The sequence below is a fragment of the Xyrauchen texanus genome, chromosome 10, assembly GCF_025860055.1.
Source record: "Xyrauchen texanus isolate HMW12.3.18 chromosome 10, RBS_HiC_50CHRs, whole genome shotgun sequence".
NCBI classification, from domain to species: domain Eukaryota; kingdom Metazoa; phylum Chordata; class Actinopteri; order Cypriniformes; family Catostomidae; genus Xyrauchen; species Xyrauchen texanus.
Window position 1 is genome coordinate 10,829,502 of NC_068285.1, and position 61,103 is coordinate 10,890,604.

The window sequence follows — 61,103 nt, forward strand, 5'->3', positions numbered from 1 at the left end:
TAGGTTGATTCGAAGGGGCCTCCCAAACAGCACATCAGCAGGAGCCATTCCAGTGGAGCAATGAGGCGTGGCATGGTAATTGCGTAGGAATGCGTATAGAGTCTGTTTCCATGGGCGGCCTTCCACATGTGTAGCACATATGGCCTTTTCAAGGGTACGCATAAAGCGTTCAGCCTCTGCATTAGCCTGAGGCCAGAGTGGAGTAATCTTCCTATGTCTGAAACCTAGATACGTTGCAAAATCTGCAAATTCTGAGCTTTGGAAGGGTGGACCATTATCTGTTTTGACCTCCAGCGGAATTCCTAGTGTCGAGAATATTTTGTCTAATTTAGGAATTGTGGCTCTGGCTGACGTGGACTGCAGAATCTCCACCTCTGGATATCTGGAGTATTCATCAATGACCACCAAAAGGTAATCACCTGAGGGGAACGGACCACAAAAGTCTACAACAACTATTTCCCATGGTGATGAAGGCAGTTCAGACATGCAGAGAGGTTCTTGTATGTGATTGGGCACAACGGCCTGACATGGGATGCACTCAGCTATCATGATTTCTACCTGTCTGTCAATGCCAGGGAACCAAACTTTCTCCCTTATCAGTTTCTTTGTTTTGACTAACCCCTGGTGGCCTTCGTGTGCAAGTGATATTGCCCTGACTTGTAAAGAAAGAGGGATAACAATCTTTGTGCCATGCAGTACAGTGTCATCAGTTGCGGTTACTGTCAGTTCATCTTTGATTTTATGGAATGATTTAATTGCAGCAACATCAACTCCATCAGCAAAATCCTGTTTTTCAAACCACTCCCATGAGCCTCCTTTGATTAATTGGATGAATTTGCATAGAGTGGGGTCCGCTGTGGTTGCATTCTGAATTTCTGTTAATGTCATTGCCTTAGGGACGGCGTTTGCAGTAAGGAAGTTCACATATTCTTCCACTTGTTGTTCGATGTTAGAAACTTCCTGAAAGCCATGTGAAACATGTGTGGGGTGGCGTGACATATAATTCGCTGGGTTGTCCTTGCCAGACTTGTAACGGACTGTGTAGTTGTAAGGCTGAAGACGTAGACACCAACGTTCTATACGAGCAGGCGGCTTGGATTTGGGATTATTGAAAATCCATTCCAAAGGTTTGTGGTCACTGACAAGGGTGAATGGTGCCCCATAAAGATACATGTGAAAATGTTCACAGCCCCACACAATGGCAAGAGCCTCGTGTTCAGTTTGTGAATACTTTTGTTCAATGAGTGACAAGGCTCTGCTTGCATAGCTTATCACTCTGGCTGGTTCATGTGGGCCCATTCTCTGTGCCAACACGGCCCCAAGAACCACAGGACTTGCATCAACCACCAGTTCAGTTAGTTTGTAAGGGTCAGTATAGGTCATGACAGCATCACTTGTTAGACTTTGTTTCATTTTATCAAGGCACTTCTGATGTTTCTCTGTCCAAGTCCAGTGAACATGTTTTTTTGTAAGTTCCCTCAAAGGTTGAGTTATAGTGGCAAAATCTTTGATGAAGCGGGCACTGTAGTTTGCCATGCTGAGAAGACTGCGGACCTCGCTGGCGTTGGTTGGGGCCGCAGCATCATGTAATGCCTGAACTTTCTTGGGATCAGGAGAGAAACCGCCATCTGAGAATGTGTATCCGAAGAAATCTAAAGTGTTTTGTGCGTAAAAGCATTTGGCCTTGTTAAGAGTCAGGTTCTTCTCCTTAAGTCGTTGAAATGTTGTCCTTAGAGCTTGATCATGACTAGCTTTTGTTCTACCAAACACCAGAATGTCATCACTCAGATTAATGACTCCTGGGATACCATCCAGGGCTTGCTGAATGGCATTTTGAAATACCTCTGCTGCAGAGGAAACTGCGAAACTCAGTCTTTTATAACGTCGCAGTCCTACATGAGTGGAGAATGTTGTGATATATCGTGATGATGGCTCCAGTTCCAGCTGATGATATCCACAGTTTAAATCCAGTTTTGAGAAGAACCTGGCTCCATTGAGCGCTTGTATTATGTCATCTACTGTAGGTGTGAGATGTCGTTCTCGCTCGATGGCTTGATTTGGTATCCTCATGTCCACACAAATGCGCACTGCTTCTGGGTCTTTTGGCTTTGGAACAGGAACAATTGGAGAAACCCATGGAGTGGGCCCATCCACTTTTTCAATGATGTCAAGTTCCTCTAAACGTTGTAATTCAGCTTCAATTCGCTTCCTGATATGGAACAGTACTCTTCTGTGAGGTTGTGTGACTGGAGGAACGTCTTTCTTTATGTGCAGCTTGACTTGAAAGTCTTTTAATTTTCCCATCCCACAGAAGAGGTCACCATACTCAGTGAGGAGATCATCTATTGCATTCATCTCTGTCTGGTTTGAGATTGTCATAGGCTGTAGTGACTGCACTGGCTGTTCTGGAGCTGTGTGGAGTGTGTTAGCAACTTTGATTAGTCCCAATTTACTGACAGTGTCATAGCCAAGTAAACTGCCGTTACTGCCTTGCAGTACTTGGAAGGTTGCGTTTGTGAATCGTGATTTGGATTCCACCAGTGAGGTGAATTCTCCCAGGGTAGGCAGTGGGGTGCTTGAACCATACGGAAAGATGGGAACTGTGCATTTAGTGAGTGAGGGCTTATGTCTCAGTCTATGATAAGTTGTTTCATCAATGATATTTACAGTTGCCCCGGAATCAAGCATCACTTGTATCTTACAGTCACTAACCATTATCTTTGCATGTGGGAGATTCGTTTTTGGTCGGGTAACAGTGTATCCATGTTCCTCAGAGGACTCTGTGTTTGCGGTACCTGCTGCTTGGGATGTAGTGCTGCTGCGTCCACTAGTGTGTACCTTTAGCCGCTCTGCTCCCCAGCTCTGGAACTCACTCCCACCTGACCTCCGCAGTATCGACTCTCTCCCCCTGTTTAAAACCAGACTCTAAACCCACCTGTTCCAGCTTGCTTATTTGTAAATGCACTGTTCTTGTCCTTTCTTAATAATTTAATCATTGTTTGTTTATACTTTTATGTTCCTTGTTCCTGTTTTATTATCTGTAAAGCGACCTTGAGTGTTTAGAAAGGCGCTGTTAAATAAAATGTATTATTATTATTATTATTATATTATAGTGCACTTCATGTCTGCCTCTGATGCGGTTTTGTGGCTATTTAGAGCGACAACATTTGGCAAAATGTCCTTGCTTTCCACAAGCGTTGCATCTTTTCCCCCGTGCTGGGCATTCTCTTCCCTCAAGGTGTGGAAATATACCGGAACAGTTGTAGCATCTTTTCTTTCCCGCCCCTCTTCCCATTTCAACAACCATAACGTTTTCTCTTGGATTTTCTTGTACTGCACCTAGCTGTGTTTGTTCTATTCCTGATGCTTGAATCTCAGCGAGTGCCATGGTTCTGCCAAGTGACAGAAGTCCCGTCAACGTCATCTCTGGTGTCTGTAATGCTTAACGCCGCAATTTATTGCACGTGCATGTTTGAATGATCATAGTTTTAATCTCTCTTTCAACATCCGAAAAATCACATGTTGCTGCTAAGTGCCGTAGCCTTACGTGATAGGAGTCAAGTGTTTCCCCTGCTAGTTGTTTAGCTTGTCTGAATTTGTAAGTCTCATAGGCGATGTTGATTTTAGGGGAAAAATATTCACTTAGCTTGTCTTTTGCGCATTTATAGTCCTTTGCTTCTCCGGTGTCAGAAAGTGTGTCAAAAATGTCCTGTACACCATCCCCAGCATAATGCAAAAGCATTGCACGTTTTCTTGTATTATCTTTTATATCCAGAGCAACAATGAAGTTTTCAAAGCGCTGTAACCACTTCTTCCAGCGGATGGAGGAGTTTTGATCATCAGCGATATCAAAAGCAGGGAATGACGGCAGTGCAGCTTCCATGTTCGAGGAGGGGAGGGTAAAAGTTAGATCCTCGTCGCCAGTGTAATGTTTCTGAATATGACTCTGACACAACAAAGTAGCTTTCAGACTTTTTAATGAACTTATTAATCTCGGTTACAAACCATTTCTAGTTTCTCCCGCTAAACTTACGCAGTCTTAACTTAACTATGAAACTCAAACGCCCTCTTGTGGACTGGATAAACAATGTCCGCTTTCAAACTAAAACACATCACATGTGGAAATAATAAAGCATAATGTCACATGTTATAAATCGTAAACATTACAATTATGTTCTCTTCATATGCTTTATTAGAAAACATGTTACATGATTTTTAGTTGTTATCAGAATATTTGTGTGCATTTAAAGCACTGTATGAAATCTACTTTTACATCAAGGGCCAAAATTTGCTCCTTGGATTTGATTTTCAGGGCAATTTTGACCTTTATGAGGACACTTTTTTATGTAGATTTAATCAATTCATTAATACAAATACTCAAGATTGAGAAATCATTACCTCTTACCCTAAGAATTAAATCAATAACAAATCAGATTTTATGCCATTACAACTAGAAGTACAAAACTCAAAAATGGTAGCAAATAAAAAAGTCAAGCACACTGCTTAGGTCTTATGAACTTAAAAGAGCACCAGAAAGCACAATACACAAACGCTACGAGCAGTGTGCTGATATTTCTGTTTTGAAGGTTGCTAGAGTTGAATAGTGCTGATAAGTGTAGTACAAATATGCTATAATGGTCCTTATAGCTTATAGTGGGGTAAAAGAGGTGTGAAAGAAAACAACACTAAAACCATGTGTGATATCTTGGACTCTATTTCTCAGAAAGTCTTTGGGGCATGCATCTTTGATGCTGAACTATTTAAGTGTGTAGGGGGATTAAAGTCTAAGCAGAGAGGCTTTTTGCATTGTGAGAACTGTTTGTGGAATACGTTTAGTTAAAAAGTACATATTTCAGGGTGAAGATGCGGCTGTTTGTCCTATGCGTCATCTCTCTGCTACTGGTGTTGGGCTTTCCGTGCATTATGTCTGAAGTAGTGCAAAAATTCAGTAGATGCAGTGAATTTTTTTTTAATAGAAAGTCTCCTACGATTCCTGGCATTCTGGAGGATTCAGCCACACTTAATAATCGTTATGAAACGATCTGTCAAAAATATAAGAACGGTTACAGGTTTGCGACACTCTATGACACAACAAACAGGATTCCCATTTTCTCTGCATACAAATACATCGGGACGCAGTCGTACAAAACACCAGTGATTCCATGGATGACTGAGCGCCAGGTGATAACATATTGTTTATGCATAATTAAAATGTAGCATGTCAAAGCTTTAAAGGAATATTCCAGGTTGAATACAAATTAAGCTTTATCGATCGCATTTTTTGGCATAATGTTTATTTCCAAAAAATTATAATAATTTTGACTTTATTTATTTTTTTAAATAAAAACTAATGGTTACAGTGAGGCACTTACAATGGAAGTGAATGGGGACAATTTTTATTTAGTTCAAAAGGCAGAAATGTGAAGCTTATATTCTATAAAAAGTTGTAAATCATGGTTTTTACGTAAATGTTATGCATTATGTCATCTTGGCAGCATTATTTTATCAAACTAATTTACACACACGTTGCTTACATCTTGTGGCTGTACTTTTGAAACAGTGAGTATTTTAACATTTACAGAATGGACCCCCATTCACATCCATTGTAAGTGCCTCGGAAGAGTTTAAATACATTTTTGTGGTAATAACATCATGCCACAAATGCTGTCGACTGAGCAAAAAATTTTTTGAACCAGGAATATTCCTTTAAACACTTTCCAGCCATGTTTTAACTTCTTCAATCTCTCATTAATTAGATGTTCTTCTCTAAGCATTGACCATTTCTATTATTTGTTCTGTAGCTTGAACCGGCAGGTACCGAAATGCGTGTGCCACATGTCAAGCAGGCAATTTCCCAAGATTATTTGGACACAAGTCAACCAATGAGTCCCAGTAAATTATTTCCCATTTGTCATGCAGCTGATAGAGAGACTGCCGAATCGACATTCACGCTGACCAATGCTGTGCCGCAGAATAATGGCTTAAATGATGATTGGAATCGTATGGTAAATGAGATCAAAGCATTCATGGATAATAACTGCCGTGATAAACAAAACGTCAAAAAAGTCTTGGCCTACGTGCTGACAGGGGCAGTACCAGGCAACATTATACTGAAAAAGAGAGTGAACATTCCCTCACACATGTGGACGGCAATTTGTTGCTATAACAATACGGAAGAAAAAATGGTCTCTCAAGCTTATTGGGTTAAAAACGAAAAAAGAGGAAATGAAAGAGTAACTATAAAGACCCTTGAAGAATTAAAGGTGTTACTGAATGAGACATGGGTGAAGAACATACAGCTGTTTTTCTACAAATGTACATAACGTAAAAATGTACATCCCACTGAAAGTAGGGATTCAGAATCCCTGAAATGATCATTTATTCTGTTTGTAGGATTAGAGGTTTTGCTTGGCACTTTTAACATCCTAACAAGGCATTTTACAGTCCTTCTGGTTTTCTAGTCCATAAATATCCCACTTCAGCAGCTGTGTCTGTGTAAAAAAAAACCCAAAAAAAACTAATTTAGCACATAAAAATGCTTTTTAGCTCATGTATACTAACACAACAGCAACAAATATGGTTTGTGGTAAATGTAATTGTTTGTGTTTTGTCGAGACAACGATACATTTTCAGTCATGACTGGATAATAAACTAAACTAATATACAATAAACCAAATCCACTGGCTCAGGAGTTACTCTGGAGTTCAGAGTATGTTATGAGAGGAACTGTGTGTAAACTGTCATTTCTTTTCTCTAATAAAGCTTGTGCAAATATTGGCATATCAGAGTCATCTTTACCTGAAACATTTAGACTGGAACAGTCAGTGTTGAAATATTTAAATAGCATTTGGTGTATGTGAAAAGATTATGTATAGTCTCAATAGGACATTTACATTTACATTTATGCATTTGGCAGACGCTTTTATCCAAAGTGACTTACAGTGCACTTATTACAGGGACAATCCCCCCCGGAGCAACCTGGAGTTAAGTGTCTTGCTCAAGGACACAATGGTGGTGGCTGTGGGGTTCGAACCAACGACCTTCTGATTAACAGCCCTGTGCTTTAGCACAACGTGTCTTGAAACCAAGAGAGGGGTCATTCTAAATAAACAGAAAAAGAAATGTGCAGTTGGCATGTAACGTGTCCATGGATGCTTGGACGTTTGTACATGCAAATTTATATGAATGATGAACAACAAATTAATAAAACTTGAATTAATGGATTATTATTCATGTAATTTTGTTAAAGATTCCACAATTCAATTTGATGGAATTTTGTTGTGAAATTGGAATGTGTAAATCTTATAAAATGCAAAAATATATATTTTTTGATATATATATTTTTTATATTACATTTTCTTTATTAAATTTAAGAAAAATGGGGCTATTTTGCAGAACATTGTGCCTGTTTTTTTTTATTTTTTTTTATATATACATATAATGAAAGTGAATGGCAATGGGGCTTGGGAAAAAAATAACAAAAGAGGTCCATTCAACTTGTTTGCTATGTTACTTAAATGTAAAAACTGTCTTAAAACCTCAGTAGCATCTGATCTTCCTATGTTGTATTTTCTGCCTGCAGTTAAATATTTTCTGTGACTTCCTTGTTCTCAACAAAACCAAACATCTCAGAGAACACATGTTCTCAGGTCAGGTTAATAAAATTTAAAATTCTGTTTAACTACATTCAGTAACTGATTCAGTTGGCAAAAGACCTCAAATCAAAGGTAAGATATTATTGACATGGCATTAGAATTTACATTCTGCTGTGCAACTTGATCGTAAGCCCTAACAAGCTTATTTATGTACGGTCAAGCTGCACAGTGTCTCTGTTTTTCTTGCTTTTGAGTGGGGTTACCTGTGGTTAAAATTTCAGTGTGATAAATGATCCTAAAAATACAGATAAGTATGCAACTCTTTACGTTTCTGACCCACTGTAATATAACATAATTAAGTGCGATTAATTTTATTAAAAATAACATGTTAAAAAAATTGTTGCTTGTTCCCCACTCAGGGGTGCTGGGAACCGAAAAACTGTATATGAAACTTTTGGGGGGCATTGGATAGGGTTACGTGCAGCCGATACAGATGCTTCTAGCACGCAGTAGCTTGCATGCACCTGTGTCAGCAGCTCACGTAACACGGTTTAGTGCATTGCGTTTTTAAATGGGACCCTTGTGTCACTACATTCGAGACAATGTCGAGTGAGTGACAGAAGGGGAACATCATGGTTACTGTTGTAACCTCCATTCCTTGATGGAGGGAACGAGACGTTGTGTCCCGCTTGCCATGACACTAGACCTACCACTGTAAATGGCCGAACCTTACTCTCGGCTCCTCAGTGCAAAAACCTGACTGGCGGACGCACGTACGCTTCCCTTTATACCCGTATGTCCGGGGGCGGGACATGCAAATACTGTCTGCCAATTTCTCATTGGACTTCTCTCAAATTCAGAGCTGCGCTAGGCTCTCAAGGAAGATCCCTTGTGTCACTACATACCCTCCATCAGGGAACGGAGGTTACAACAGTAACCATGACTTTTTCTATAAGGCAACTTCAAAAGCAAACCAGATAACCTCATTCACAGAGTTCCAGACTACGAAGTCATTTCATCTTAATCCAGACTTGCTTGATAATGCTGAAAATCACTTTGAACTGTGGTAAAGTTTGTACTTGACAAATTAATGATTATAGACAGATGGAACTCTTTAAATTGTGTGTAGCGATGTGCAATCACCTATAATTGATAAATATAATCTTTAATTTTGGATAATTCATCTCATTCTACTAAGAATGGTAACTATAAGGCTTAACTTGATCAAATACAATGATGTGTAAAACCAATGTGATTTTGTAACCAGGGATTTTCATGTTTTATTACCTACACGTATAACATCCATAACAAATTTAATGTTCAGTATGTAAGCATTTGTTTGGGTATGAAGAACAATCTGGTGAAAATGAACATCATGTTTCTTGTAAAATTCTCAAGATATAAAAGCTCATGATTAAATATGCACTATTTTTGAGCGGGAAATTATTAAGAGTCTGAAACAAAGGACCATAACTCAACTGTCGGAAAAGACAACCCAGTTGACCATGTGACTCTGAAAAGTCACTTCTGATTGGCGCAGGACACCTTTGGGGGATGCGGCCAATTTCAGTTGAAATAGTTCCAAACAGGAAGAACACGTTCTCTTCATCTTTGCTCTTCTTCATCTTCGTCTTCTCACTTCATCTCTTCTGCTCCACTGACTGCTCAGACTTCACGCTGCCTCTTCCTCATGTGAGATCCACGGCAGCTCGGGACTCGACGTCCCGAGAAAGAGTGAGAAGGCCTCACTTCACAGCCGAAATCATAATTTCATACAGACAATAAACTTCGACCATACAGAAGTTAAAACATCAACTGAACGAACTTTCAACCAAGAACCAAGCCACACAAAGAATGCAAGGAAACACCACAAAGACAAGCAAGTACATCTCCAATATTGTGCTCAAAGTGCTGGTGTATTAATTAAATAATTTGGGTAATCCGATAGCAAATCAATGTAGACTCAAAGAAGGATAAATGGTTCTTAAGGTATTGCCAACAGACTCCGTAATGTTCATTTTCACTGTACTGATCAGTTATTTCACATTCTGTCACTTTTCACCAACCTGTCTCATGTATATATGTGTTAGATTAGATTTATGTTTATAATAGTAATAAAGTTTGTTTGTGTTCAAAGACGACTTGACTGTGGTATATTTTGATAAATAATTTCATCCCTGTTTCTGAAAAATGTATCTTCAAAGCTGTACCTAAATACATGTGATATTATTTTCAATAAACCATGAGAATAATATCACTCCAATAAGTGAATTATGATTAATTCACTTATTAAAGCTAATTCCTTATGGTAGAAATTGTGAGCAGATACAACTAGACATGGTATTACGATTTCAATGGTGGATAATCTATTAAGACAAATAATAATTACCGGGACGGCTGTGGCTCAGTTGGTAGAGCGGGTCGGCCACTAATCGCAGGGTTGGTGGTTTGAATCCTGGCCCACACGACTCCACATGCTGAAGTGTCCTTGGGCAAAACAATGACCCCAAAAACCCCAAGTTGCTTCCAATGGCAGGCTAGCACCTTTCTGCCATTGGTGTATGAATGTGTGTGTGAATGAGTCACAGTGTAAAGTGCTTTGAATATTGTAAAGGTTAAAAAGGTGCTATATAAGTGCAGACCATTTATATAATAAGGACAGTTTAATTTAGTTCATAGCTGTTACGTACTAGGGCGTATCTTTCTTTTATTTCCTTGTTACATCTGTGGATGTAGAAGTTGAATGTATATTGCTTATACATTGTTTGTATGTTTTCTGTTGTCTCCCTTGTGTTCTCTGTCGTCCCAACCAGGTTAATTTACAACAGCTGCGAGTAATTAAGATCAAGTGCTGAGCAGCTCTCATTGGTGCACTATAAGAACCGATGAATAAAGCTGAGGTGGAAAGTCAGCTAGAGGAGAGAAACTTTCCACCTGCCCCAGCATTGGTAGTCTTTGTGACTTAGAGCTGTTTTAATTGTAAACCACCAGTTGTGTTTTTATGTTAAACTGTTATCCCACGTTAAACATTACAAGTTCCTTTGTTGGGTGTGCAACCATTTCCACCCGTTGGTCTACGGAAGCAGTAGAGAGGTGGGCGCCATTATCTTTGCTAATTAACCTGTTTTCTCCTGTTTATGGCCAGATAGGGAGTGAGGCAAGATTTATGTTCTTAATTTTAAATTTTTTTGTGGTAAGGGTAAGTAGTTTGTGCCTCCCTTTCAGGTAGACTCATTTTTGTTTGTTATTTTGGCCTGGTCCCCTCTTGAAGACTGTATGCTTCCCTTTGTTTTGTATTTATAAGAGGAAAATAAACTTGTTAACTGTCTTAATAACCTGTTGTGGTATTTGTTGGCTGGGACAGGAGTGAAGACCTCCAAACACGTCTTTTTTTTTTTTTTTTCTTCTTCCTTTAAGTTCTTTATCTGGTGTTAGTTTTCTTCCCGACCCCTAGACGGGGAGGAAACGTAACAATAGCTCACATATTTTAAGACCCTAAATTCCCTCCTACATTTAACATGCGTGCAAATTACCCTAAATACAATGGTGGTAAAATCCATGCAAAATACCTATTTTAACTGATTGAGTCCACATCTCTAAATTATATATTTAATACCCTACAAAATCATTGACACTAAATGAGCTGAACAGCATTGTCATTTCCAATATAACTCCAGTGTAACTTTGACAAAGATTGTAATGTTCAGAATTATTTTGTCACACACATGAAAATATAACTCTTTAAATTGCTCAAGATCTGAGCCATAACACCATTGAGGTCAAGGATTTCAAACATCTCAATAATAGTAATAATAATTGTAATAATAAACGCAGTACATTTTAAAATAAAAACAGAATGCTGGTCGTTGGTGAATCGATAAAAATCTCTCAATCAAGATTTCACGGCAGAGTCAATTACACTGGCTCTCTCATGGCAGCAGAACATTAAGATTGCATTTCCGCTAAAATCCTTTTATAGGAAACTAAGAAGGGCCAAATACATGGTAAGCATTTATCTAAAAGCTTTAATTGAGACTTTTAAATTTTTATGGCCATAAATTACATTAAATTTGACCTCCAATGTAGTCATCTTCATTTTGCATGCTTCCATTATTAGTGCTCACTCACCTAATTAAAAGTCATGTGTCAGACGATTGATGGCAGTGAATTTAGAAAATATAATTACAGCTTTTAATTGCTCCACGATTCAATTAGCAAATAAAATATTCAAATGTTTTGGTGAAGATAATACACAGTGCAGTTGATGCATAAATAAATAAATCTAGAACCATATTGGTATATTGTTAATATATATATAACAATATACCAATATGGTTCTGGATTTATTTATTTATGCATCAAATATATATATATATATATATATATATATATATATATATATATATATATATATATATGTCAAATTAATATATAAAAATGTGCATATTAGTGTGTGTAAGTATGTGTGTGTGTGTGTGTGTGTGTGTGTGTGTGTGTGTGTGTGTGGCAATAATATTTAAAACATCATATAATTTTTATTAAGAAAATAATCCTTACAAACAGGACAGCTGTCAGAGGTTGTGACAAACTCAAAGGGGGTATTCATGGAGTCACTAGATGGCAGTATATTACCCAGAATCACATCATCTGGATTAATTTACATACCTGTCCAAGACTGTCACATTTGGGTTTTTCTTAAAGTTAGAGAACAACTGGCCATTGTTGTAGACTGCTACTTTCCAAAGAGTTTGATACTAAAATGGCTGAAATTTCATCAAACAATATTGACAAGAACAAATTCTAAATCTTAAAGGTCAAACAATCTCTAATCATTTATTCACAAATTTAAATTTGTTTATATTTGTTATATTTATATTTTATGAATACAATGCCACAGAAAGAAGCACTTCAAAGTCATTTTTTGTTTCCAAAAATATGATCTCAAATCTTATAAATATAAAATAATATCTTATTTTTATCTTATTATAAAAATAATATATTATTGACATGGCATTAGAATTTACATTCTGCTCAGTTCTGTTTTTATTATATTACAGTGGGTTAGAGACGTAAAGAGTTGCATTCTTATCTGTATGTTTGGGATCATTTATCACACTGACATTTTAAGATAAACAGAGACACTGTGCAATTTGACCGTACATAAATAAGCTTGTTAGGGCTGTCGATTTAACGCATTAATTAAGTGCGATTAATTTTATAAAAATAACATGTTAAAAAAATTCCGCAATTAATCATATCCCCGGAATATAATAAGGACAATTCCTGATAAATGCAAGATTGAAGTACCACCTGTTTTGTCCAGAGGGCAGTAAGTGAAACTTCAGCTGTATAGGCAATGCACAGCTGATACAGAGAACAAACCATCCCTTCAGCAGACAGCACAACATGAGGACGCATTCTTGTGTTCAAAACACAGCTTGATGGAGTGCAAATCCGAACTAAGGGATATCAAAATGTGTTTTTCTAAATATAAAACTACGTTTAACTTGACACAGCAACCTAAAAATGCTGTGTTTGTCTTAAGCAGGTGTACATTGACAGGTCCTTACAAAGCCCTCATATTAAATCTCGAACTGGTTGATAAATTCACTTGTGAAATGGATTGCTGTGAACTGTGTGCCAATGTGAGGCTTATATTCAATAAACTGCAAATAAACAAAACATTGGATTCTAAAGCCAATGTTTTGACTCCTTTACACATTTTATTAACTCTTCGTTTGTTCTCAGCTGGTAAAAAATACCACCATATATACATCCAACGAGCGCATTTAGTTTTGAAAGATTGGCAAGTTTCATAAAAAATTATACGTCATAAAAGCTGTCCAAGCAGGTTGTGACTTTTCCCTGGTGCCTTTGGTTTTGTATCGTTAGGTTCTGTGTTAAAAATGCCAGTGTGAACGCGAAGCGAACCAGGACTAAATTTATCATTTTCTTCTTTAGTCCGGACCACGAGAACCGAACTCTTACAAGTGTGACCTCTCTCATCAACAAGGCATTTCCATATGAAGAACTACCACTCACTGGATGTTTTTGTTTTTGGCATCATTCTGAGTAAATTGTAGAGACTGTTGTGGGTTAAAATCCCAGAAATACTCAAACCAGCCCGCCTGGCACCAACAATCATCCATGCGGCAGAGGCAGAGTCAGAGGGGTGTCCGGGGTGGCAATGGATACAGAAGAATAAGAAAAAGTCATCTTTTAAGTAAGTTTTTAAGGTTTAGTATCATGTTTGTTTGCTGAATTAATTTTATGAGATGCTGTATGAGTTAATAAGACTCCAATAGGCTCCCAGTTAATTAGATTAGAGAGATCGTTTCACATGCCAAATTAAGGAATTTACATTGAGATGATTTTGTCAGATTAAAAGGATTAGTTCACCAAAAAAATCAAATTCAGTCATCATTTACTCACCCTCATATGATTCCAAAACTCTATATATGTAAATATCTACCACAGTGTGACATCAAAATATGCAGGAAGTAGAGAATGATTAGTTTTGGCAGCTTGGTTTCAACAAATGCAATTAGTTTTGCAGTGAAGAGGAATTTTTGAGTTCTGAAAATTAAAATTGGATGTTTTTATAGTACAATGAACTCTTCTATGTCAAAAGATCAAGGAAAATTTAATTCCTCATGTCCAGCTCCGCATCAGCCGTCCTCAGCGTCAGACATGACGAGCCAACTCTCTGATGCCGTGATCAATAACTCATCTTCGCCACGAACCCTGAACGAGATCGCGGGTGTGCATGCTTGCCGCGAGTGTTAGGCTGGAGTGGAACCCTCCTTCCCCACCGCCCCGAAACCTCATGGCTCGATGAATGAGGTGCATGAAGAGCTCACAGGCACCTTTCTCTGCCCACGTATGGTCCGTGAGCTCATCCGCTCTCACTACCCTCGATGGCGCGGAGACAAGAGGCTACACGGCTATTCCCGGTGTTGACCAAACGGTTGCGATGCACCTGTGCCCGCATACCACCGCCACTTGGCGGAGTCACCCCAGGCTCCCTTCCAGAGCCTGCAGGCTGACTTCGTCACTGGCGGCTAAAGCCTACAGCGCTGCTGGGCACGCCGCTTTCACCTTACATGCCATGGCGCTCCTGCAGGTGCACCAAGCCAAGGCACTAAGAGAACTACACGAGGGTCGTCCTGACCTGTGACTAATGCAGGAGCTGCGCTTGGCGACCGACTTCGCCCTCCGAGCAAAGAAGGTCACAGCGCAAGCTCTAGGGCAGGCGATGTCCACCCTGGTGGTCCAGGAACGCCACCTTGGCTCAACCTGGTCGAGTCGCGAGAGGCCGACAAGGTTCGCTTCCTTGACGCCCCCATCTCCCAGGTTGGACTGTTTGGCGACACTGTTGGAGACTTTGCTCGGCAGTTCTCAATGTTAAGAAAGCAGACGGTGGCCAAACAGCATATTCTGCCTCGGCTGTGCCACAGACACCGCACTCCATCTACTCATCGCCCTGGGCATCCCCCTGCGGAGGCAACACCAGCTCCGCCACAACCCGCCCCCCGGGGCCACAGGCCCCAGACGCCTCACGACCAGCCGCCAGGAACCCCAAGAAGGCTTCGAAGTGTCCCTGAGACGGGTAGCCCTGGGACTCAGGAAACTGCACTACGGGAGCTGGTAAGCAGACCACTCCCTCCTCTACCAGAGGGTCGGGTGGAGAATCCTTGTTTTCATTTAACCTTTGTTTTGCCGCATGCCGACGGGCTGTGGTACCAACATTTTCCATAAAAGGGCAGTTCAAGGGCTTTGTCTACTTCGGTGGACAGTGGAAAGGAGCGCTGTCTCCAAACAGAGGATCACTCACTGAGTTATTGATGCCATCACCATGGCATACCATGCCTAGCATGTGCCGCCCCCCTGCTGGCCTGCAAGCCCACTCTACCAGGGGTGTTGCGGCTTCTTGGGTGTTGTCCTGCGCCGCCTCTCTAGCAGACATCTGTAAAGCTGCAGGCTGGGCAACATCTAATACATTTGCAAGGTTTTATAACCTCAGGGTTGAGCCAGTTTCATCCCATGTGTTATCAGGTGATGCAAACAGGTAAGTTAGGGTCAGCTGGCTGGGTGTACCACTTACGCATAGCGCCTTTCCCCTCCCTTGAGGTGAAAACGCTTGCTTTCTTCCCAGTTGCGTTCGCAAAAAAAGTGAAATGACTTTATATAAATCAACTTACAAGTGGCTTTCTTACAGTTGACTCTGCATAATAAGATGGTGTACAAGAAAGAATTTTAACATAAAAAATACACACATCACCTTTAAATAGCCTTTAAACACGACTAACTGTGTGACAGAATAACCTTGGTGCATTTTCTCCATTAGGAATTCCTGGCCTCTAAAATTAACATGACTCACTGGATTGGTTTTAATAATCTGGACACTGAGGGACACTGGGTTTGGGTGAATAACCAAACTCTAGAAACACAAGTACAGTAAGCACTCTGCATGTGTGATCTGTGTTTTTGTTTGTCATAAATGTACAATTTATTTTCTTTAAAGTAATGACAAATATCAGTTTCTGGATGACAAATTACAGAACTGTGAATTTATAACAAGAAACAGAACCATTTGGAAAAAAAAGCATTAAAAAAACACAATCATCCAAAAAAGGAAAATATCCTTTATACAGATTGCTTGTTTCTGTATCTTAAAGGTTCTGGTTCAGTGTGGGGCAAAGATAACTGATAAATGGAAGAAAGATGATCCTTTAGGAGAGAACTGTGCAAGTCTAGGAGATGAGAACGGCAATTATAACACTTGGTTTGATGCTTCTTGCAAAAAACATAAAAGGTATATCTGTGAAACCATCAGTGAAATAAAAGATGTCTGTTTAGTGAAGACTGTAAAAAAAGGAAATAATTGTCTGCAAATTGTCATGTTTCTTGGAAACCAGGCCACCGCATGCTGATGCACACTTCACACTTCTCTTTTGCTCTGCAGCTCGCTCTCGGTTCCATCAAAATCACGTAGTAAATCACGAAGCCATTTTTGCACATTTTAGGTTTATTAAAAGTCTGTATTCTGGGAGGTTTATTCAACCCAGGACAACTCACATCAACAGCAAAGATCTTACCGTTGGACCAACACATTGACTACATTTACAAAGACACCAGAAAGCGGTTTATTTCAAGAAAGAGGGTTACTAAGAGAAACAGCATTCCTCTTTACATGCACTATGTAAGTGGCGTACTCTTTACCCCCATATACATGCGGCTCGGGGTCAGTAAACAGCTTTCTCCACAGCAAATGTAATTTCACGCGAAGCTTGCGTAAATAACAAACATGGCACGCGAGGAAGACGTCACAATTTTTTTCTCTGTTGCTTTGCTTTATTTCCAGATATTACAGAAGTTGTTGCAGTGTTTGTTTCCTTAACTTTCTATTGTGACCTGCAGCGGAATTATGCTTCAATATTAGGATTTCCCTAGAGATTTACAAGTGCGTAAACATGACTATGAGGGACAGTAGATATTTTACTTTGGTGTGTATAAATGTAAAGTTTACGTGTATGTGATTTTTCCACTGTACTCTTAGAAATGTTTAATTCTTTCCGCTGTGTTGAGTTATTGTTGGGCTCCATCCTATGATGTTTGCTATCCCGGTCTGTTCCACACATGCACACTCTTCAAACACCCAACAGAATGGAGCTCATGCATTCCAATATTAAGCTGCATTCTCCAAGAAAAACATAGGTGTGTTAACCTGATTTCTCTAAATCCCCCTTGAGTGGCCCAGTCAGAGCCCAGACCTTAACCCAACAGAGATGCTGTAGAATTACCTCAAGACATACTAAGATTATGGCTGCGCTTAAGCAGTTCTGTAAAGAAGAATGATCCAAAATTCTGAGTTATATCTGTTTTCTATTCTTGCAATGAAGTACAACAGAATAAGAGTTACGAGAGTTGTTTCTATTTCAGACCACACAGGCGTTGGTAAAGAGTATTATTTCTGCACATTGAACCTTGATTAACCTCATAATTGTCATGATGCTTGTCATGGTAAATTGTACTTCTTCAGTTCTGATAAACACAACTGGTCAAGAAGTCTGAGCCTGAAGAAGAGCTGATCTGATCTCTAAAATCAGCAAAACAGAATGGGCAGGGACATTTTTAAGGAACTGATGTTGGATGTTATTAAGGTATCAGATAACTTTGAGCTGATTTTATCAGAATATAAACAGAGGTCACTAATGCAGCTACTTCTACATCTTTCAATCTACAGTTGTGATCTCTGCTGACAGTAACAACCAATATGTACTAGTAAAACTTCCTTGGTTAACCAGCATTACCCAGGGATGGATTACCGACTGGGCCAATGGGGCCAGTGCCCAGGGGCCCTTGACTGCCAGGGAGGCCCCTGGGCTTTAAGGTTGCACAATCTTATTTAGCGAAAACCCATCAACAATGAAAACGAAAATCCCAGGAGATCAGCAGTTACAGAAATACTCAAACAAGCCAATCTGGCACCAACAATCATCCATGTGATTATCTAATCAGCCAATCGTGAGGCAGCAGTGCATAAAATCATTTGAATCACATTAAATAATGTTCACATCAACCATCGGAATTGGGGAAAAATTGTCTCTCAGTGATTTGGTCCATGGCATGATTGTTGGTGTTGATTGGCTGGTTTGAGTATTTCTGTAACTGTTGATCTTCTAGGATTTTCACACACAACAGTCTCTAGTATTTACTCAGAATGATGCCAAAAACAAAAAACAGCCAGTGAGGGGCAGTTCTGTGGTTGGAAATGTCTTGTTGATGAGAGAGGTAAACAGAGAATGGCCAGACTGGTTATAACTGACAAAGTCTACAGTAACTCAGATAACCGCTCTGTACAATTGTGATGAGAAGAATATCATCTCTGTATGCGGGTTGGCGCTGTTTTGGCTGCACAAGGGGACCTACACAATATTAGGCAGGTGGTTTTAATTTTGTGGCTGATCTGTGTAGATGTCAAGATATTGTTCAAAAGATTTAGTACTGTAGTGAGACTTGTCTGTGTAAAATGCTTCGACTTTCATTTACAAACTGGGAGTATATTTTCACACATTCTATCAGGAAACATTTATGTGCCGTGCGTGTAAACACTTTCATGGACTGGTGTGAAGTTTCATTTAATTTTCTTTGAACACACCATTTATAAAAATAAAAATAATACTGTTTTCTTTTAATGTGTCATGATTAAATAAATATATTAGAAGCTTAGATTACATTCAAATAATATTATGGGCAAATAAATTGAGTGTTTCATCTGTATCATCTGTACAGAAATGTTTATGTCAGCGACTTTCTCTGTCTTTTTGTTTTCCAATTTTCCTAAAATTTTTCTGCACCAGTCCTGCTGAGAGAGCTTGAGGATCTTAAATCCAACTTCACCAGTTTATCGGTCACACTTTATATTAGTGTCATGATTGCAGGTGAAGGCAGACACGGGACAAGGATCTACTTGCGGCGGAAAGCTTTACTGAATAACAAAACAAACACGAACAAAGAAAACATCCACGATGGGAAAAGGTCAAACAAAACACGGAGGGCATACAAAGGGTTAAACGGGAAGTAAATAAAGACAGAGAGCACGGATAACAGGCGTCCACATACATCAAAGACCGACAGGGGAATGGAGAAACAAACGGGGTTAAATAAAGCGACACAGGAAGATAACAAACGATATTCAGGTGCAGACAATAACGCTGTGGCAGTGGTGATGAGGACCTGGAACCATGGGAAATGTAGTTTTATTACACAGACAGTGAAACACGGGGCGGACAACAAGGAAAACGTGACATGGAACGTGAAAAGTGGCATGTGAAACAGAAAACCCGGGGCAAACAACACAGGAACTTCACATAATCCCCCCTCAAAAGGACCGCATTCCAGACGGTCCTAAACAACAACAAAAAAATAGAAGAAACAAAAAGTTCAAGGAGAGGGGGGCTAGACGAGGGGGAGAACAGACAGACCAGAGGGGGCACAAGGGACACAGAGACAGACCAAGGAGGCACAAGGGACACAGAGACAGACCATGGAGGCACAAGGGGCTATCAGGAAGTCTACGGAGGCACAAGGGCAAGGAGGCAGTCCAGGGGGCAGGGACAGGTCCAGGAGGCCTGGGAGGTGGCCACAGAACAGGGACAGGTTCAGGAGGCCTGGGAGGCGGCCACAGAACAGGGACAGGTTCAGGAGGCCTGGGAGGCGGCCACAAGACAAGGACAGGTCTAGGAGGTCTGGGAGACGGCCACCGGACAGGGACAGGTCCAGGAGGCCTGGGAGGTGGCCTCAGGACAGGTTCATGAGTCCTGAGAGGCGGCCACAAGACAGGGACAGGTCTAGGAGGCCTGGGAGGTGGCCACAGGACAGGGACAGATTCAGGAGGCCTGGGAGGCGCCCACAAGACAGGGACAGGTCTAGGAGGCCTGGGAGACGGCCACTGGACAGGGACAGGTCCAGGAGGCCTGGAAGGTGGCCTCAGGACAGGTTCAGGAGGCCTGGGAGGCGGCCCCAGGACAGGGACAGGTCCCGGAGGCGGAGCTGAGAGGGGCTCTGGAGACGAAGCTGAGGGAGGCTCTGGAGGCTCAGGGGCTGGAGCCGAGGGCGGTGGCGCCGTAAGCAGCTCTAGAGGCGGAGGCCTGGAAGGCTCTGGAGGTGGAGCCAAGGGAGGCTCAGGAGACAGAGCCAAGGAATGGGGTGCCGTAGGAGGCTTTAGGGGCGGAGACCTGGAAGGCTCTGGAGGCGGAGCCGTGGGAGGCCCAGGAGGTGGAGCCGAGGATGGCTCAGGAGGTGGAGCCGAGGGCGGTGGCGCCGTAGGAAGCTCTAGAGGCGGAAGCCTGGAAGGCTCTGGAGGTGGAGCCAAGGGAGGCTCAGGAGACGGAGCCGAGGAAGGCTCAGGAGGCAGAGCCGAGGAAGGGGGCGCCGTAGGAGGCTTTAGGGGCAGAGACCTGGAAGGCTCTGGACGTGGAGCTGAGGGAGGCTCAGAAGGGGGAGCCGAGGAAGGCTCTGAAGGCAGAGCCGAGGAAGGGGGTGCCCTGGGAGGTTTCAGAGGCAAAGACCTGGTAGGCTCTGGAGTTTCTGGGGGCCGAGTTTTAGGAGGCTCGGGAGGCCCGGGAGGCGGAGCCGTAGGAGGCTCGGGAGTCTCTGGGGGCGGAGCCATAGGAGGCTTGGGAGGCGGAGCCGTAGGAGGCTCGGGAGGCGGAGCCGTAGGATGCTGTAGAGGCGGAGCCCTAGAAGGCTCTGGAGTCTCTGGGAGCGAAGCCGCAGAAGGTTCTGGAGGCGGAGCCGAAGGAGGCTCGGGAGGCTGAGCCATAGGAGGCCCGGGAGGCGGAGCCGTAGGAGGCTCTGGAGGTGGAGCCGTAGGAGGCTCGGGGAGAAGGGCCATAGGAGGCTTGGGAGGCGGAGCCATAGGAGGTCCAGGAGGTGGAGCCGTAGGAGGCTCGGGGAGAAGGGCTGTAGGAGGCTCGGGAGGCGGAGCCGTAGGAGGCTCAGGAGGCGGAGCCATGGAAGACTCGAGAGGCTCTGGAGGCGGAGCCCTGGAAGGCTCGAGGGGCTTGAGAGGCGGAGCCCTGTAAGGCCTGAGAGGCTTGAGAGGCGGAGCCCTTGAAGGCTCGAGAGGCTTGAGGTGCGGAGCCCTAGAAGACTCGAGTGACTTGAGGGGCGGAGCCCTGGGAGGCTCGAGAGACTTGAGAGGCGGAGCCCTGGGAGGCTCGAGAGGCGGAGCCCTGGAAGGCTCGAGAGGCTTGAGAGGCGGAGCCCTGGAATGCTTCGAGTGACTTGAGAGGCGGAGCCCTGGAAGGCTCGAGAGGCTTGAGAGGCGGAGCCCTGGAAGACTCGAGTGACTTGAGGAGTGGAGCCCTGGGAGGCTCGAGAGACTTGAGAGGCGGAGCCCTGGGAGGCACGGGAGGAGGAGCCCTGGAAGACTCGAGAGAGACTTGGGAGGCAGAGCCCTAGGAGGCTCGAGAGGTGGAGCCCTAGAAGGCTCGAGAGGCGGAGCCCTGGAAGGCTCGAGAGGTTTGAGGGGCGGAGCCCTGTAAGGCTCGAGAGGCTTGAGAGGCAGAGCCTTGGGAGACTCGAGTGACTTGAGATTCGGAGCCCTGGAAGGCTAGGGAGGAGGAGCCCTGGAAGACTCGAGAGACTTGGGAGGCGGAGCCCTGGGAGGCTCGGGAGGAGGAGCCCTGGAAGACTCGAGAGACTTGGGAGGCGGAGCCCTGGGAGGCTCAGGACGGTCATGGCTACTGGCGTTGGCCCTTGGACGGTCATGGCTGCTGGCGCTGGCTCTTGGATGGTCATGGCTGCTGGCGGTGGCTCTTGGACGGTCATGGCTACTGGCGCTGGCTCTTGGACGGTCATGGCTACCGGTGCTGGCTCAGGAACGGTCGAGGCCACTGGCGCTGGCTCAGGGATGGTCGAGGCCACAGGCGCTGGTTCAGGGACCGTCGAGGCTACAGGCGCTGGCTCTGGGACGGTCGAGGCTACAGGCGCTGGCTCTGGGACGGTCGAGGCTACAGGTGCTGGCTCTGGGACGGTCGAGGCTACAGGCGCTGGCTCGCTGACCGTGGCAGGCGTGGGCGCTGACTCGTTGACCGTGGCAGGCGTGGGTGCTGGCTCGCTGACCGTGGCAGGTGCAGATGCTGGCTCGCTGATCGTGGCCGGTATGCACTGGAGAGCGGAAGCTTTTCTTCTCCTCCTCCTCCGGGCAGAAAGCTTTATTGAATAACAAAACAAACACGAACAAAGAAAACATCCACGATGGGAAAAGGTAAAACAAAACACGGAGGGTATACAAAGGGTTAAACGGGAAGTAAATAAAGACAGAGAGCACGGATAACAGGCGTCCACATACATCAAAGACCGACAGGGGAATGGAGAAACAAACGGGGTTAAATACAGCGACACAGGAAGATAACAAACGATATTCAGGTGCAGACAATAACACTGTGGCAGTGGTGATGAGGGCCGGGACATTACTGACTTACTGACAAGTACAGCAGAATAAGAGTTACGAGAGTTGTTTCTATTTCAGACCACACAGGCATTGGTAAAGAGTATTATTTCTGCACATTGAACCTTGATTAACCTCATAATTGTCATGATGCTTGTCATGGTAAATTGTACTTCTTCAGTTCTGATAAACACAACTGGTCAAGAAGTCTGAGCCTGAAGAAGAGCTGACCTCGTCACTATAATCAGCAAAACAGAACGGGCAGGGACATTTTTAAGGAACTGATATTGGATGTGATTAAGGAATCAGATAACTTTACTTTTTTTATCAGAATATAAACAGAGGTCACTAATGCAGCTACTTCTACATCTTTCAAACTACAGCTGTGATCTCTACTGAAAAGTAACAAGCTGGGCTTTAAAGTCTAATTTGGCAAAAAACCCATCAACAATTAAAACGAACCCCCCATCTAACAACTTTTGGGCATGAAAACGATAGCACACCACACTAATCATGTTAATGTAAGAGTTTAAAATGCATCTCAACATGAAACCAGTATATAATGAATATTTACAAAATTGGACTGATGTTTCTATTGTTGTAGTCCCCTCGCTTGTCTCTGTTAATGTTAATTAATGATAGTAAATTATTCATGTTTATGTTAATGTATTGGGGACACAGTAAGGTTCTAGTCAAAGCAGCAGGCATATTAGTAACTTACAATTACAGATCACATTTACTGTCCAAAAACTGCTCTAACTTGAAGACAAGGAGAGTTCTTACCATCTCTTTTTTCGTATGACATTTTGATGCATGAATGTATGTAGAATGCAACTTATTTGTTAAGCATTATGTTGATTATTTTCCCAGTTGTGTAGCTTGGGGTGTTTAATTTACACTTATCATTGGGCCATCAGCGCCAAAGTTCACAATTAGGCCTCATCCCACCACATCTCTGGCGCAAAAATCCACAGTAAGAACCTCCAGGGTTGGGGAGTAACAGAATACATGTAACGGGATTACGTATTTAAAATACAAAATATTAGTAACTGTATTCCATTGAAATCATTGGTATTTAGAATACAGTTACATTCAAAAAGTATTTTGATTACTGAAGAGACTACTTTGCATTTTATTGTCATTTGTTTCATTTAATATTTAGTCCTTACAGATGGAAAACATTTATACGTATAAATGATGCGATCCAAAGTGTATTTGAACAGCGGTGAAACACTTTCTTATGATGTTACATTCATACGAGCAGACAGAGAAGTACGATTGAAGTAAGTTTGGAGCAGAAGAAATAGAAATAAAGAAATCAAATTTTATTTATCAATAAAATTCACGTTGGATCATAATTTATTTTTTCTTGTAAGACCTTAGGGCAAAAATCATATTCTATTTTTTTAATTGTTTTTCTTTAAAAAATATTAAAAAAAATCCTTAAAATAAGATCATTTTGATTGCTCTGGTTTTAGAAACAACAGTGCATAAGATATTTATGTATTTTTAACATGTGTATTTTGTGTTACTGTACTGGCAGAGTTTGTATAGTCAAAACAAGTGAAAAAATCTACCAGTGCTGAAGAAGTTGTCACGATCCCCTGTTGTCTGCCCCGTGTTTCTCTTGTCACCTGTCATGAACTACAATTCCCAGAATTCCCGGCCCTCATCACTGCCAGCCTTCAGTCATTGTTCTCACCTGTTTGTCATTTGATCTTCACTATCCCTCTGTACTTAAGCCCGGTTGTTTGTTCAGTCTCTGTCGATCGTTGTTTGTGGATGTCAGGATGTAGATGTTTTGCCTTGTTCACCCAGTTCGTGTACCCTTGATGTTTTCATGTTTTGGTTTCTTTTTTCCCATCGTGGACGTTTCCTTTGTTCCAGTCTGGTTGTTTTCACTTTGTTCAATAAAGACCAGCATTTAGATCCGCACTCCTCGTCTTCCTCCTCCTGCTAACGTTACAGAAGTAATCCAAAGCATTTAGAATACACTACTGACTTTGAGTAATCTAACGGAATATGTTACAAATTACATTTTACAGCATGTAGTCCGTAATCTCTAGTGGAATACATTTCAAAAGTAATCCTCCCACCTCTGAGATTGTCTCTGAGTACAACAATTAAAAACATTCCTTTGATTTATGTAAACTCTTAGAGAAATTAGATTCAACTTTCAGATGGACACGTACTAATTAAAATACCAAGATATCTAACCATTTGTTTCACCTTAATTCCACATATATCTGAAATGTCAGAATTAAGATATCATAATCTCAGTCTTACTCTGATTAACAGAAAGACTTGAGGCCTCTGAAAAGAGTTTTAATGCATCTAAAATAATGGGGACCTGACATTTATCTTTTGGGCATATACAGGTATCATCTGCAAGTTGACTGATTAAAATATAATGGTCTGCTATTTGAATCCCTCTTGATATTTGAGCAGTGCACTCTATAGAGGTTAAAATCCTCTGCAACCAACAAAAATAAAAAAGATGAAATAGGACATCCTTGTTTAATGCCTCTCACAAAGACAAAACACGTCGAAGCCCTGTTAGACAATGAGATGCTACTAGTGATGTTTTTATACAGGATCTGTACAAAAACATTTTGGACCAAAGCTAAATCATCTTAAAGCATCAAAAATAAAAGCTTGCTTTATGGTGTCAAATCTAAGAACAAAATAAGGGCATCATCATCAACTAACTAGTAATCTAATAGAGTAATCTAATAGATCAAAAACAAGACTTATATTATTTTAAATGTGTCGATCTTTCATGAAGCCAGATTGCATGAGTAAACTTCTTCAAAACAGGGTTTCAGTCTCCTGAAATATTTTGTATCAGAATTAAGCAAAGTTATTGGGTGCCAATTATCCTTAAAAAAATCTTTATTTGGTTTTGGTATTAAAGTAATTTGGCCTTGCTTCATCGATTCAGGTAATTCCCCTCTGTCTAAACATTCCTTGAAAACATCTCAAATTAAATCTCTTATATAATTCCAAAACAATCTGTAAAATTCAAAAGGCAAACCATCAGGGCCTGGACTCTTAGCAAGTGGAGCCTTTGTAATTACAATGTCTAATTCCCCCACAGTTATTTCACCCTCACTTCACTTACAGCTGGCTCCACCTTACAGAAAAACTGGTTGGAAAACCCTGAGTGAAAGGAAGAAGTATACAGGCACTGATAAAAACCAGACGCAAACTTTGACATTTTGTTTTCATCGTTGTCCTTTTCTGCATATCATGGCTCCGTTTTGTGGTCCATTCTGCATAACGCAGCGGCTCATTGTTGCTTACCGCAGACCATTCGGCACATTTCTCGGCCAAATCACCGGCCCGCTCGGTTCTCCCGATGGCCATTCCACCCCTGATCGGCCCAAAAGTGCGTCGGCCCACCGAGAAAATGCTGGTATTCCAGATTACCAGTCCAGCCCTGCCTGGCTGTTTTCGAGAACCGCTATAAACTTCAGATATTTCAAGGTCGATGCAAGCATGGTCAGTTAGAGTGGCAGGAGAAATAGAAGAGGAACTAATAAATTAAATGAGCCAGTCAGAAACAAGCCACAGGTCTATTCTAGATATCTGTTACAGGTCTGCTTTAAACCATGTAAATGAGAAGACACTGCTTGAGTGTTAAGAGTTTAGAAAAAGTATCTGAAGTTTGGGTAAGCGCTTGTTAGCGATTGAAAAAAAACTGTAAAAGGATAACTTAAGGTCAGAGACTGGATCTGCCTGGTGTCCAAAAAAAGCAGATGATATATGTGCGCTAATTAGTGCTAGAAAGTAGATGAAACATGTGGGCAAACATACTACTCTCCATTAAGAATGTGTGTAACCAACGTCAGTAATAATGGAAATTATTTAATATACTAATCAAATTAATGCAGAAAGTAATGATAGTTAGTCAATATAAAATATGTAACCATATGAAATGATTACAGTGTGTTTTTTACAAATAAAATGAAATAGTCATGCTTTTGCCATCATTGAAGCAATTTGGGGTCAAGGGTGACCAGCTTGAAGAGATACAGTGAAGATTAAACAAGGGAGGCATAAGACAATATCATTGGATGAAGAGGCCGTCACTCAAAAAGATAAGGGGGAACAGAAACTGTATAACAAAATGCATGAATCTTAAGTGTAATTTTAGATCACACACCTGGGGAAACATTCAGGTGATTGCTACAAAGGACTACAATATTAACAGGAAACGGGAATTAAACAAGAATTACAACATATAAGACAAGACCAAAAAACAACAGGGAATATGAAAGTCAGTCTTACTTTATAAAAATCCTACAAGTCCTAAAAAAAAGTTTTTGTAGAGTAGTCTTTTTTTTTCTTTCCAAAATATACTTCCTGAGGGGTGCATTTCCTCTTTATATTAAGACTGAAATGTTGTGTGACTTCCTTATTCTCAACCAGTACTCAGTTCTTAGAAGGTAATCGTTCTTTCGTGTTGGTGAAATGGACCTGATCTGTGAAGATTCCAGTTACATACATTTGACAAGAACTGCTTCAGGTGACAAAAGCTCACATTACAAATGTAAGACAATTTACCATTAATTACAAATCTAAAAGTTTTAGCGGGACCAAAAAAAATAAAAACTTAATATTATGATTTACCACGTGTGTACAATATATACTGTATACTTTAAATACGATGTAAAATAACTGTGTCCTGCAGTTAGCTATATTTCATGACATGACACTAATTTAGGAAACACAAACATGTTAAACATTTTGATGACAAAGAGATGTTTGCAAATGCAGGCAAAAACAATAGAAAGAAACAACAAAATTATAGCGAAATTCATAAAATTCTTACATTATCAAAAACAATTATCAAATATGAATGGATTGTCTCTCTCCACGTGGAATGTGAATGGGTTGGGGCACCCCTTAAAAAGAAGGTTATTTATTTTCTTAAACATAAGAAATATAATATAGCGTTTCTTCAAGAAATGCATCTTTCTCCAAAGGAAGCTGAAAAATTTGGAAGGATTTGGGGTGGACATGTTTCCTTTAGTGCTGGCTCAAGTAAGAGCTGGGGAGTCATAACATTGATAAGTAAAACTCTACAATTCAAATGTCTCAAACAGAGTAAAGATAAAATAAGAAGAGTCATTATTGTTTTATCAGAAATTGAGGGCAAAGTCTTATTTTGGCTAATATTTACACAACTAACGCTGATGATCAGGGCTTTTTTATAGATCTTGAAGGGATGTTGCAAGCCGCTGGCACCCCTCATGATATAATATTGGGAGGAGATTTTAATCTATTGATGGACTCAGTCCTTAAACATAGTGATCAAAAGCATGTAAGCCCCCTTGAGCAACAGTGACACTTTACAGGATGTGTAAAATTCTTGGTCTTACAGATTTTTGGTGACTTTTGAACCCATCTGGGAGGGTCTATACATTCTTTTCCTCAGTCCATAAGATTTATTCTAGAAACGATGATGTTGTTTGAAAGTATATCTTTTTTTTATGTTTTATTTATTAATAATTGTTTTTAAGTTCTCATTGGTGGTGACCACTGTAGTGAATGTTTGTGTCGGGTGGGGGTGTGGGAGAATGTTCGGGTGAGGGGTTTCATGTGTATAATTTTATGTTATGTTTGTATTATTTATGTATGGAATCAATAAAAACTGTTAAGAAGAAAACAAAAAAGAAACATTCTCAAATAGCAGCTTTGGTAGATGTGCACATCCAAAATATAAACTGCAGACTGATCTTGAAGTTCTTCTAATATATTTAGCAAAAAAACAACATCAACAAAAGCGTTGTAAATTCTAAGAATGTCTGCAAATATCCCCATCAGTGCACAATGCCATCCTTTTTATTATGCTTTCATTATTGTTACATGTTTGCCCTATTTCTTTGAAATCTTTAAAAGGACATTAAAGGGATAGTTCACCCGAAAATTGTATCATTTATTCACCCTCATGCCATCCCAGATGTACATGATTTTCTTTCTTCAGCAGAACACAAATTTAAGATTTTATAGTATATCTCAGCTCTGAAAGTTCATACAATGAAAGTTAATGGTGACCAGAAATTTGAATCTTCAAAAAGCACATAAGGCAGCATAAAATAATCCATAACACTTCAGTGGTTAAACCCATATCATCTGGAGTCCTAAGGATAACTCCTATGCTGCCTTTATGAGCTTTTTTTAGCTTCAAAGTGCTAGTCAACATTCACTAGCATCATGAATACCCACAGAGCTATTCAGAAATGTTCTTCTAAAAATCCTCTTTTGTGTTCTGTTGAAGAAGGAAAAATACATATCTGGGATCGCAACAGGGTGAGTAAACTATGAGACAATTTTAATTTTGGGGTGAACTATCCCTTTAATATGTACTTCTATTGAATGGCCTCAGAAACTATTAACATGGTTTACCATTAATATAGTAGCAAATCTTTTAGCATTTTTATTGTAATTTTGAGGGTCTTGAGTGACAATGTCATCATCTTTCTTATGTGTCAGTGTTTCGGAGGATATCTCATTCTGTAATGAGAAAGATCATAAACTTGACCTAACATAAATCTTCAACAGGTCTGAAACCCTTCAACCAGGACATAAAGAAAGAGGTTCTTCTGCCTAAGTGGACTAAAGTTCTCCTGATAGTTCTCAGCGTCTCTGTTGTTTGTGCTCTCGTAGGCGTCTGTGTTCTGGGGATGCGTCTATCTCATGCTAAACGTAACTCTTCTTAATTCTCATACTTATGTTACATGTATACTTTACTCTGAATCTCTGATGCCTGAATATGAACATTTTTCTGTTGCAAGGTCCCACAATTATATTAAGGATCTATAATTACTAAGACCTAACATTTAAAAACTTACAATACATTTATTGTGTAACTACATGTAGTAAAATTCTCACAAGTTTCACATTTGCTGCTAGTGAGGTTGAGGTACAGGTATTATAGGATTTAGAGTTTAGGGTAAGGTTAACAGTGTTAGTAGAGATGTAATTGAATGTAGGTGCTTTAAATTTAAGTACAATACAACAACATTTATGTACATAATAATTACATTGAATCAAATGCTTAAGCAGTAGTTAAAGACATCTTATATAAAGTGGGTCCACTTACAAATATGTGAGATTGTGTTTACACAAATTCTTATTTTTTCTGTTGCTTTATTTTAACAAATCAGATTCCAGCATATCAGTGTCTGATCAGTCCCACAATGACACAGGTGAGAGGAACACAGCAATGAAGCAATTAAATATTTGACTTCCAACATGTGCAGAAAAGGAAACACACATCAGATAAAGAAGTTAATGGAAAGATAACATCTATGAATTTACAAGGAAAAAGAAGTTTCTCTTTTTGAAAGTATAATTAATTTGAATTAATAAGTAACTCTACTGTAGTACATCTAGGCCAATATCAATATATAGTTTTGTTTCTGATTTTAGCACAGAGAGATAGTACTTCTGTAATATAACATGAGCGAGTATTAAAGGGGAGTTCTGTAGTATTAGAGTAGCATAGCATTGTATTGCTGTAGAACTGAAGTAACATTGCTAAGTTTCAGACTTCTGTCGCCATCTCATGCTTCATGTGATTCTGTTTTGACCTGTTGATGCAGATTATAAAGGACAGTTTGAGGAACTCCGCGTCCAATATGAGGAAACACTTGGAAAGTTGAACAGATTAAATCGTAAGTGTTGAGTCTTAAGATTTGGACCTTGTGTTGATTTAAAACAAACAAATTCAGTGGAGTCTCTCTTGAGCGCCGATATTCACCTCTGAACTATGAAAAAAGGCCAATGAGAGTTGGCAACCAGTATTTGCATGTCCCGCCCCCGGACATACGGGTATTTAAGCGGCGCAAATACGGGAGTTCTTTCAGGATTTTTCTGAGGAGCCGGAAATGGTCCGGCCACAACAGTGGCTCGGCTCGGCTCAGCGGCGTGGCAGGGGAGACACAACGTCTCGTTCCCTCCATCGGGGAACGGAGGTTACATACGTAACTGATCAGTCCCACAAATTCAGAGACCTTAAATATACCCTTTTAAGACATGTCAGTCCACTCTCTGCCATCTTGGGAACGCTCCTGTGCAACAATTTTCCATGGATATGACATAAAAGTAGTTGAATGAGGAAAGACTGAAATCACCAAAATGGACAAGATTACGATCAAATATCATATTTCTAATCAGCAATAAAATATGACAACAATGGGATCTAAAAATGGTGCTTCTTTAGCTGAAATCACACAAAAAAGAAAACAGAATAGTAGTTTTGTAGTTTTCTACAAAACCATTTTGGGAGTCCCAATAAAGTGTTCCGGAAGTAAAATTCCCATAACTTTTTAACATAGATGAATCGATTTTTACTGTTAACTTATAAACCTTTAAAGACAGACATACCATGAGCTCCAAAGCTGTTCTTCAATGATATGCTTGAAGCCAATAGTCTGTGTTATTTCAACTTTAAAATTTAAAGCCGCCAAACAAGCACAGAAATGACCACCCACTCTCATGATGCACTGTGAATGATGCAAAAAAAGTCAGTCTCCCTTCAACCTCAGACTACTTATATATTTGTATATATTGGAATATTTCGCAATAAATGTAAATATCATGGTTACTGTTGTAACCTCCGTTCCCCGATGGAAGGAATGAGACATTATGTCGATTCTATTGACACAAGGGGCCTCGCATACCTCTGAACTTGACAAAAGGCCAATGTGAAGTTGGCAGACAGAATTTGCTTAGCCCGCCCCGGACATACCGGTATAAAGGGGAGCGTGTGAGTGAATGTCAGACAGGTTTTCACTGAGGAGCCTCCCGAGACAGCGCTTGCAGGTTCACGACCTTGTCCCTGAAGGGGGTTGTAGGAAACTTGGGCACGTAGCCCCGTCACAGTCTTAGGATGAAGTGAGCATCTGCCGGACCGAACTCCAGGCAAGTGTCGCTGATAGAGAACGCTTGCAGGTCCCCGACCCTCTTGATGGATGCAAGCGCGATCAGGAGGGCCGTCTTCAAGGAGAGGGCTTTGAGCTCGACTGAATCAAGCAGTTCAAAGGGGGGTCTCTGAAGGCCTGAGAGGACCACTGAGAGATCCCAGGAGGGTAACAGGCTTAGCCGGGAATTGTTCAACCTCCAGGCACCTCTAAGGAACCTGATAATCAAGTCGTGTTTACCAAGGGACTTGTCGTCTACTGCGTCGTGGTGGGCTGCATTAGCAGCGACATAAACCTTCAAGGTGCTGAGAGGGGCTTCCGTTAGGGAGTACCAGAGCAGGCAATGGGATTTGTTTTGGGAGGCAAAGAGTGTCACTTAAAGAGTTCTATCCATGCCCTATCCCATGCTAAACTTAACGTCTAGGTTACGTATGTAACCTCCGTTCCCCGATGGAGGGAACGAGACGTTGTGTCAGAGAAGCGACACTAGGGGTCTCTCTTGAGCGCTGATATTCACCTCTGAACTATGAAAAAAGGCCAATGAGAGTTGGCAACCAGTATTTGCATGTCCGGCCCCCGGACATACGGGTATTTAAGCGGCGCAAATACGGGAGTTCTTTCAGGATTTTTCTGAGGAGCCGGAAATGGTCCGGCCACAACAGTGGCTCGGCTCAGCGGCTTGGCAGGGGAGACACAACGTCTCGTTCCCTCCATCGGAGAACGGAGGTTACATACGTAACCTAGAAGTTCCCCTTCTGTCGCTCGCTCCACGTTGTGTCAGAGAAGCGACACTAGGGGTCCACTTATAAAAGCGCCACGCGCTGAGCCGTGTACGTGAACTGCTGATACAGGAGCGAGCAGGTATTCTTACATGCAGAACGACCAACTGTATCAGGCTGCACATACCCATCCCCCAATGCCCCATTTAAGCCATCAGGATTCCTTATCGTTAGTCTGGAGGGGGAACAAGGTGTTGGCCTCCAACCTGGGAACGGGCCAAGCCTGGCCGGGCCTCTTTTCTCTCTATGTTTCTCGCATAGAGCAACTAAGGCCGGGGCCCTTACACGCATTGAGGGAAGGGGTCTTAGCCCTTATTCAGGGCGGAGAAGACCCTGCGGAGGCCACGCCTACCTGAGAGGGGAGGCAAGTTTAAGTGTAAAAACCATCAGAGGCCTGACTTAGGGCCTATGTGGAAAAGCTGGTGCGGTGGTAGATCCAGCCTCATAGAGGGGGGAACATACAGCACGGCAACCGAGGCAGCCGTGACTGCCTAAGGAAAACATGGGAGTCCGCTGGCCAGAGGGGACAGAACAGTGGTGTTACACACAGGGGGAGTCCGAAGGAGGCTTTACCTGTGGAGCACCTATACCAGTACAGGGTAGCTAGTGGTACCCGCAGTGGCTTGGGTTGGCAAGTTCCTCCGCTGAACTGTGACCCACGAGGGCTAGGGAGGAATCAACCAGTGTCCCAAGCCTGGGATCTCCTGGGAATGAAGGCACACTGTTTTCCCTGGTTAGGGGGAAGGGCGCTAGGTGCAAGCGATTCACCCGGTCAGATCGTTGGCGTGCCACCGAGTTCTACGGGCTCAGTACCTGAGAAAACACGGGACGATACTGACTCAACTCGCAAAAGTGTTAGGTGTTGCCCAGCCCTCTGCTCTACAAATGTCTGCTAGGGCAGTGCCCCTAGCCAGTGCCCATGAGGACGCAACACTCCTGGTGGAGTGGGCTCAGACCTGCAAAGGGGGGGGGCACGGCCTGGGTGTGATAAGCCAGGGAAATGGCGTCGACAACCCAGTGGGCGAGTCTCTGCTTGGAGACAGCATTCCCTTTCTGCTGTCCCCCGAAGCAGACGAAGAGCTGCTCAGAGCGCCTAGTGCTCTGTGTGCGGTCCAGGTAAATACGTAAGGCACGTACTGGACACAGCAGTGAAAGGGCTGGATCTGCCTCCTCCCGGGGCAGCGCTTGCAGGTTCACCACCTGATCCCTAAAGGGTGTTGTAGGAACCTTGGGCACGTAGCCCGGTCGCGGTCTTAGGATCACGAAAGTGTCTGCCGGACCGAACTCCAGGCAAGCGTCGCTAACAGAGAACGCATGCAGGTCCCCGACCCTCTTGATGGAAGCGAGCGCGATCAGCAGGGCGGTCTTGAGAGAGAGGGCCCTGAGTCCAACTGAGTCAAGCGGCTCGAAGGGGGGTCTCTGGAGTCCCGTAAGGACGACCGAGAGGTCCCAGGAGGGGAACAGGTTAGGCCGGGAGGGTGTTATCTTACGGGCACCTTTTAGGAACCTGATGATTAAGTCGTGCTTACCAGGAGACTTGCCTTCTACTGTGTCGTGGTGGGCCGCCATAGCGGCGACATACACCTTGAGGGTGGAGGGGGACAGCCTCCCCTCCAGCCTCTCCTGAAGAAACACGAGCACTGACCTAACTGCGCACTTCTGCGGGTCTTCGGCTCGGGAAGAACACCAGTCAGATGCCACTTTAGGGCGTAAAGATGCCTGGTAGAAGGGTTGGTTGCCTGGTCTGGCTTGGTTGATTGTATCTATGACGGTCGATGGTAGACCGGCTAGATCTTCCCCATCCCGTCCAAGGGCCAGACATGGAGGTTCCAGAGGTCTGGGTGCGGGTGCCAGAGCGTGCCCCGTCCCTGAGAAAGAAGGTCCTTCCTCAGGGGAATTCGCCAGGGAGGGGCTGTCGTGATCACCCTATCCACCTGGGGAATCGCCGTGTACCCGTGGCGCACTCCGCCGTCGAGGGTGGCGAGGGCGGACGAGCCTGTGGCGGTGTGACGAGTGGAGAGGGGTGCTGTCCACGAAGACATCAGCTCGTCATGCACTTCTGGGAAAAATGGAACCGGGGGGGGCGAGTCTGTGAGCAGCGCGCAGACCCCAGGAACCAGTCATCCAGCCGTGATGGCTGTGGAGAGGATGGAGGGTTCCAATCCAAGCCCACGCTGTTGGCTGCCCGGGAAAGCATGTCGGACATCTGTGCGTCAGCCTCAGCAAGGTGGCAGCCCAGGGGAGCCCTCAGCATCAGATGCAGCGCCCTCCGATGCTGCGGCGAGCTCATCGGCTTCCATCGCAAGAGGGTCGGCCGACTGGCTGTGAGGCGAGCCGCCGGCACCTCGAGCACGGACGGGAATCAACGAGCATGCTGGGGTGCGGGTGGTCCGAGGGGGCGTACCCGGCGGAGCTGCACCCGCTGCCATCCCCAAATCGCCTCCATCGCCAGCTGCATCGTCCTCAATCCCGTGAGAAGAAGGAGCAATACGGGGGACAGCTGGAGTGGCTTGCTTACGGTTGTAAGGGAGCCGCGACCGCAACGTTGCCATGGTCATGTCCTCGCAATGAGAACATGAGCCATCCACAAACGCAGCCTCGGTGTGATCGCTACCCAGACACACGAGACAGCGCCTGTGCTCTCCGCTTCAGACAGCCACTCTACCGCATCCAGGAACAACACAGGGGCGGAAGGGCATCTTTATAAAGACGCGTCCTTAAAAGGATGTTCAACGCCGCTGTGTTTTGCTCTTTTAGTGAAATTTACTCTTTTAATAAAAATCACTCTTTTGTGAAAAAAACTTGTAACAGTTCTTTTATTTTCTGCACTGTCGAAGCACCCAGGGGCAGGAATGCACAGCCGTGCAAGCAGGCAAAAGCCGCTGTTGTGCGCCGTGGAATCCAACAGCATGCAGCAGAGGGATGACAGGAACTCGGTGTGTGGTTTGCAGTAATCGCAGACACGACCATCGGCTCCGAAGAAATTTTCTGAATGAACTCCTGTATTTGCGCCGCTTAAATACCCGTATGTCCGGGGGCGGGACATGCAAATACTGGTTGTCAACTCTCATTGGCCTTTTTTCATAGTTCAGAGGTGAATATCGGCCTGAATATCGAGCATCATACTGTTGTTACAGATCCCACTTATGTTAAGATCTTTAAGTACTATGTACGAACATTTAAAGACTTACAATACATTTATTGTGTAACTACATGTAGTAAAATTCTCACAAGTTTCACATTTGCTGCTTCTGAGGTTGAGGTACGGGTATTGTAGGATTTAGGGTTTAGGGTAAGGTTAACAGTGTTAGTAGAGATGTAATTGAATGTAGGTACTTTAAAATTTAAGTACAATACAACAACATGTATTTACATAATAAGTACATTGTATCAAATGCTTAAGCAGTAGTTAAAGACATCTTATATAAAGTGGGTCCAATTACAAATATGTGAGATTGTGTATTCACAAATTCTTATTTTTTCTGTTGCTTTATTTTAACAAATCAGATTCCAGCATATCAGTGTCTGATCAGTCCCACAATGACACAGGTGAGAGGAACACAGCAATGAAGCAATGAAATATTTGACTTCCAACATGTGCAGTAAAGGAAACTTCTCGGGTTACATGTGTAACCCTTGTTCCCTGAAAAGGGCGGAACGAGATGTTGCGCTGCTAAGCGCTACGGGGAACAGCTTTCACTGTGAGCTGAGCTGAATAATGTGTGGAACACGTCAATGAACATTGACCGGAATTTATAGCCTCGGCTGATGTAATCATTAGATGCACCTGAGGCCAGGCTATAAATGGATATGTCACCAGGTGTCATCAGATACTTCTTTTTGAAGAGCAGTCCTGGGACGTCCCAGTGCGGCAAAGCAGCGCAACATCTCATTCCGCCTTTTCAGGGGAACAAGGGTTACACATGTAACCGAGACGTTCCCTTTACAAAAGGCTTCACTATGATGTTGCGCTATATATATATATATATATATATATATATATATATTTTTTTTTTTTTTTTTTTTAGGGGTTCTCCATGAGCGAAAAAGCTCTTAATGGAGTTTATCAAAGAAGGAAGGAACCCATGAGGCGTTCCCTTTCTTAGACTGGAAGATAAAATCTATCCCCTAATTTGGAGCGTTTGGGGTCTCTTTTTCGTGTGGCCAGACCAATCTGGCAACCGCACGAGTAATAACATCGAGCAATTCCTCCGTGAGATTTTTTATCGCGGACAGAAAGCTCGGAGGCGGAAGAGAATAGCGATCCACCTCATGATCCGAGAAGCGTCGAGATCATGTGAAGAAACAGCTGGGTTTGGGGAGAGAGTGAGAGAAGGGATCAACCCGTCTCTTGCTCCTCAGCCAAAACCATGCAAGAGCCCCACTGAGCGATCTTCTTTTCGAGAGTGCTGACTCCGGAAGCAAGCGAGGCGAGCACGACGCACTCTGCCTGTTAAAGCAAATCACAGTGCTCGCACCCACCCTGCTGCCACGCTAGAGCAGCGTGCTCCCAAACAAACAGCAAAAACTGATGTGTGTCGTCTTCAGCTATAGAGCGAGAAGAGGGGAACACGCACCGTTTATGACTTTCAGTCATTCTCTCTTTTTAGAAATATATATATATAATATTTTCTAAACAGAAGAGAAAAGAGAACAAAGAACAAAGTTCACTGCACACTGTCTAACTGATTCTAACTCCTAACAGAAGAAAGAAAGTTTTGACAGGGTTTGTGAAACACACAGAAACAGAATTGCTCTGAAAAAAGAGTTTCTGTGTTCCACACATTATTCAGCTTAGCAGCGCAACATCGTAGTGAAGCCTTTTGTAAAGGGAACACACATCAGATAAAGAAGTTAATGGAAAGATAACATCTATGAATTTACAAGGAAAAAGAAGTTTCTCTTTTTGAAAGTATAATTAATTTGAATTAATAAGTAACTCTACTGTAGTACATCTAGGCCAATATCAATATATAGTTTTGTTTTTGATTTTAGCACAGAGAGATAGTACTTCTGTAATATAACATGAGTATTAAAGGGGAGTTCTGTAGTATTAGAGTAGCATAGCATTGTATTGCTGTAGAACTGAAGTAACATTGCTAAGTTTCAGACTTCTGTCGCCATCTCATGCTTCATGTGATTCTGTTTTGCCCTTATGATGCAGATTATAAAGGACAGTTTGAGGAACTCCTCGTCCAATATGAGGAAACACTTGGAAAATTGAACAGATTAAATCGTAAGTGTTGAGTCTTAAGATTTGGACCTTGTGTTGATTTAAAACAAACAAATTCAGAGACCTTAAATATACCCTTTTAAGACATGTCAGTCCACTCTCTGCCAGCTTGGGAACGCTCCTGTGCAACAATTTTCCATGGATATGACATAAAAGTAGTTGAATGGGGAAAGACTGAAATCACCAAAATGGTCAAGATTACGATCAAATATCATATTTCTAATCAGCAATAAAATGTGACAACAATGGTATCTAAAAATTGTGCTTCTTTAGCTGAAATCACACAAAAAAGAAAACAGAATAGTTTTCTACACAACCATTTTGGGAGTCCCAATAAAGTGTTCCGAAAGTAAAATTCCCATAAGTTTTTTCCATAGATGAATCGATTTTTACTGTTAACTTATAAACCTTTAAAGACAGACATACCGTGAGCTCCAAAGCTGTTCTTCAATGATATATGCTTGAATCCAATAATCTGTGTTATTTCAACTTTATTATTTAAGGCCGCCAAACAAGCACAGAAATGACCACCCACTCTCATGATACATGATACAGGGGTGGCTGTGGCTCAGTTGGTAGAGCGGGTCAGCCACTAATTGCAGGATGCGGCTGGTGATGGAGGCGATTTGGGGATGGCAGCGGGCGTGGCTTCGCAGGGTACGTCGCCGCGAACCGCCAGCCCCCCGGCACGCTCGTTGACTTCCGTCCGGGCTCGAGGCAACAGCGGATTGCCTCATAGACAGTTTGCCTATCCTCTGGAGCCCCTCGAGCTGGATGAGCTTGCCACTGCATCGGAGAGCGGTCTGGCATCTGACGCTGATGACTGGTCTGGGCTGCCACCTTCAGGCCAGCACGCCCAGGCTGAGGGTGACGCCCAGATGTCCAACATGCTTGCCCGGGCTGCCGCCAGCGTGGGATTGGACTGGAACCCTCTGTCCTCCCCACAGCCATCGCGGCTTGATGATTTGTTCCTTGGGTCTGCGCGTCGCTCACAGCCACGACCCCCCCCAGTCCCTTTCTTCCCGGTGGTGCATGGAGAGCACCCTTCTCCACTCGTCAAAAAGCCCCTCGCTCATCCGCTCTCACTACCCTCGACGGCGGAGCGGCCCACGGGTACATGGCGATTCCCCAGGTGGATAGGGCGGTTGCGATCCACCTTTGCGCTACGACGGCGCAGCAGGATTTGGGAGATGGTCTCCGTCTGTTTCTTCACCGCCGAGAACTGCTGGGCAAAGTCATCGATGGTGTCGCCGAAGAGACCGAACTTGGAGACGGGGGTGTTGAGTAAGTGGGATTTGTCAACTTTGCGCATCTCATCCAAGTTCAGAAACAGGTGGCATTCCTGGACATTGCCCGCCAGAGTGCTTGAGGTGTGACCTTCCTAGCTCTGAGAGCGAGGTCGGTGGCAGAACGCAGTTCCTGCAGCAAGTCGGGATCGGAACTACCCTGGTGCAGTTCTTTGAGTGCCCTGGTTAGGTGTACCTGCAGGAGAGCCATGGCATGCAAGGCGGAGGCGGCCTGTCCAGTGGCACTGTAGGCTTTCGCAGTCAGTGACGAAGTTGTTCTACAGGCCTTGGAGGGGAGTACTGGGTGGTCCTGCCAGGATGCAGCATTCTCAGGACACAGGAGGATCGCAACCGCCCTGTCCACCTGAGGTACCTCCATGTACCCGTGGACCGCCCCGCCATCCAGGGTAGCGTGAGCGGACAAGTGAGGAGGTCGGTTCCAGGCAGTAAAAGCTGCCCTCCATGAACTCGTCAGCTCGTCATGCACTTCCGGGAAGAAAGTGCATGCGTGGCTGGGAGCGGCGCCCGGAGCCAATCATCAAGCCGTGAGGGTTGGGGGGAGGACGGAGGGTTCCAGTCCAACCCCACGCTCACAGCGGCCCAGGAAAGCATGCCGGCCTCCTGCGCTTCTGACTCTGACTGGGCGCGCTGGCCCGAGGATGGGAATCCGGTCAGGTGTTCAGCGTCAGACGCCTGAACTCTCTCCGATACAACGGCAATGTTGTCATCCAGATTTGGCTCCAGGAATGAGGCAAGCTGGCCTTGAAGCGAGCCGCCGTCGTCCCGAGCGCAGACGGAAGCAAATGAGCGTGCCGGGGGGTGAACCGAGCCGCTACCATCCCCAAATCGCATCCATCGCCAGCCGGGTCGTCCTCAATCCCGTGGGAAGGAGCAACGCTGGGTGCGCTGGAGTGGCGTTCGATTTAAGGAATGAAAGCTGTGATGGCAAGGTTGCCATGGTCATGTCCTCACAGTAAGAACATGAACCATTCACAAACGCTGCCTCAGTGTGATCGCTACCCAGGCACACTAGGCAGCGTCTATGACCGTCGGATCTGGAGAAATACCGGCCACATCCAGGAACTACACAGTGGCGGAAGGGCATCTTTATAAAGACGCGTCTTGAAAAGGATGTTCAACGCACACTTGTGTATGTTGCTCCTTCACCAGAAACAAACTCTTTTTGAGGAAAATAAACTCTTTCAGAGAAGTCAACTCTTTTAGGAGAGAAGCGATGTCGAAGCCCCAGGGGCAGAGTCTGCACAGTGTCCAGAGAGGAGAAAGCCACTGGAATGCGCCGTCAGATCCAACAGAAGCAGTCGTGACACAAAGCTCGCTTATCACACAACCGTTCCGCTCTGAAGAAAATCTGTCTGACATTTGCTCGCCAGCTCCCCTTTATACCCGTATGTCCGGGGGCGGGGCATGAAAATTCTGTCTGCCAACTTGACATTGGCCTTTTCTCAAGTTCAGAGGTATGCGAGGCTCTCAGAAGAGATCCCTTGTGTCACTACAATCGACACAATGTCAAGTGAGTGACAGAAAGGGAACTTGACTACTTATAATCAACAACCTAAATTCAATAGTTTTAAGTACGTCCATCATTTTATATTAAATTTCATCATTCGCAATGCTTCATGGGATTGTAATTTGTGCCCTCACGAAAGACATTAAGAACACATTCGGAGTTGGTTGGTTTGGTTCATGGCTTAGAATTCTTTTATGAAGGATTTTGTGAAAAGTCTGTGGAAGAAATACTGTCTCTGACACAAATACACAATTGTGGTATTCTAAATGAAAGAGGGAAAGATAGTGATTCAATGAAAGTTTTAATCATCACTACCTCTTTCCCATAAAGAGAGCACAGGCTGTGCACTTTGTGCTGTCCACTGGATTCATTCTGGAGGAAAGTGTTACTACTTTTCTACAGTCAAGATGAACTGGACGCAGAGTCGAGATTATTGTGTGACTCTAGGAGGACATCTAGTTATAATAACCAGCAAAGCAGTGCAGGTGAGTTTGCCTTTTGTCATAACCTTTGATAATACTACAATCCATTTGAGATCAATTTTCTGTGGTATAATTATACATTGTGCTCATCCACACAACCAATAGGCATATATAAGGGCTGTCATTAAATTAAAAACAATGTAATAAAATTATTTACATGACATGCTGAGAAATAATGCATAGTCGCACTGACTGCCCCCTGCTGACACAGCTCATAAAAAACTGTGAAGTCTGTAAAGATGCTTTGAAACTTTGTATTGTGAAAGGCGCTATACAAATATTACTTAAATTCACAATAGGAACATGTATTACAAAATAAATCATGTACATTTTGAGGTCATGTTGCCTCAAGATATTCATTATTATTCACTATTAATTGTGTTGCTCTGCAACATTGTATTTTTTACATCAAATCTCACAAAATGTATGACTGTAAAATTGTAATGTATTTCTCTGTTAGGATTTTCATGTGTCTATAGTTAAAGAGACTCACTGGATTGGTCTTAATGATCTGGAAACTGAGGGACACTGGGTCTGGGTGAATAACCAGCCACTCAGTGATTCAACAGAGTAAGTAAATACAAACCAATATAATTAGGTTGTGTAGTATTCTGTTCAAGCAGGTATGCTTTTTTTATTTTGTGTCATATGTGTGCAGATTCTGGATGAAGCGAGAGAACGGAGAAAGTGAACCGGATAACTGGACAAAAGATCATCCGGCCGGTGAGGACTGTGCTAGTCTGGGGCACATAAATGGAGAGACTGATTTCTGGACTGATGCTTTCTGTTTTGAAGAGAAAAGATTTGTGTGTGAAGCTCCTGCCTCTGTTTAATTCCTCACACATTACAAGTGTGACTCATTATTTCTATAACAGCAGAAGTTCCTGTATGTGATCAATTCTTGTCATTTCTTTCTTCCTAAAACAGTGAATGTCATGAACAGTGGTGGGTGTGATGCATTACTAAGTAATTGATTACTGAAAACTAATTTACTTTTTCCTTGAAAATTGTAAAGTAAGTGATTACTCATCATTTTTCAGTAATTTAATTACAGTTTCTTCTGATGTATTTGCATTAAATACTGTATAGACTATAGAGCAATTCTATATAAATCAATAGTGAATTTAAAATAAAAATATAATGCCTAATGTTAAAATGTATGTTTTTGAATTAAACGCTTTAAATTCTTTGGCCAGTTCATAAATAATTAATTTGATTTTATATGATTTATTTGAAAGAATTAAAAGAATAGTTTCATGTTTATTCTTGTATTGTTCGTCTGGTCGAGGTTGATCAGAGTTTACTTTAAAAAGTAATGCAATTACATTTCAGCCAGGGTAATTAATACCGTATTCTAATTACACTGTAGAAGATCTAATTAGTAGTTAGTAATAAATTACTTTTTTTGAGTAACTTACTCACTGGTCACAAATTAAGAAACATCAAACCAAATAACTAATTTTGTAGATTTTTTATGGTTTGTGGATATCATTTTGAAATTAAAGACTGTATTACAGATTTTAGGTTCAACAGTGTTGATCGGGTCCAAAAGTCTCAAGTCAATACTGAAAATTAGAGAATCAATATCAAAATTATTACATTTTTATAATTATTTCATAAATAATTTAACCTTGAAATAAACAGTTTTCATGGTGAAAAAAAAAAGTTATGATTTGATGATAATCCTTCATATTTTCAATTCATGCTGCGATAACATAGATCAACAGGTAATTTATTGTAAAAAAAAAAATTATTATAATTTGTAAAAAGTGTAGAATATCAAAAATGACAAATAGTCACAAGTTGTCTCAGACTTTTAAACCCCACTATTTAAATAAGATTTATGAATTATTTACCATCAAAACTGAAAAAATTAGAATTTTTTTTTTTTTAAAATATGGTAGAAACTAGGGGTGGGTAAAAATATAGTTTTTCTGATTAATCTTCATTTGAATGATCTCGATTCTTAAATCCTAAGATTGATCGTTCACTCAATACACAACACTGTACTACAATGAGAATAAATCACTCGTATTTGCAATCAAATTTTGCACTTTGTGTCTGACCCTTCTGAGCCTGATGCACGGATGTCCACTATGCTTTCCCGGGCCGCCGTGAGTGCGAGGTGGTTTGGATTAGATTGGTTTGCAGCGGTAGACCTGAAGGATGCGTACTTTCGTTGACCAGGTGATCAGGTGTAGGAGCACCTACTTGTTACCAAGTGTTACCACTTTCTTTTGTACATTTTAAGTGCTGTAACTGTACTTTTAATGCACTATTTTCCCACCGTCTGTGTTCACTACTTCCCTATCCTGATTAAATTTTTATCTCTCAACATGATTGGCTAGGGAGAGTCTCGTGACTCCCATCCAATCAAATCACACGTAAAAAAACTTGACCGGCAACTGCAGATTTGGCGCCAACTGTGGAGAATTCCTCAAGCACAGTTTACAGCTGAACATAACCGGCCGCATATGAAAGGGACATTCACACATTCGCAGTGAAAAAGGCCATTGCATGATCGTGACATGTGAGTTTAACTTGCTCGAGCCAGATATCAGCATCAATCCAGCCTCTAATTTGAAGAAACATATCAAGGTCAATTTCATATTTCTGCTTACTAGATTATGTGTTTCTATAATGTAGCCTGTAATTGAACTATCTATCACTGAGATTATTAGGCTGCTGTGAGAGATTAATGCAATGTTATCAATAGGGCTGGGCAACAAAATACTTTTTGAATGTAACTTTATTCTAATTACCAATGATTTAATTTGTAAATGTAGTGGAATACAGTTACTTATATTTTGTGTGTGTTTATATACATATATACAGTAGTTTGTAAATGTAGCTCCCCTTCTGTCACTCACTCGATGTTGTGTCAATGTAGTGGCATTAGGGGTCGATCTTGAGAGCCCCGAACACCTCCCATTCTTTGAGAAAAGGCCAATGAGAATTGGCGAGTGGAATTTACGAATTCGGCGGAGGAGTTCGCAGCCAGCCCCACTACAGGTACTAATATGCACTGTACTGGGATAGGAGCTCCACAGGTGCCGAGTACTCTGGTAACCCCCTGTGATGTATTTTCCGTGGTAAGGACTCCCTGTCATCGGACCTGCGTCTCACTTTGGCAGAGCCCTTTCTACCCAGGTCGCTGCGTTTGTAGAGCTCCTCCCCTTCACGGCAGGACCTACCACCATGCCGCTTCCATGTGCAACTCTTGAGCCCACATGACGTATCGCTTCATGTTAACCTCCCCTCTGGTTAGGGTGTGGCCTCCGTGGGGTCTTTTCCCCCTGAAAAAAAGTAGGAAGGTAAAATAACACCTTCCCCGGCACGTACAATAGCATTAACTGGCCCCAGCCAAATCTAATGCTCTCTGGAGATAAAAACATAGAGAGAAAAGGCCTGGTGCAGCCTGCTCCCATGTTAGTTACGTCACTCCCCAGGGATGTAGGGAACTTCATGACGTCTTTTGGGGCATTGGGGGAGGTTACGTGCAAACTGATGCTCCTGCTATTATGCATGCAGCAGCTTGCTTGCACCTGCATCAGCAGTTCACGCAACATGGTTCAGCTGTTGTCAGTTCTGAAGTGCTGCTTCTCCTTTAAGACTTGATATTAAACGCTCACTGTTATGATTGTCAATTTGCTCTTGACTGAACTGCTCTCTACTTGCCATCTGTTGATGATAAACAAAGCAAGTAACAAAGAAGTTAAAATGTTTTAGATACCAATCAAATAACAAGAAATTAATGTGAAAATCATAAATGTATACTGTCCTGAGACTGCTGAACTTTGTGGCTCTGAAGCTCAACAGCTTGCAGCTGCAGTGGTCTTCTTTAGGCTTCTATATTTGTGAGTCTAAAGGCAATTAAAAATCAGTTCAGGGTTTTTGGCTTTTCTGAATTGCAAAAAAACTATACAACAGCAGGTTTTTCATTGTTAAAAATCTTTTTTTTTTGGGATATTTCTCCCCGTTTTTCTCATAGGAATGAATGAGCAACTATGGTGACAGGGCTTTGATCAAACAAAATCCTACTAGCATGCTATTTGAGAATGTTTTTTTTTTGTTTTTTTTTTCTCTTCTTAACAGTTTTTATTGATTCCATACATAAATAATACAAACATAGCATAAAATACAGAATCAATTATACACATGAAACCCCTCACCCGAACATTCTCCGACACCCCCCACAAACATTCACTACAGCGGTCACCAACAAAGAGAACATAAAAATAAATAAATAAATTAAACGTAAAAAAATATATACTTTCAAACAACATCGTCATTTCTAGAATAAATCTTGTGGACTGATGAATAGAATGTATAAACCCTCCATCAATAGATTAAAATCTCCTCCAATATTATATCATGAGGGGTGCCAGCGGCTTTCAACATCCCTTCAAGATCTATAAAAACGCCCTGATTATCAGCGTTAGGTGCATAAATATTAGCCAAAATAAGACTTTGCCCTCAATTTCTCATAAAACAATAATATTTTATTTTATCTTTACTCTGTTTGAGACATTTGAATTGTAGTTTTACTTATCAATGTTATGACTCCACAGCTCTTACTTGAGCCAGCACTAAAGGAAACATGTCCACCCCAAATCCTTCCAAATGTTTCAGCTTCCTTTGGAGAAAGATGCATTTCTTGAAGAAACGCTATATTATATTTCTTATGTTTAAGAAAAGAAATAACCTTCTTTTTAAGGGGTGCCCCAACCCATTCACATTCCACGTGAAGAGAGACAATCCATTCATATTTGAGAATTGTTTTTGATAATGTAAGAATTTTATGAATTTCGCTATAATTTTGTTGTTTCTTTCTATTGTTTTTGCCAGCATTTGCAAACATCTCTTTGTCATCAAAATGTATACCATGATTAACATGTTTGTGTTTCCTAAATTAGTGTCATGTCATGAAATAGAGCTAACTGCAAGACACAATTATTTTACATCATATTTAAAGTATACAGTATATATTGTACACACTTGGTAAATCATAATATTATTATTTATTTATTTTTGTCCCGCTAAAACTTTTAGATTTGTAATTAATGGTAAATTGTCTTACATTTGAAATGTGAGCTTTTGTCACCTGAAGCAGTTCTGGTCGTATTTATGTAAATGTTATCTTCGCAGATCAGGTCCATTTCACCAACACGAAAGAACGATTACCTTCTAAGAACTGAGTACTGGTTGAGAATAAGGAAGTCACACAAAATTTCAGTCTTAATATAAAGAGGAAATGCACCCCTCAGGAAGTACATAAATATTTTATTTTTTTTTAAAGAATACTCTACAAAAAACTTTTTTTATGACTTGTAGGATTTTTATAAAGGCCACCAGCACTCTTCAAGGTTTGAACTGGAATTAAACTAGATACATTTTTCAGTTTAATAAAGAGTAAAGTGTGTGTGTGTGACACTAGAAAAAAAGATGGAGTACCTAAAATTACACTAAAGAATCTTGCATTTTGTTATACAGTTTCTGTTCCCCCTTATCTCTTTGAGTGATGGCCTCGTCATGCATTGATATTGTCTTATGCCTCCCTTGTTTAATATTCACTGTATCTCTTAAAGCTGGACAGCGTTGACCCCAAATTGCTTCAATGATGGCAAACGCATGACTATTTCATTTTATTTGTATAAAACACACTGTAATCATTTCATATGGTTACATATTTTATATTAACTAACTATCATTACTTCCTGCATTAATTCGATTAGTATATTAAATAATTTCCCTTATTACAGTCGCTCGTTACTCTTATTGCTAAAAATGTAGAGTTGTATGTCTGCCCAAACACACATCTCTCTTAAAGTCATATACTTTTAACATGTAAAGGCTGTCCACATGTTTTTCATGTCATTTCTAACACTAATTAACACACATATATACTTGTGCTCTTATTAAAACATCAAAATGATCCTTTTAGTATCCCCACACACATCTCCATTTGGATCATACAAAGTTTGACAAAAAGGCTGTAATTCTCCCTCAAGCTGCATTTTCCATCATTCACAAGTCAGCCAATTAAGCACTTAACAAACTCACTCAGGCTTCAAACTTTGCACACTGTCTAAGGGGCCCCTGAGAAATTGGAGTCATTTGGAGCTTTCTGAGGGGTGTTCACGAAACACCTATAGAAATGAATGGAACAAATTGCTTGTGGGATTTGCCCTGGCAGAGTGCCCAGAGGTCCCACGGATCTCAATTTTCACTCAGTGGTAGCCCGATGTCCCTCGAAAGACATATCGAGAGCATGAGGCACTAGAAAAGAGAAAAAATATTTTTTTTAGTTTATGCAAGATTCTCCTACACAGGCCTCTTGCACTCAAAGCTTAACAGAGCATCTTGACAACTAGGGCTAGGGTTGAGATTTACACTCGGGAAGGTTCTGGAGACCCAAAATATTTTTCTAATATTTTGGGGCACCTGACAGTCGATGATCTCAAATGTCAGGGTCCTGTGACCTTTGGAACCCTTTCTTCTAGACATCCCACTTGCAACTTAAACAATGTAAAATCCATAAGCATGTCCCTTTTTGGGCAAATTAAGTATTAAAAAGGTCATAGGGCTGCAGAACTCTGGACACTGACACAGGGCACCGTGTCGAGACATATTTGTCAATTCTGGGAAGATTGGACCTTTCTAGGTGCTGTACACGAAAAGCCTATGGAAATGAATGGAATAAGTTGCGTGTATAACTCCATCCCGTCTCGCACCTTGAGGTCCGATGGACCCCAGACTTCACATGCTGGTTGTCTGGACACCCCCAAATAACATATCTAGAGCTTCTCTAGAACAAACCTACATTTTCTCAGCATTTTATTCTAGAATCTCCCCCACAGCCCTCTTGCTCACACAGCCAGACAGAGCCTTTGTCAGACAGGGCTAGGGTAAGAGTATTGAGCAGAAAACAAATATCTAGAATGCATCTAGAGCTTCAGAACTCTGTGGCAGGATCAAGGGGGTCCTGGACTACCACCATTCTGAATTTCAAGATCCTGTGACATCTTTATTATAGACATACCACTTGCCACCTATTTTGTCCCATTTGGTAAGTTGCAGGTGGGCACTTCCTGCATGACTAAGCAATAACACATGAAGTGCCCACCTGTGACTTATTCAATGGGCCTCAGTTAGGTATTCTGTGGTCAATGCATTAACAAGAGACATTTAATTCACTCATTCTTATTTATTGACAAAACCACATGTACAATGCTCAAGACACACCATTTAACACATTTATGCAACTTAAATTCACAAACATCTGTCAAAAAAACATCTGTCATTGGACATCCTACGTGGAGCTGGTCAATTAAGTTGCAGGTGGGCACTTACTATATGACAGTCAAATAGTGGTATGTATCAAGCTTGCAGTTCAAAAATTGCATTATTTTCCAAAACACACTGTCCACAGAAAGCCTATTTGAATGAAAAATAGATTGCACGTAGGATGTACCCAGGGATCGCATCCGGGGGGTCATACAGACCCCAAATTTGACACAGTGATACCGAGAGCCCCTCAACAACATGCTTAGGTCGTGGCCTTTTCGGTGCCGTTTTGGTCGAAAGTCAATGAAATAGGTTTAAAGGGCACTGGGCGGGCCCAGTGGGCACCCACTGTGTGGTCTGGGGTAAAATCGAGTTAAAACCAGCCAAAAAATATTAAGTGTCATAAATGACTAAAAACTCACTTATAACGGCTCTGGGGGATGCACAGGCACCACTTGTCACAAACTGTGGTGACGATGAGCATCGGTGGGCATCCCAAGGGCATGCAAAAGTATTATTTAGTAGGTAAGGGGACAAATAGGCATTCTGTGGGCATGAGGAAGACTATGGTGAAGTTTAGTGTGAAAGGGGGCACCGTAGCCACTTCATGAATGTGATGAAGGCCATTGGGAAGACTACGAGGGGGCAGAGTCAGCTGCAGCTCACCAAGAGGGGTTTGAGTCTGCTGCAGCTCATCACGAGGGCTCCTAGTATGCTGCAGTTCACCATGTGGGGTCCGAGTATGCTGCAGCTTGCCACAAGAGGTCCAAGTTTGCTGCAGCTCATCACGTGGAATCAGAGTACACTGCAGCTCGTCACGAGGGGTCCGAGTCATCAGTAGCATGCCACGAGGGGTCTGAGTATGCTGCAGCTCACCATGAGGAGTCTGAATATGCTGTAGCTCTCCTGGAGGCTGTTAGCATTCCACCTATCATCTCAGCAGCCTGACCATTCGCCAGAGGGCCGATGCTCTGTCATTTTTCATTATTTCTTACTCAGAAATTACTTCCTGAGGGGTGCATTTCCTGTTTGTATTAAGACTGATATTTTGTGTGAATTCCAGTACTCAGTTCTCAGCAGGAAGGTTCCTTTGGACGTGTTTAGCAAGTCAATGATATCAAGATTTCGCACTCTATAAACATCTCTAATAACCCCGCTCCCCTCTACTATTATGATCTCATTTATTCACCATTGTGCAATAAAGATGACTTTCTTTCTTCAGCAGAACACAAATTAAGGTTTTTAGAAGTACATCTCAGCTCTAAAAACAATGCAATGCAAGTGAATGGTGACCAGCACTTTGAATCTCCAAAAAGCACAAGGCAGCATAAAAGTAATCCATAACACTTCAGTGGTTAAACCCATATCATCTGAGGTAATATGATTCATATTTAAGTCTATTTTCACTTAAAAAAGATTATAACATTATAGTAGGTATTGTAGTTTTGAGGGTCTTAAGTTCCAATGTCATCGTCTTTCTTATGTGTCAGTGTTTTGTTTGTGACGTGTTTAACCTAGCACCTATTGTACATTTTCATTTAATCATTAAGGTAGTCCATTTTGATCATTTAATTAACATGTATGAAATGTGCAATGATCTAAAAATTATAATGTGTAATCAATGTACTAGAAATAACTGCATTATGAATGCTATTCAATATGTTAGATATCTAATCATTCATTTATTGATTTAATTATCATTTACTCAGTTTAATAATCAAGGTGAAAATTAATGGAAAATGCAGCTTGAGGGAGAATTACAGCCTTTTTTGTCAAACTTTGTATGATCCAAATGGAGATGTGTGTGGGGATACTAAAAGGATCATTTTGATGTTTTAATAAGAGCACAAGTATATATGTGTGTTAATTAGTGTTAGAAATGACATGAAAAACATGTGGACAGCCTTTACATGTTAAAAGTATATGACTTTAAGAGAGATGTGTGTTTGGGCAGACATACAACTCTACATTTTTAGCAATAAGAGTAACCAGCTGACTGTAATAAGGGAAATTATTTAATATACTAATCGAATTAATGCAGGAAGTAATGATAGTTAGTTAATATAAAATATGTAACCATATGAAATGATTACAGTGTGTTTTATACAAATAAAATGAAATAGTCATGCGTTTGCCATCATTGAAGCAATTTGGGGTCAACGCTGTCCAGCTTTAAGAGATACAGTGAATATTAAACAAGGGAGGCATAAGACAATATCAATGCATGACGAGGCCATCACTCAAAGAGATAAGGGGGAACAGAAACTGTATAACAAAATGCATGATTCTTTAGTGTAATTTTAGGTACTCCATCTTTTTTTCTAGTGTCACACACACACACTTTACTCTTTATTAAACTGAAAAATGTATCTAGTTTAATTCCAGTTCAAACCTTGAAGAGTGCTGGTGGCCTTTATAAAAATCCTACAAGTCATAAAAAAAGTTTTTTGTAGAGTATTCTTTAAAAAAAAAAAATATGTACTTCCTGAGGGGTGCATTTCCTCTTTATATTAAGACTGAAATTTTGTGTGACTTCCTTATTCTCAACCAGTACTCAGTTCTTAGAAGGTAATCGTTCTTTCGTGTTGGTGAAATGGACCTGATCTGCTGAAGATAACATTTACATAAATACGACCAGAACTGCTTCAGGTGACAAAAGCTCACATTTCAAATGTAAGACAATTTACCATTAATTACAAATCTAAAAGTTTTAGCGGGACAAAAATAAATAAATAATAATATTATGATTTACCAAGTGTGTACAATATATACTGTATACTTTAAATATGATGTAAAATAATTGTGTCTTGCAGTTAGCTATATTTCATGACATGACACTAATTTAGGAAACACAAACATGTTAATCATGGTATACATTTTGATGACAAAGAGATGTTTGCAAATGCTGGCAAAAACAATAGAAAGAAACATAACAAAATTATAGCGAAATTCATAAAATTCTTACATTATCAAAAACAATTCTCAAATATGAATGGATTGTCTCTCTTCACGTGGAATGTGAATGGGTTGGGGCACCCCTTAAAAAGAAGGTTATTTATTTTCTTAAACATAAGAAATATAATATAGCGTTTCTTCAAGAAATGCATCTTTCTCCAAAGGAAGCTGAAACATTTGGAAGGATTTGGGGTGGACATGTTTCCTTTAGTGCTGGCTCAAATAAGAGCTGGGGAGTCATAACATTGATAAGTAAACACCTACAATTCAAATGTCTCAAACAGAGTAAAGATAAAATAAGAAGAGTCATTATTGTTTTATGAGAAATTGAGGGCAAAGTCTTATTTTGGCTAATATTTATGCACCTAACGCTGATAATCAGGGCGTTTTTATAGATCTTGAAGGGATGTTGAAAGCCGCTGGCACCCCTCATGATATAATATTGGGAGGAGATTTTAATCTATTGATGGAGGGTTTATACATTCTATTCATCAGTCCACAAGATTTATTCTAGAAATGACGATGTTGTTTGAAAGTATATATTTTTTTACGTTTAATTTATTTATTTATTTTTATGTTCTCTTTGTTGGTGACCGCTGTAGTGAATGTTTGTGGGGGGTGTCGGAGAATGTTCGGGTGAGGGGTTTCATGTGTATAATTGATTCTGTATTTTATGCTATGTTTGTATTATTTATGTATGGAATCAATAAAAACTGTTAAGAAGAGAAAAAAAAACAAAAAAACATTCTCAAATAGCAGCTTTGGTAGATGTGCACATCCAAAATATAAACTGCAGACTGATGTTGAAGTTCTTCTAACATATTTAGCAAAAAAAAAAAAACATTTTTTATGCTTTCATTATTGTAAAATTTTTGCCGAATTTCTTTGAAATCTTTAAAAGGACATTAAAGGGATAGTAATTTATTCACACTCATACCATCCCAGATGTACATGACTTTCTTTCTTCAGCAGAACACAAATTTAAGATAAGTATATCTCAGCTCTGAAGGTTCATACAATGAAAGTTAATGGTGACCAGAAATTTGAATCTTCAAAAAGCACATAAGGCAGCATAAAATAATCCATAACACTTCAGTGGTTAAACACATCTCATCTGGAGTCCTAAGGATAACTCCTATGATGCCTTTATGAGCTTTTTTTAGCTTCAAAGTGCTAGTCAACATTCACTAGCATCATGAATACCCACAGAGCTATTCAGAAATGTTCTTCTAAAAATCCTCTTTTGTGTTCTGTTGAAGAAGGAAAAATACACATCTGGGATCGCAACAGGGTGAGTAAACTATGAGACAATTTTAATTTTGGGGTGAACTATCCCTTTAATATGTACTTCTATTGAATGGCCTCAGAAACTATTAACATGGTTTACCATTAATATAGTAGCAAATCTTTTAGCATTTTTATTGTAATTTTGATGGTCTTGAGTGACAATGTCATCATCTTTCTTATGTGTCAGTGTTTCGGAGGATATCTCATTCTGTAATGAGAAAGATCATAAACTCGACCTAACATAAATCTTCAACAGGTCTGAAACCCTTCAACCAGGACATAAAGAAAGAGGTTCTTCTGCCTAAGTGGACTAAAGTTCTCCTGATAGTTCTCAGCGTCTCTGTTGTTTGTGCTCTCGTAGGCGTCTGTGCTCTGGGGATGCGTCTATCTCATGCTAAACGTAACTCTTCTTAATTCTCATACTTATGTTACATGTATACTTTACTCTGAATCTCTGATGCCTGAATATGAGCATTTTACTGTTGAAGGTCCCACAATTATATTAAGGAATCTTTAATTACTATGTATGAACATTTAAAGACTTACAATACATTTATTGTGTAACTACATGTGAGTAAAATTCTCACAAGTTTCACATTTGCTAGTGAGGTTGAGGTACAGGTATTGTAGGATTTAGGGTTTAGGGTAAGGTTAACAGTGTTAGTAGAGATGTAATTGAATGTAGGTGCTTTAAATTTTAGTACAATACAACAACATTTATGTACATAATAATTACATTGTATCAAATGCTTAAGCAGTAGTTAAAGACATCTTATATAAAGTGGGTCCACTTACAAATATGTGAGATTGTGTTTACACAAATCCTTATTTTTTCTGTTGCTTTATTTTAACAAATCAGATTCCAGCATATCAGTGTCTGATCAGTCCCACAATGACACAGGTGAGAGGAACACAGCAATGAAGCAATGAAATATTTGACTTCAAACATGTACAGAGAAGGAAACACACACCAGATAAAGAAGTTAATGGAAAGATAACATCTATGAATTTACGAGGAAAAAGAAGTTTCTCTTTTTGAAAGTATAATTAATTTGAATTAATAAGTAACTCTACTGTAGTACATCTATGCCAATATCAATATATAGTTTTGTTTTTGATTTTAGCACAGAGAGCTATTACTTCTGTAATATAACATGAGTATTAAAGGGGAGTTCTGTAGTATTAGAGTAGCATAGCATTGTATTGCTGTAGAACTGAAGTAACATTGCTAAGTTTCAGACTTCTGTCACCATCTCATGCTTCATGTGATTCTGTTTTGCCCTGTTGATGCAGATTTTAAAGGACAGTTTGAGGAACTCCGCGTTCAATATGAGGAAACACTTCGAAAGTTGAACAGATTAAATCGTAAGTGTTGAGTCTTAAGACTTGGACCTTGTGTTGATTTAAAATAAATACATACAAAGACCTTAAAGTTTTTTTTTTTGCATCAAAACAAAATTTGTGATGTTGTGATTCACCTCGGAGTTGGTTGGTTTGGTTCATGGCTTGCAATTCTTTTATGAAGGATTTTGTGAAAAGTCTGTGGAAGAAATACTGTCTCTGACACAAACACACAATTGTGGTATTCTAAATGAAAGAGGGAAAGATAGTGATTAAATGAAAGATTGAATCATCACTACCTCTTTCCCATAAAGAGAGCACAGGCTGTGCACTTTGTGCTGTCCACTGGATTCATTCTGGAGGAAAGTGTTACTACTTTTCTACAGTCAAGATGAACTGGACGCAGAGTCGAGATTATTGTGTGACTCTAGGAGGACATCTAGTTATAATAACCAGCAAAGCAGTGCAGGTGAGTTTGCCTTTTGTCATAACCTTTGATAATACTACAATCCATTTGAGATCAGATGAGAATTTTCTGTGGTATAATTAAACATTGTGCTCATCCACACAACCAATAGGCATATATAAGGGCTGTCATTAAATTAAAAACCATGTAATAAAATGATTACATGACATGCTGAGAAATAATGCATAGCTGCACTGACTGCCCCTGCTGACACAGCTCATAAAAAAGTATTTTAAAAATTACGGCCATACTACGAGGCACAACTCGTTGAGCATTAACAAGCCAAATAATGCATCTACATGCACTTCTGCAAACAATTTGGGCTGGAATTCAGAGACACTTAATCATTAATCTTATATTTTGTAAATACCTTTAGTTTAAACTTTGGCCAACAACATCTACTCAGGTTTCTTACTTAAAACAAGACTTGTATTACACATAGATAACTAATATTAGCGTTGTATTCATGCTGTTTAGCCCGAGGAGAACTGGCCCCCATCTGTTTAGCTGCTTTGAAATGTTGTGTTGTGAAAGATGTTCCCTTTACAAAAAGCTTCACTATGACGCTGTGCTTTGCTAAGCACTTTTGGGAACAATCCTGCATTGTGACCAGCTGTGAATATGTGTGTAACATGTCAATGAACATTAACCGGAATTTATAGCCTCGGCTGGTGAGATCATTAGATGCACCTGTGGCCAGGCTATAAATAGACGCGTCACCAGCGTGTCGTCAGATCCGTTTTCTTCAGAGCAAACTGTGCTGTGTGTCTCACAAGCCTGTCAGAAACTTTCTTTCCTCTGCTAGGATTTAGAATTTGTTAGGCAGTGCGCAGTGAACCTTTTCTATATATATAAAATAGAAAAGAAAAAGTGGAAAAATGTCGGAGAAGCAAAGCAAACAATGCGTGTTTCCCTGGCAACGTTCTATGACTGTCAAGGACACACATAAATTTTGTTTTGTTTGTTTGGGGGAAGAGCATGCTGCTCTCTCGTTGGGGCAGGGCGAGTGGGCGCATTGCGACCTACTTTCGGGCGAAATGCTTCGCGCTCGCCTCGCTTACTTCCGGGAGACAGCGCCCACTCTATCATCATGGGGCTCTCGCATATATCTGGCTGAGGAGCGAGAGACGGGTCCGTCCCTATCGCTCGCTCTCTTCTTAGATCCAGCTGATCCTTCTCGTAAGCTGAAGTGCGCCTCGGCACCTCTTCGTTTCACGAGGGGGGCGCTGAACCTCTGTATATTTCACGCAATAATAACAAAGGTGGTTACTCGGGCTGTGGCCAGACTACAGCTAGACTGGCCATGCGAACAAGACTATAAGACAGATTTCTGTCTGGTGGCCAAAAAAAAAGGAATGCTATATCAGTCCCTTTCTTTGATGACCTCCATGATGAGCTTTCTCACTCATGGAGGAACCCATATACTTCCCGTGTTCATATACCCTCGACGTCTTTATACTCGACTATCGTGGGTGCTGAGACACGGGGTTATTCAATGATGCCGCTGGTGGAAGAGACGCTTGCGGGCTATCTCTCACCGGATTCGGCATCATCACTCAAGAAACCCGCTCTCCCCACTAAGCCATGCAGGACTACCTCCATGCTAGTGGGGAGGGCTTATCAAGCGGCAGGTCAGACTGGTGCTGCACTGCACACCATGGCCGTGTTACAGGCGTACCAGTCCTGCCCCGACTCTACTAGGCAGAGTGTGGCGAGTTGTGCTCTCCCTCGTAAAGACTGGGGACAGGCTCATCGCCTTCAGCAGCCCCCGAAGCAGGAAATCAGGTTCGTGGTTTCTAAGAGAAACAAACCCTGACGGTCTTGTACCCAGCCTTGTGGGGGTGGTTCCTCTCGGGACGGGGCGCATGTACCATCCACTTCGGCCCTCCCGATACCCTGATGGCGCATACATGGCCCTGAATGTGTCTGTATGCGTTTTTCCCCAGTTTCTCTGCTCCCGGGAGTCTTGGCCAGAGTTCACCAGCAAGGGTCTTAACTCTTACTGATAGCGCCGCGCTGGCCGAACAGGGTATGGTTCTCGGAGCGAATATCTCTCCTCAATGGCTCGCCTTGGGCGATTCTGGACAGGAGGGACCTTTTGTCTCAGGCGCAGGGGACGATATTTCATCCCCGGCCCAAATTGTGGAAACATCATGTTTGGCCCCTGAAGGGTACCAACTGAGGGACATAGGGCTGTCACATGAGGTTATTGAGACCATTCTTAGTGCTAGGGATCCCTCTACCAGAAGAATCTATACCAATAAATGGGGTGTCTTCGAAAAGTGGTGCAGTTCACATGGTGCAGATCCAGTTAACTGCCAAATTGTTTTTAGTTCTGGACTTTCTGCAGGAAAAACTGTCAGCAGGCATATGCCCCGCTTCTCTCAGGGTTTATGTGGCCACCATTTCGGCTTGCCACGCCTTGATGGGCGGGGTGCCTTTGGGGAGGCATTCTTTACTCGCTCGCTTCATTCATGGAGCCATGCGACTGAGGCCTCCTGTTAGGACCAGAACACCTTCATGGGACTTAGCATTAGTCCTGGAGGGTCTGGTTGAGACCCCCTTTGAACCTCTAGAGTCAGCGTCTGACAGACTTCTGACTCTCAAGGACCAGAACACCTTCATGGGACTTAGCATTAGTCCTGGAGGGCCTGGTTGAGACCCCCTTTGAACCTCTAGAGTCAGCATCTGACAGACTTCTGACTCTCAGACTTCTGACTTCTTATGGCAATTACCTCTCTTAAGAGGATTGGGTATCTACAGGCTTGTCTACAGGCTAGTCTGTTTTGCCGGCCTGTTTAGAATTTTCCCCAGGTATGGCCAAAGCTATTCTGCATCCTCATCCTGACTACCTTCCTAAGGTTCCTTTTTCGACACTACATCATGTCACTCTGGAAGCCTTCTGCTCCCCGCCATTTTTAACGAGATGGAAAGACTTCACGGACTCTGCCCAGTCCGTGCCCTTCAGACTTATGTCCACCGCACTAGCCAGTGGCATAAGTCAGGGCAATTATTTGTCTGCTATGGGGCCGCAACAAGGGGGCGGCCGCTACCAAGCAGACTATGTCACATTGGGTGAGGGATGCTATTGCCCTGGCCTATGAGGCGCGTGGTCAAGCTTCGCCAGTAGGTGTCAGGGCTCACTCCACTTCGCCTTATCTAAAGCCTTGGCTAGAGGGGTCCCTCTGCAGCAGGTTTGTGATGCGGCAAGCTGGTCCTCTCCACACACATACATCATATTTTATAGTTTGGATGTTCATGCTACTCCGGGTTCTTACGTCCTTGAGTCGACATCTCAAGCTCATGCCTGAACAAGTTTGTGACGCGGCAGGCTGGTCCTCTCCGCGCACATTCATCAGTTTTTATGGCAGGCTCATGCCTTAACAAGTTTGTGATGTGGCAGGCTGGTCCTCTCCACACACGTTCATCGAATTTTATGGTTTAGATGTTTATGCTACTCCGGGCTCTTACGTCCTTGAGTCGACATCTCAAGCTCATGTCCGAGACCTCTTCTTGTGTTCTTGTGAGCACACTTTACAACCGTAGGGGTCCGGACAGCCCCAGTGCGGCTGCGTGGGTATTGTGTTCCCAAAAGTAATTGCTATTGCTTAGCAAAGCGCAGCATCATAGTGAAGCTTTTTGTAAAGGGAACGTCTCAGGTTACATGTGTAACCCTTGTTCCCTGAAAAAAGCAGAACGAGATGCTGCGCTTCTTTGCCGCACTTGGATGTCCCAGGACTGCTCTTCAGAAAAAAATATCTGACGACAAGCTGGTGACGTATCCATTTATAGCCTGGCCACAGGTGCATCTAATGATCTCACCAGCCGAGGCTATAAATTCCGGTCAATGTTCATTGACGTGTTACACACATATTCACAGCTGGTCACAATGCAGGATTGTTCCCAAAAGTGCTTAGCAAAGTGCAGCATCTCGTTCCGCTTTTTTCAGGGAACAAGGGTTACACATGTAACCCGAGACGTTATACAAATATGACTTGACTTCACTATAGGAACATGTATGAAGAAAGTAAAGTGTACATTTTGCGGTTGGCTCTAGATATTCCTATTATTATTTTTTGCTCTGCACCATTATATTTATTACATCAAATCTCACTAAATGTATGTGTCACGATCCCCTGTTGTCTGCCCCGTGTTTCACCTGTCAACTGTCATAAACTACACTTCCCATAATTCCCAGCCCTCATCACTGCCCATGCACTTAATTTTGTCATTATTGTGCTTGTGTATTTAAACCCTGTTTGTTCTCCAGTCATTGTCGGTCGTTGAATATAGATGTTTGGATGTGTTTGTTCCTGTGATTTGTTATCCTTGGTCTCCGTAGCCTGTTTACTCTTTGGATGTTTTTTGTGTATTTGTTTTATTTTCCCATCGGGGACATTTTATTTGTTCCAGTCTTGTTTGTCTTCATCAGTTTCAATAAAAACCGCATGTATTTCTCTGTTAGGATTTTCTTGTGTCTGAAGTTAAAGAGACTCACTGGATTGGTCTTAATGATCTGGAAACTGAGGGACACTGGGTCTGGGTGAATAACCAGCCACTCAGTGATTCAACAGAGTAAGATCTAAATAAATTATACTTGAGAATATAATCCATGCCTGAAAAAATACTAACCAATTTAATAATGTTGAGTAGTATTCTGCTCAAGCAGGTATGCTTTTTTTCTTTTGTGTCTTATGTGTGCAGATTCTGGATAAAACGAGAGAATGGAGTCAGAGAACCGGATAACTGGACAAAAGATCATCCGGCCGGTGAGGACTGTGCTAGTCTGGGACACTCACATGGAGAGACTGATTTCTGGACTGATGCTTTCTGTTTTGAAGAGAAAAGATTTGTGTGTGAAGCTCCTGCCTCTGTTTAATTCCTCACACATTTCAAGTATCTCTCATTATTTCTATAAAAGCAGAAGTTCCTGTACAAGTTCAAGTTAAAAATTATTTATAAAGCACACTTAAAAAAACAAATGTTGTAACCAAAGTGCTGTACAATTGTTTACAAACATTAATAACATAATTAAATAGAACTTATAAAATGTTCAAAAGAACAAATAAATAAAACATTATAAAACCTACACAAAAAAACAAAAAATTCTCAAACAACATTATAGGCTAAAGAGAAAAAATGTGTCTTCAATCTAGATTTAAATATAGGCAATGAGGAAGAAGACCTAACAACAAATGTGAGTGCATTCCACCACTTGGGGGCCTCAACCACAAACACCCGATCACCTTTGGTTTTCAAACAGGAACGAGGAACAGAGAGGAGTAACTGATTTGATGATCGAAGAGACCTAGGTGCAGAAGGTTGATGAAGTAAATCAGCAATGTACTGAGGGGCTAAACCATGCAAGGCCTTATAAACATACAGCACAACCTTGAATTGAACTCTGTAGCTAACTGGGGTAAAATGCTCTCTTTTCTTGGTACCCACATGATCAATTCCTTGTCATTTCTTTCTTCCTAACACAGTGAATGTTACAAACAGTGGTGGGTGTGATGCATTACTAAGTAATTGATTACTGTAATTAAGTTACATTTTCCTTGAAAAGTAAAGTAAGGGATTACACACAATTTTTCAGTAATTTAATTAGTTACTTCTGATGTAATTGTGTTAAATACTTTATAGAATGTAGAAAAATTCTGTATAAAACAATAGTGAATTTAAAATCGAAATTTTACGTCAAATGTTAAAATGTAAAATGTAAAATGTTTTCTAATTTAACGCTGCCCCCTTAAATTCTTTGGCCAGTTATTGAATCATTTATTTGATTTTATATGTTATATTTGAAACAAATAAAAGAATAGTTTCATGTTTATCCTTGTACTGCTCATCTGGTCGAGGTTGATCAGGGTTTACTTTAAAAAGTAAACATAATAAGTAATGCAATTACTTTTCAGACAGGGTGATTAGTACCGTATTCTAATTACACTGTAGAAGATGTAATTAGTAGTTAGTAATTAATTACTTTTTTGAGTAACTTACCCAACATTGGTCTCGGACCATGAAACATCAAACCAAATAACAAATTTTGTAGATTGTTTGTGGATTTCATTTTTGAAAATAAAGGCTGTATTAGGTATGTTGAACTGATTTTAGGTTCAACAGTGTTGATAGGGTCCAAAAGACTGAAAATTAGATAATCAAAATGTTTTTTTAAATTTTTTTTATTTAATAAATAATTTTACCTGGAAAAAAACAGTTTTCATTGAGAAAAAAAATAATTATGATGTGATGACTTGAAATAATATATATTTTTTTTAAATAAATGCACATTTTGATCACACTAATTCCTTTTTATTTAATGTCAGATTTTATGATACTACTGAAGCACACAAGATTTATTTTTTATTATTTGGAACATTTTCAAATCATGCTGCGATAACATGGATCATCAGGTAATTTAATGTAATAAAATTATTATAATTTGTAATTATGTAAAAATATCTAGAATAAAAAAATTACAAATATTAAAATGTTGTCTCAGACTTTTAAACCCCACTATATAAATCTGATTTATTAATTATTTACCATCAAATCTGTAAAAATGTGCAAAAATGTTTTTCCGAAAAATATGATAGAAACAAAGTTTCAGTGCAGCTTGCCCCTGGGCGCTTCGACAGCGCAATTAAAAGAGATTATTTTCTCTAAAAGTGTAATTTTCTCTAAAAGAGCAATACACAGCTGGCATTGAATGTCCTTTTCAGGACGTGTCTTTTTAAAGACGTGTTTCCGCCTCTGTGTAGTTTCTGGATGCGATTGATTCTCCCCACCTCTGACGGTCATAAAAGCTGCGTTAATAAAAGCTGCGTTCCTGGGCTGCGATCACACGCAGGCATCGTTTTATGAATGGTTCATGTTCTAAGTGCGAGAACATAGCCATGGCAGCATTGCGGTCGCGGTTTTCTTTTGTCACAAGAGAAAGCCACTTCAGCCGCCCACCGCGCCTCGCCTCCTTTC

At 41.4% G+C, this 61,103-nt stretch overlaps 2 protein-coding genes across 7 annotated transcripts in view; one reads left to right on the top strand and one right to left on the bottom strand.

The window, feature by feature from the left end:
- LOC127650812 (uncharacterized protein K02A2.6-like) overlaps positions 1 to 2,715 on the bottom strand; it is a 3,201-nt gene extending 486 nt beyond the window's left edge. Inside the window, exon 1 of the mRNA XM_052136451.1 lies at positions 1 to 2,715. This exon is cut by the window's left edge and continues 486 nt beyond it. Coding sequence (XP_051992411.1) covers positions 1 to 2,715 — 2,715 coding nt within the window.
- Positions 2,716 to 26,987: 24,272 nt separating this feature from the next.
- LOC127650196 (C-type lectin domain family 4 member E-like) lies at positions 26,988 to 60,402 on the top strand. Of its 6 annotated transcripts, XM_052135455.1 has the most exons (11): positions 26,988 to 27,106; positions 29,122 to 29,265; positions 29,727 to 29,768; positions 30,165 to 30,236; positions 35,771 to 35,812; positions 37,428 to 37,499; positions 53,181 to 53,222; positions 53,615 to 53,686; positions 53,977 to 54,131; positions 58,594 to 58,703; positions 58,833 to 59,426. In XM_052135455.1, exons 1-11 carry the CDS (start codon positions 27,028 to 27,030, stop codon positions 59,005 to 59,007), a joined length of 1,005 nt encoding a protein of 334 aa, XP_051991415.1. In that variant the 5' UTR covers positions 26,988 to 27,027; the 3' UTR covers positions 59,008 to 59,426. The 6 variants fall into 6 exon arrangements, with proteins under 6 accessions (XP_051991415.1, XP_051991416.1, XP_051991417.1 ...); XM_052135456.1 differs by lacking the exons at positions 53,181 to 53,222; positions 53,615 to 53,686; positions 53,977 to 54,131 and adding an exon at positions 40,641 to 40,795 and having other exon boundaries at positions 58,833 to 58,897; positions 59,285 to 60,402; XM_052135457.1 differs by lacking the exons at positions 53,181 to 53,222; positions 53,615 to 53,686 and having other exon boundaries at positions 58,833 to 58,897; positions 59,285 to 60,402.
- Positions 60,403 to 61,103: the final 701 nt, after the last annotated feature.

What these genes read in the sequence shown, in the direction of transcription:
- LOC127650196 (XM_052135455.1), top strand. Translation starts at nt 27,028, where the DNA reads ATGGACCTGATCTGTGAAGATTCCAGTTACATACATTTGACAAGAACT. An exon ending in AAAATTGAACAGATTAAATC is followed by an intron (nt 37,500 to 53,180) that starts GTAAGTGTTGAG and finishes TTAACAAATCAG; the next exon opens with ATTCCAGCATATCAGTGTCT. An exon ending in CCACTCAGTGATTCAACAGA is followed by an intron (nt 58,704 to 58,832) that starts GTAAGATCTAAA and finishes TTATGTGTGCAG; the next exon opens with ATTCTGGATAAAACGAGAGA.